Here is a 72,089-nt window from a genome sequence, read left to right as displayed (position 1 = left end):
GGAAAGGGGACCAGACAAATAAATTCAGAAAAGAATTGTTGATTTCTTTAGTGATAAAAATGTAGCTCATGGAAATTTGATTTGATTGAGGAAATCCCTGGAGGATGGGAAAATGACTTTGTAAGTTATACAGCAAAGAGGAAAGCATTAGAACTGTCTGAAGTCATAGGACATACAAAATCAGATTTTTCAAAGACAATAACAAAACTTTCTTTTATGACAAGTTGGGCTTCTTCAAGCCACATTAAAGCAATTGGTTTTTCAGATGGCAACTTTAGAAAGATTTTTCTCTTTACAATGTAACAACTGGTTGATCTCAGTATCTTTATGACCCAGAGACCCAGAAATAACTGCTTTAGGATTCCTTAGTATTGCTCAACAAGTATCCAAAATGCCTATTACTGATAGCACTCCTACAAACATTACCAAATGTTTCATATGAAAATGCCGCAGCCAGCGACATTATATCTTGACTGTCTGGAGACACCTCTGTCTCAATTCATAATAAATTGTGACAGAGAACTTCTCTCCCCTAGCCTAATTCCTATACCAGTGACTTCAGTACAGCAGAAAAAAAAAGGACCTGCTGTCCTACCTGTTGCATTATTTTGTGTCCTTTAAGGGCGCTTCCAACACTTCCAATCCCTGCTGCAGCCAGGATGCCCCTGCCCTATAAGAGAGACACACTAACTTTAAGAGATGCAAGATAGCTTTAAGAGATGCAGGTGAGTTTTAAGAGGTACAGGCTAAATTTAAGAGGTACAGACTGGCTTTAAGAGGTACATGCTATGTGCAGGCTAGCTTTAAGAAGTACAGTCTAGCTTTAAGGGATGCAGGCTAAGCTTTGCAAAGACTGGGGATTTTCTGCTGAGGCATGCAGCCACTCAGCAACACCTTCCACACTGGGCTGTGCATGTCAAAATCATGTAACTGAGCAGGCAGCATAGAGTTTGTATGCTTTCTGCATCAATTTAATCAAGTGCAGAGTGATATGCTCCCTGCACTCAAATTCAGGGGTTATCCAATTTTGCATCCTTTCTATAAATGCAAAATCTTATAAACAAAAAAGGCAATAACCTTGTCTGTTCCAGTTTGTCCTACAATCCACAAAATATTTGTGACTCTTCAATCTCAAACAGATGTAACATTTCTTTGAATAATGTTTCAAAGACATTGGTACAAGAAATTTTCAAAGCTACTGACTCGTGATCTTGTAATTTAATAGAAGGCAATGAGATCTTGAACTTTTACTCAGAAAACTGTATTCATTCAAGCACTGCACTGACAGTATTAATCCATGTCCAATATTTATGAACATGTTTTTCACTTATTCTGTAAATCATTTGCTGTTGGAAATGTAAATGGAAGTACATGAAACTTTCCTAAGGGATCATTTAATCTCCCTCCAGTGTGTGGGTTTACACCCAAAGTTTCCCCTGTCAGGTCATCACAATAACATAAGGTGCAAATGTGCATAGATCTGAAAAAGGTACGTGGTGGGAGTAGAAAACTGGGTATAAAGCAAATTTAAAGGGACGAGTCAACAAAGGATGAATGTCACAGTTTGGAGGAAAACTTTCAGAAAGCTTTTGAAAGTCTATAAGATATCGCATCACATTTGTCAAACCCACAAGGCCAGAGAAGAAAGAGAGAGACAAGAAAGGATATGGAAACACTGTACAGAAACTAATGTGCCAGCAAACTCAGCATTGACCCACTGTTTGGCTGCTAATTTCAAGATGAGGTAGGTACACATGAGAAGTGTGACTCTATTTTATTCAATAGTACCATCCCTATTGGTCAGTGTATACTGAGTGGTCAAGTGAGAATGTGATAATGTGGCTACAAAAGAAGTCACATGGTGAAAGGCTGGGAGCGACCCCTGGGAGAGCACAGATGTTGTATGTAGCTGTTGAGATCAAGAATGAACTACCTTTGTTGGAAGTCTTTGGTTCAGTGATTTAGGGAACTCACAACATTCTACAGTCAGCATTCCATTTTACTTGTAGGAAAGTGTAGCAAAATGTCAGACCAGAGCAGATGATTACTGCGGGTTTCCTTTTGAGCAGATGGTACAACTCTGCATTAACCAGGAGCTAATGAAATAGTTCCCACAGGAGTTGCTACATATGTGTGCTACAGTATCTCCAGAAAGGGGAAGGCAGAGACATAGTCGTATTGTCACAGGACTTATGATCCAGAGACCCTGGACAAGACCCAGGGACCCTGGTTCAAATCCCACCATGGCAGATGGTGAAAATTGAGTTCAATAAAAATATGAAATTAAAAGTCTAATGATGATCATGAAACCATTGTCGATTGTTGTAAAAACCCATTTGGTTCACTAGTGTCCTTTAGGGAAGAAAATCTGCTGTTCTTACCTGGTCCAGTCTGCATGTAACTCCAGAGCCACAGCAATATGGTTGACTCTTACCTGCCCTCCAGAGGAAGTGGAGTTAGTATTAAGCAAGAATGGCTGGCCCAGCTAGCAATACCCATATTCTGTAAAATGAATAATGAAAAAAGAAAAGATTATATCATTATAGGTGTTTTCAATAAGGCTGTTAATTGCCTTTGCAGTGCCGTTGAAAATAACATACAGTGATTAGGATGCTTCCGAGGAAGAGTCCTACAGTATTACTGAAAAAACACAATTCTGTCGATGCACATTTTGTGCTGCATATCGTGCAAACACATGAATGGGCCTAAGGCCATCATGTATACTCTGAAAAGTGCCTAGTCTACCACAGATTACCCATACCTTGCAAGTAAGCTTACTACCAGGAACAGGGCCAATGCAATTAAATTGCATCTCTACTACAAAGGTTGTTCCCAAATGGTGGAGTTGTTAATAAATAGCCGCCATTAAAAATGGATGTGGATATGGGAACAGCGATCTTCAGTATCAGGAGAAGACTTATGATCACCTCCGGGCTGGTATTCAGCTCTTGAACTTAGAAAACACAAAAGCCAGACTGGCCATCTTACATAGGGGAACCACTGTACACAAAAAGACACCATGGCGACCCTAGTGACTTCAGGTGGCACGGTGGCACAGTGGTTAGCACTGCTGCTTCTCAGTGCCAGGGATCCGGGTTTGATTCCCAGCTTGGGTCACAGTCTGTGTGGAGTTTGCATGTTCTCCCCGTATCTGCGTGGGTTTCCTTTGGGTGCTCTGCTTTCCTCCTACAGTCTGAAAGACTTGCTGGTTCGGTGCACTGAACCAAACAGACTCCAGACTGTGGCGACTCGGGGAATTTCACAGTAATTTCATTGCAATATTAATGTAAGTCTTACTTGGGACTAATAAACTTTACTTTCACTTCACTTTACAGCCTGCAGTCAGCTCAGCTTCCACTCATCATTGTACAGGGTCATGAATCCAACCTTATGGGGCGAGATTAGCTCCAACACATCAGACTGAAATGGCTGGAGATCTTCAGGCTGGGCACAGGGCAACTGTACAAAATCATCAATAAGTACCTAAAAGTTTTCCTAAAGAGCTTGGAAAATAAAGGGGAGCTAAAGCTAAGATCTAGGTCAACCCTCAAGCTACGCCTAAGTATTTTACAGTGAGACCAGTTCCCGAGATACTCCCTACTGGCCCACTTTAAACCGGGACTCTTGAAAGGAAGGCATTTAAAATGTAAAGTACTGGATTTCTAATCTATTGAAATTCTATGAAAACTATGGGACTTGTTATCCACGAGGTACTCAAAACCTCCAAAGATCAAAACTGGGATTGCTACAACAATGGATGCAAGAAATGCGAACATAATTCCCTTCTGGAATACACAGAAATGAGTTTTATACTAGCTCTGACAAACAGAGAAAGAAGAACAAACAGGAGGAAAAGAAAAGCTTTGACAAAGGGGCATCTAGACCCGAAACGTCAGATCTTTTCTCTCCTTAAAGATGTTGCTCGACCTGTTGAGATTTCCCTTATCTCTTAAACCATTTTCTCTTCTGGTTTCAAATTCCAGCATCCAGGAATAATTTGGTTTTATTAGGAGGAAAAGAAACAAGCCTGTTGTCTGAAAAGCTGCTGGAAGAGAGCAGTAAGACCTCTCTCTCTATTCTCTCACTCCACTGGAAGCGGCTTCAGAGTGAGTGAGAAAAAGGTTTAAAATTTTTTTGTAAAAAATAAAACACACAGAAGTTCCTCAGACATTGTCTTAGATATGGCTGGGGGATCATTCTAGTTTCATCTTAATGGAAAGGTGTAATTGGACATGTATGGGAATGTATTACAGCAGGCAAACTAATCCACGCGGAGAAGTATAAAACCCTCAAAAAAAGCAAAGCTATAAAAGTGCAACTCTACATGGATGATACTCTGACCACATGGTGACTGGGTAAAATCCATGAAACCTCTCCCCCCCCCCCAAAAAAAAGCAAAGGTATAAAAGTGCAACTCTGCATGGATGATACTCTGACCACATGGTGACTGGGTAAAATCCATAAACCCCCTCCAAAAAAGTAAAGTAATAAAAGTGCAACTCTGCATGGATGACCAAAAAAAAACCTATCCTCATACCAAACCCATAAACCATCCAAATAATTGGGAATGTCCCTACATCAACTTGCTCTGCCAATTAGTGTCCCACAACAATCCAACATATACTACCCGAATACACACGATGACACCTTGCCCACCACAACATAAAACATCCACAAAGAATAAAAAAATCACCCAACTGAACAAGCTTTGGGAGCACTCCCACCCCATGCACCCTAACAGACACACACAGAAGATGAAAGCGCCAAGACAGGGTAGAACAACAAACCATCCTTCAACCAACAATCTACTCATCAACATCCCTATCAGGAAACCCAAGGACGTTCATCCCTCCGCTTGACCTTTTGCTCCCCACACTCCTAATAACTCATCTAATACCCCCTCAATGGGCCACCCACTAAACAAAAATTTATCTTTTATCTCCCCCAAATCCCTTTCCGAAAACACAGAATCTCACCCAGCAAGAGATGCAAACCCACCGCTTCCCCCAAAAAAACAACTCTCCAACACACACACCACTTGGATATCCAGCCCAGCACCTGAAAACATGTAAACACCCAACCTAGCAACCCCCTCCTCCTAACGCACACCACCTCCCCCAAGCACGTAAAACACGACAGAAGCAGACCATCACACTTCTTTTTCCCCCATACAAGAAAGAACTAACACGGATCTTGATATATAAGAAGAAAAAGACCCAGGAGGCAAGAAGACTATAAGCCACAGGATAAAAGCAAGGCATTCTGGGGAGCAATAAGGGTTGGACGTGAGCCAAAAGAGAAGTGGCAGAGCACGAAGAAAACGAGATACGTCCTCTCTCGCTGTCCAACCCCAAAAATCTCTCTTCCCCAGAAGCAAAAAATGTGTTTCCAACAGAATACTGACTAAGCCAACTCCAGAATTCAACAGTTCCAATGTTCGATAATTTACACTTCAGAGACAAGCAAAGAACTTTAGCGTGGTGGGTATACTTACACCTCAGCAACTGCAAAGGTTCAAGAAGGCAGCTCACCATCATCTTCTCAAGGGCAGCTAGTGATGGGTAATAAATGCTGGCCTAGCCAGTGGTGCCCACATCCCACAAGTGAATTTAAAATCTGAAATGTATATTCTTTAAATTTATATTTGGACTCTTAACTTTCTGATTTGTATGTATGTGTCATTGCATGTTTTATTGGCCCGTAACTTGTGACCTGAATGCTGGCTTAAGCTGATTGCGCCCAGCACATGTGCATCGGGACAACACAGAAATCTTGACACATGCACATGCGTAGTGAAAGAGTGCTAATTTGATCCAAATCATGGTCCAAGATGATCTGACCTCTCAGCATGCCGCTTAAGTTTTCAGTTTCCATATTCTAAATTAAAGCACAAACATTTATAAGCACGCCACATGTAAAGTTATATAATAACATAATGCAGATTTAAATAGTAGTCTCATAAATTTAGAACAAACAGCAAAACCTATTTATATATTAAATAATACTCATCTTTAATCATTGAAGAAAATTAGAAGTATTTTAAATAAGTCAATAACAATTGGATTATAAGCCAATAACAATTTGGATTACTACAAAAAAGTAGGAAAAAGAAAATCAAAAAGCTTCAACATGCCTTTTATAACAGCAGGGAAATCTTCCATTTTCAATGTAAAACTGCCATTTCCAAACTGATTTGATTTGATTTATTATTGTCACATGTACTAACATACAATGAAAATGTTGTTTCTTGTGCACTATACGGACAAAGCATACTGTTCATAGAGAAGGAAATGAGACAATGCAGAATGTATTGCTAGGGTGTAGAGAAAGATCAACTTAATGCAAGGTAAGTCCGTTCAAAAGTCTGACAGCAGCAGGGAAGAAACTGTTAAGTCGGTTGGTACATGACCTCAGACTTTTGTATCTTTTTCCTGATGGAAGAAGGTGGAAGCGAGAATGTCTGGGATGCGTGGGGTCCTTAATTATGCTGGCTGCTTTGTCGAGGCAGTGGGAAGTGTAGACACAGCCAATGGATGGGAGGCTGGTTTGTGTGATGGATTGGGCTACATTCATGACCTATAGTAGTTCCTTGCGATCTTCGACCTCAATGGGTGTTCCCAGTCTTGCTGTGTCATGAGGGGGAATGGTTCAGGTCCTCCTGCACACAAACCAGCCTGGGGAGACAGCTCACTCCCCATCACCCAGTCGTAACAAGCTGCACAAACCTTTCCCATAATGCAGTGAAGCAAAGAAGATCAGATCGAGGTAGGTAAAAGGTCAAGATACACGAAAGGACATCCTAAAAGTTCAAAATCGCTTGTGAATCAGGCCCTCAGAATAAGTAGTGTGAACACAGGCCTTTCAATGATGCTGTCCAGCAGTTATAGAGTTTTCTAATAAGAACATAAGAAATAGGAGCAGGAGTAGGCCATCCAGCCCTTCGAGCCTGCCCCGCCATTCAATAAGATCATGGCTGATCTGTCATGTCTCAGTTCCACATTCCCGCCCTCTCCCCATAACCCTTAATCCCCTCGCTTACCAAAAACCCATCCACCTGCGTCTTAAAAATATTTAGCGAGGCAGCCTCCACCACCTCAACGGGCAGAGAATTCCAGAGATTCACCACCCTTTGAGTGAAGAAGTTCGTCCTCAACTCTGTTCTAAACCGCCCCCCCTTTATCTTGAGGCTGTGCCCCCTAGTCCTACTGTCCTTTCTGAGCGGGAAGAGCCTCTCCACCTCTATCCTAACCATCCCATTCATCATCTTATGCATCTCAGTGAGATCTCCCCTCATTCTTCTAATATATATAGCCTTTCAAGCCTGTCAATTTCATTGGACAGTGACCACTGTATCCTCACATAGTTGACTCTGGTATGTATCTCACAGCTAGGAAAACCCATTCATTGGCTTCCAAAGTCAAAAGGACATTGGAAGAGAAGAGCAGAAATGAAAAGTTCAACTGGCTAAGAGGAAGCAAAGACCAGAAAATCATATACCAACACACTCCTCTACCTTTCTCTGTAGCAAATGCCACAGAGTCCCAATTTGTGAGTGAGACTGCTGAAATACACCAGGCGATCCTCAACACAGAGTTAACCACCTCAGTGCAAACCATCATTTTACAAGACAGGAGCTGGCACAGCTCCAAAGGGGTTTCCTGCTTGTCTCCAAACATGTTCCAGCTAAATCCTGCCATGGGTCAGGATCATGTTAAGTACTTTTTGGGGCTTTATCCCCCTTTCCCATTCCCAATTCAGCATCTCTGCCACTCCAACCCCTACTCCTCAGTAGTTAAAATATTGTCTAATATCTTTTCATTATTTAATTGGAGCCTTCACATGGAGGAGTAATAATTTTGCCAAGTGGGAAGGAATGGCAGGAGAATGTCTTGACCATGCTCAAGACATGACAAGTCTAGCTTTCAATATTCCAAATGTTTAATGGTAGAATTTAAATCCACCAGCTGTCACAGTGAGATTTGAACCTTAGCCTGGATCTCTGGATTACTAGTGCAGTGACATTGCCACTTTGCCACCAACTCCCTACAAGCTCAGTCTATGTGATTTATCCTCATAATTGAACATCCTTAGCCCCAGCTTCATCCTGTTGTAGATATCCGAGTCAATGGTGGTACTGACAAGCCACTCTCAGTGGTGGGGATCAGAGATTTTCAGCCAGCCTAGTCAGTCTCCTTGCTTCTCTTAGTACAAGTTTACCAGTTGGGAATAGTCCAGGCGGTGGGTTAAGAATCGTCAAGTGGCCGCAGTGGGGGGTTGCTGTTGAGTTTGGATTTGCTGGGGGGAGGGGGTGCTGTTGGGTTGGGATTTGCGGGGGAGAACAGTGGGCGTTATTGAGTTGGGGGTGGGGTTGTTGGGTTGGAATTTGCTTGCGGGGGGTGGGCATTTTTGAGTTGGAGTTGGGCATTGTTGGGATGGGATTTGTTGGCTACACCAGGACATTAATGCAAAAATTCTTCAAGGAATATTTTTGGTCAAACCATTTTCAGCAACAATATCCTTCCCTTGTATAATCAGGAGTGGGGCAACTGGCTCATAATACCACAGCATTCAATCCATTCATAATGCCAGCTTTTATACAAATCTGGATGAAAGTCTAGGCTGGATCTTAAAAGTGGCGTGCAGTATTTATATTACAGTTACAAATATTCTGAATATCAAACTGAACCAATCAATTGTACAAATATTTTATTTGATTTATTATGCACTGGGATACTGAAACAATAATGAAAAGTATTCTTTCTTGCACATTGTACAGATAAAACATACCATTCATGGAGTGCATAAGGGAGAAGGAAAGAAGAGAGTGCAGAATAAAATGTAGCAGCTACAGTTAGGATGAAGAGAAAGATCAGCTCAATATATACTAGGTCCATTCAAAAGTCTTGACAGCAGCAGGGAAGAAGCTGTTCTTGAGTCAGTTGGTACATGTTCTCAAATGTTTGTATCTTTTTCCTGACGGAAGAGGATGGAAGAGAATATATCCAGGTGCGTGGGGTCCTTGATTATGTTGGCTGCTTTTCTGAAGCAGTGGGAAGTGCCGACAGAGTCAGTGGATTGGAAGCTGGTTTGCGTGATGGACTGGGCTACATTCACAACCCTTTGTAGTTTCTTGTGTTCTTAGTCAGAGCAGGAGCTATAGCAAGATACATAGGGAAAAGATGCTTTCTATAGTGCATCTGTAAAAATTGGTGATTTAGAACATAGAACATACAACAGTACAGCACAGTAAAGGCCCTTTGGCCCTCAATGTTGTGCCGAGCTATGTCCGAACCCAAGATCAAGCTATCCCACTTCCTATCATTCTGCTATGTTCCATGTGCCTATCCAATAACCACTTGAAACGTTTGTAAAATGTCCGAACCCAATATCACAGCAGGCAGTGCATTCCACATCCCAACCACTCTCTGAATAAAGAATCTACCTCGGACATCCCTCCTATATCTCCCACCACAAACCTTATAGTTACGCCTCCTAGTAACAGCTACATCTACCAAATTTGTGGCAGACGTCCCAAATTTCCTTCTGAGAAATCAGATGCCTGCTATTTTCTGAGTTACTGATCAATTTTACAAAGTTAAAGATAATAAATAACAGTGTAACACTTCAAAAATGTATTTTTACTCACTTGCCTTCTCTGTTTCAGATAATTCGTTTAGTTGGGCTTTGTTTTTCAACACTCCAGAGATTGTTCTCACTTGCCCTGGAGGTTGGATATTTACAAGCTGCTTCGATGCAGAATTCCAAGCTGTGGCTCAAGGCGAGCCACAAGATCTAGATTATCTGTTAAAGATCTTGATCAGTGGAAATTTGGAAGTGGAAATTACCATCAGTTTTGGTTATAAATTCACTGTGGGAAGTAAAGTGAAATTATTTTCACAATCGTGTAAATATATGAGAAAAGGAAGTGTTTGGGAAGCTTTTAAAAAAATGATTGGTGTGCCAAACAAATATGTGAAATATATCATGGGGAAGGAACGCAGCACAATTCAGATTATTGAAGACATGAAAACATGAAAAAAATCATCATAAATAAGTTTTGGCTAACTTGTTGATTCACAATGCTACAATTATTGTGCCTGTGAGGCACTGCAGCCATCAACATCAGTCAAAAAAAGGTTGTCTTATTATTGCCAGAAACTGCATCTCAGTTTTTTAAAAAACATTTATTCATTAATTGGATGCAGACGTTGCTGGCCCATCCCTAACTGCCCATGAAAAGTTTCAAATTTGACACCAATACATCATTTATCTATCAACAATGGGCGGATGAAGTGGTTTATGGGACTGTGAGAAACATCAGAAATTGCATCCTAGGTCCTGGCTACCCAAATATAGAGTTACAGAAAATCTATGAACTTTATTTAAGGTTCTTTAAGGAAACATAATCAATCACATCCATTTTCCACAAATGGTGAACATTTGTTTTTCATCTTCCACTGCTTCCTGTAAGTGAATATATGATTTTGTGTGAGTGTTTTGCCAACACTATGGGTTAATTCATTAATGGTATATATTAAGAGAATTTCATCACAATTCCAGATTGTGCAGCTCTTCTGAAATTGTTCCTCAATATTTAAATCAGGATGTTTTCACAGTAACTTTATTGCAGTGTTGATGTAAGCCTACTTGTGACACTAATAAATAAACTTTCAACTTTTTAATTATAACCAAACGTTTAGAAGAAAAAATTGTGTAGAATTAAACAAAAGGTCTTGCAGCAAATACATTTCCAACAGTTTACACCATTTTAAAGTCATGATATGCCAAAGTTTCGAACATTCATAATGTCACACTTCAAATATGTTGTACCTCAGCAGCATCATGCACACACGAGGCAAAAAAAACACTATATGTTAATTAGGCATGTTGACAGTTTTAAAATGCAAATCAATAAAAAATTGTAGTTGCAATGATTCACCCAAACAAATTACTTGCTTTTTATTACCTACTGGTTATTACACTAGCTATTGAATTTGTAAAAGAGTTCTGATGAAGACCTCATCTGAACATATTTTTGAGAGGTAGCCAGAAACTTAATGGCATCCGCACACATTGACATCAATTATGTCTGAATTTACAAACCTGAAATGGGAATTGCAGAATTGATTATAATGACTTGTAATTATGTATTCAGTTATTCCATTGGCAGATCAAAAATAATGGAACAAATTGTATTTACAATTATTTTAGAAGTGTTGTTTAATTTATGAAAACTTAAACATTTGGGGGAAATGCTTAATTTGTTTTGAACTTGTATTAGTGGTGGTGAATGGATTTGCTTGTTGCTGTGTATATCATACATTATGGAAAGCTGTCCTTTCTGCCAAACACTTAACCCCTCCAGAAAAATAGACATTCATTCTGAGTACTCTGTGATTGCAGGACTTCTGACAAGTGCCATACTTGCACACAACGCTTGCATATTAAAGGGCAAGTGAGAATAAAAGCAACAAATTCTGGTAACAAGTTCGCATCTGCAGAAATAGAAACACTTATTTAAGCTACAGAGAGCAGTTTCTCTGGAATATTTTTGCCAATTTGTTTATTTCTTCTTTGTGAAAGAAAGCAAACCAAAGCACCCTAACATTTCCCCTGAACTTATATTCTGGACTCATCAGAGAACAAGGCAATGTCCTGTGAAAGTGTATGGCATGGTAATATATAGGCTATGTGACGCTATTATCTAATACAAAAATGGCCAAGCAAGAAAAAGACCTGATGGCAAATATGGCTAATTTCAGAAAAAAGGTTTTTTAAACTCCAGGCTGAATATGTTGACTGCTCTGTTTCCTTGTGACAAATAACTTTGGTTTTACAATGTGTGATTAAGTCAGCAGGATACTTGACATAGTTGTTTTCAAGGGGGAAGCTCTATCAAAACATATGCATGATAATAAAGTCATTCTAATTGATCAAATGGATGTAAACCAAATACAAATGGAGGCAAAAATCTGTTTTTTAAGTGTGACACAGACTTAGGTCAGGCAACTGCAATAAATTAATTTGGATGATATGCTTTTGGTTAGTGCATATGTGTGGAACTGCATGTGAAGAAGAGAAGAACCACAGAACAGAAGAAAGGAAGCTCAAGCTGTAAGCTTGATGAATTTTGTTACCACTTCATGCCTGGCCAGCATGAATGGATAAACACTCCCCTACAGATCCATTGGGTAAGTAGTAGTAATTAAAATCTCTGCTTGTGTAATTGTTATAGTAGATTTATAGGCGTATAGAAGCATTGATTTGTGGTATACGTAAGAGAGTCAGTCTTGTAGCAGTCGTATGTATTTAAAGTTTCGTTACATTTTCCTAATAAAGATGTGATTTGATTAAAGATACAGTTTTTGTGTCTGTCAATTAACTGGAGCAAGGGTCTCAGTTAATATATGTTATTTGATCAGTAATCCAGAGATCTGAACTTTTGATCTGGAGATATGATTTTGAATTCTACCAAAGCGGGGGAAAATTCAGGTAACTAAATAAATCTGGAAGAAAAAAGCTAGTATCAGTAACGGTGAACATGAAACTATCTGTTTCAAAGAACAGAGTAAAAGCTCATACCAGGTCTACATATGTTGAAGTGCCAGACAAGTGAAGCTACAACACAGGACTACAGTGGAATTAGCATGACATTGACAGCTAAGCAATCAATGTGACTGGTCATGAATTGTGGTTGTGAATATGTTTTGGTTAACTTGTTGATTAACAATGCTACAAATGCTATGCCTATGAGGTACTGCAGCCATCAGCATCAGTGACAAAAAGTTCACTGAAATCTTGCTGCCATGTGCTCCAGTGGAATCTTATGGCCCTGCCAGCAGCACAACCCACCATGTGTTTCCCATGCATTTATTGCCCATCCTTAAGTTCCATTGATAAAATTGCAATTATTGCACAAATAAATAACTTATACCCATCAACGATGGAAACCTCAAAACTTGCACTCCAGGTCCAGGCTGCCCAATACAATGTCACAGCAAACCTGAAAATTTAAAGTTCTTTAATGAAGAAATGTAAGTTTTCCATAAATGAAGACTTTTTTTTAATGTTTTGCCCCATTGATTCCTTTAAGTATCTATATGATGTGTGTGTTGCTAACACTATGTGGTGAATTTTCCCATCCGTCCACATTGGGAATCGTAGTGGATGGTAGGGGGGGCTGGGGGTGGGGGGGAGGTGGGGGAGGTGGGGGGGGGTGGGTGGAGGGGTGGCAGACTACGCAAAGATCTATTGACCTTGGGTAAGATTTCCCAGTTTTGCGGCAAGTGTGGCCAGAAAGTCCCGCCCTACGGATTGATTCACTAAAGTGATATATTAATTGACTTTACCACACTGACAATCAAATAACTAATGCAAAGACGTAGCTCCATGAACATCCTCATCCTCAAAGATGGGAGTGTCCAGTGTTTGTGCGCAAAAGTTAAGGCATTTTCAATTATCTTCAGCCAGATATGCCAAGTGGATGACTCATCTCTACTTTCTTCTTCATTCCCCAGAATGATAAAATCCAAATTATAGTGAACTCCATTCATTCCATATGATATCAAAAAGTGATTGCGTGCACTAGCTAAAGCAAAGACTATGAGCTTGGGCAACATCTGGCTATTGTACTGAAGACTTATGCTTTCAGAACCATATACAAATCCAATCCAACCAATTATTATCCAATCAATCTATTCTCAGTAAATTGAAAAGTGATGGAGAATGTTGCTAATGATTGACAGTGCTATCAAGCAGCACTTACTCAGCAATAACTTATTCATTGGTGCTGAGTTTGGATTTTGTCAGGACCCTCTGGTTCCAGACCTTGTTGCAGGCTTAATCGACATGTGGTTAAATGAGCTTAATTCCAGATGTGAGGTGAGAATGACTTGACATTAAGGTGGTCTTTTACTAAATATGGCATCATGAGCCCTCGTAAAAATAGAGTGAATGGGAATCATGGGAGAATGTTCCACTAGTTGGTGTCATAGCTGGCACAAAGGAAGATGGTTAAGGTGCTTGGAAGCCAATAATCTCAGCCCCAGAACATCACTGCAGAAGTTCCTTCGGGCAGTGTTGTAGGTCCAACCATCTTCAGCTGCTTCATCAATGACCTTCACTCAGAAATGGGAATGTTCACTGATGAATGCCCAGTGGTCAGTACCATTTGCAACTCATGCATTATTGAAACAGTCCAACATTCAATCCTGGGCTGATAAATGGCAAGAGCATTTGTACCTCTCCTTGGCATTCAACAGCACTACCATCACTGAATTACCTCACCATCAACATTCTTGGGATTACCATTGATTGGAAACTTAATTGGATCAGCCACATGGTTATAAGAGCAGTTCAAAGGCTGGATATTCTGTGACCAGTAACTTACTTCCACCACTTCAGATGGTTTCCACCACCTACAAAGCACAGGTCAGGAATGTGGTGGAATATGGTCCACTTGCCTGGTTCACTTTAGCTTCAATGGCATTCAAGCAGTTTGACACAATCCAGGACAAATCTATCCTCTTGTTTGACACACCATCCACTACAGTGAACGTCTACAAGATGCACTCCAAAGACTTGCAAAGTCTCCTTTTGACAGTATTTTCCAAATCTGGTGACCTCTGCCACCCAGAAGTATAAGGGTGGTAGGTGTGTTGGAAGACCACTATCTGCAAATTCTCCACATGTCACAAACCACCCCTGATGTGGAAATGCATCAGCTGGCTATGTCCCAGTCTCTGACCTCTTCACCTAACCAGGTGTAGCAGCATTGTTTCATAATGGCCCTAACTTACTCTCATCAGCACCTCCTCAGGGGCAATCAGAAGTGGCCAATAACATCCCATGAACGATTTTTAAAAAAGAAACTCAGATGCTATCGGACTTGCTCCATGAGAAGCAGGAATCAAATCAATGACAAATAAAGTTTTGAATACGGTATAAATGATAAACTTGGATTGCGTCAGTAGAGTGGGAACAAAGTGCTATTATATGAAGTATCAGTGGAATAGAGGCGGGCGGGCGGGGATTTTATCAGTGGTCTCTCTGCATGTAGTGGGTCCACTCCTCAGGGAGGGAGGGACGGAGCAGCCAGTCAGTCAGTGTCTCCCCTGCACAACCAGATTGATGTTCTGCAGTCGCCTTGTTAAAGTCGGAACTACAGCCAATCTTTGCAAGAAAGCTTTTCTATCTATGTCGAAAGGAGGAGGAGACCTCCCGTTAAGGTAAACAAAAATCACACCAACTTTTAGCAATTTCATCTGTTTCCCTGATGGACATTTGTCTTTAGTTTTTTGTTTGCTTGGTTTATTGATTTGCTTCTGGTTGCATTTTTTTCACAACAAACGAAATAAACTATTTAAGCAACAAAGTGAAATGGCATTGTGATGAGATTTGTAAAGAACAGGGTGGAGAATACAATAGGGAAAACTGACAGTGAGTGAAATAGAACTGAACACCTAATGGACGCTGTGGTCTGAATGGTGACAGTGCAGGAGGAGCAGACTGTTACTTCGGTAATGGTTTTTATTTCAGTGTTGATCACCGTTTGACGGATGTGCCTGGGCGATCAGAGGCGGTCAACTCTCCACTTCCACAACCTCTCAAAGCGGTGACATTCATTTCACATTGCACTCTGCAGATATTCATATCTAACTGAAATGAGCGAGTTCTGCGGCTGGTTTTCACATTCAGATTTGCCCACAGTCCCAAATGTGGTGAGACATGTTGCCCTGTGCTGCGGCTGGGGTGGACACATAGGGGAAGGAGGGAGGCGGCGGTGGTGTCAGATACTCAGCAATAGCTGCATTGGTCATCTCAATACACCGTTCATTTCACTGGCAAATGCCAGTGAAAGTGAGAATAGGTGCCAGGCACGTAGGAATCACATTGGGAGCTAGATTTGCACTTAAAACTCAACAGGCACAAGACACCGCAGCACAACCACGCAAGCATTCCTTAGGATATTAAAGCATCGCTGTGTACAGTTGACATCCACCTCAACATACTTTAGGTAAAAAGCTAAGTTTACAGCATTCCAGATTTATGCTGCTTGTAAAGTGCTGATTTTTTTTTGCTTTTTATTTGTTCTTGGGATGTGAGCATTTGGCAAGGTCAATATATATTGCCCATCCCTCATCATCCTCCTGAGCTGCCTTCTTCAGCCCTTGCAGTCCACGCTGGTGTAGGTAAACCCACAGTGCAGTTAGGCAGGGAGTTCCAGGATTTTAACCCAGTAAAGGAACTGCGATATGTTTCCAGGTCAGGATGGTATATGACCTGGAGGTGATTGTCCACTGCCCTTGTCCCTCACGGTGGTACTGGCCCCAGGTTTGGAAGTTTGGCTGCAGTACGTTCTTGCAGATGGGACGCATTGCTGCCACTGTATGCTGATTGGTGGGGGGGGGGGTGGGAGAAGTTGAAGTTCCCCTAGTCGCCACACTCCAGTGCCTATTCAGGTCCAGCGAGAGAGAATTTAGCATAGCCAATGCACCTGTAACCAGCACGTCTTTCAGACAATGAGTAGAAACTGGAGCACCCAGAGGAAACCCACACAGACATAGGGACAACTTGCACAGACAGTGACCCAAGCCAGGAATCAAACCCTGACACTGTGAGGCAGAAGTGCTAACCACTATGCCATCGTGCCATCCCACTGTCATTACAATGTAAGTGTGAGGGCACATCTATCAAATTTTGACTGATTTGCATTTAACATCTCCAGCATTGAGTCCCTGGAATTCAATAGAAGAACATTGTTGATATTGAATGGCGGTGGCTCATTTAAATGATTAAAGAACATGTCCTAATTTGAATCAAAGCTTATTGCTCACAGCTAAATTCTCAGTTTGCTCAGGTAAACAAAAGTTAAAGTTAAAGTTTTATTTATTGGTCACAAGTAGGCTTACATTCACACTACAATGAAGTTACTGTGAACATCTCCTAGTTGCCACACTCTAGTGCCTATTCAGATACATTGAGGGGGAATTTAGCATGACCAATGCACCTAGCATGCCTTTGGAATGTGGGAGGAAACCAGAGCACCCGAAGGAAATCCACACACATGAAGGGGGAGTGTGCAAATTCCACACAGACAGTGACCTAAGACAGATCGAACCCGGATCCCTGGCACTGTGAGGCAATTTACTGAGAGCGGTCATGGATATATGGGTAAAGCTTTGAGATGTTCACACTGAGAGCATTGGGATTGTTGATGCCATGTGTTCTTCGATATGGAAGATAATTAGCATGCACAGCAGCAAGATCGTGCTGTCAGGACTGCGTGTGAATAGCCATTAGGCAGAAAATGGACCAACGGAGAGAAAAAAAGGATCATAGAAATAGAATTTTGCATCCAGTTTGAAGGAGAGGGGAGTGCATCAAAGGCTAGTATTTTAAACTTAAGTAAGGGAAATTATGAGGCCATGAAAGCAGAGATAGCTACAGTGAACTTGCAAGTAATATTAACCAATAGATCAATAGAATTGCAATGGTGGACAATTAAAGAGATATTTCAGTATACACAGTAAATTCATTCCAGTGAGAAAGGAAAATTCCAAGGACAGGGCCCACCATTTCTGTTAAACTAAGAAAGTTCAAGACAGTATCAGACTTTAAGAAAAAGCATGCAATTGTGCAAAGACGAGTGATGGTATTTCAGGAGATTGGAAGAAAATATGAAGAGCAGCAAAGAATGACAGAATAATTGATAATAAGGGAAACTTTTGAGTAGGAGAGAAAGCTAGCTAGTAACGTAAAGATGGACAGTAAAACTTTCTATAGATATTGCAAAAGAAGACAGTTAACAAAGTAGGGAATTGATAATGGAAAATAGGGAGGTGGTGGATGAATTGAACAGGTATTTTGCATTGGTAGTCACCATAGAACCACCGTAGAGTGGTTCTTAACTTTTTATATGTCATGACACAGTTCTATACTATAAAAATTTTTTGAGGCACACCTTCTATTTTCTCTGTCTACTTTCCTGACTGGGAACTTTGTTTTTAACCTCTGTCTCTGCTACTTCTCCCAGGGTTTCTGCACCCTTTCTTTAGTTTTTGTTTTCTGTGCAGGCACGTGGGACCTTTGTCTTCAGCTCCAAGTCTTGTTGGTTATGCACAAGGGCCTGACTACCATAAACAAATCTGAACCACATGAACATTTGCGTCTCTTTTTCAACCAGCACAAGCGCAGGAGGCCCAAGATTCATCTGGTCCTCCTGCCAACCACAGAGCTGAAGACAAAGGTTAGTTTTAGCTTAATGACATGAAATTTGAATCATTTTGAATTTATTTTTTGTGGCACACTTTTGGTGAGTGTTCATGGCACACCAGTGTGTCACGGCATACTGGTTGGCAATCGTTGGCATTGAGGGTACAAATAACATCCCAAAAATAGCTGTAAAGCAGAAAATCAGAAAAATTGCTATCACCAGGGAAGTGGTAATAAGCAAATTGTTTGGGCTGTGGGCAGACAAATCCTTGAGTCCAGATGGACATCATCCTGAAAGAATTAAGATAGTTGATTGGTTTTAATTTTCCAAAGTTCCCTAGATTCAGGGAAGGTTCCATTAGAATGGAAAATAGTGAGTGTAGCTCCTTTATTCGAAAAGGAAAGGAAATGGAAAGCAGGAAACTACAGACCAGTTAGTTTAGCATCTGTCAGAGGGAAAATGTTAAAAGCACATATAAAAGATAGCAGGGCACTTAGAAAACTTCAAAGCATTTAGGCAGAGTCAAAATGGTTTTGTGAAAGGGAAATCACATTTAACCAATTTATTGGAATTCTTTGAAAGAGTAACATTTGCTGTGTATGACAATGGATGTACTACATTTAGGTTTTCAGGAAACATTTGCTAAAGTGCCACATCAAAAGTCATTGCAGGAAATAAGAGCTCCTCGTGTAGGGGGTAAGATATTGGCATGGATACAAGATTGGCTAGCTAACACAAAATGGAGAGTTGGCATAGAACTATGGAACCACAGAACCTACAGTGCCGAAGGAGGCCATCCGGCCCATCATGTCTTTTTCCGGTTGGCAGGATGTAACAAGTGGTATGCCACAGGAATCAGTGCTGGGACTTTGACGTTTTACAATTTATACCAGTGCCATAGATGAAGAGACTAAAGGTGTCATTGCAAAATTTGTTGAGGGCACAAATATAAGTTTGAAAGGAAGTTGCAAAGAGGATGTAAAGAGGATACAAAGGGACCTGGATAGGTTAGGCGAGTGGGAAAAGACCTGGCAAATGGAGTATAATGTGGCCAACTGTAAAATGATCCATTTTAGCAGGAAGGATAAAAATAAATTTATTATCTTAGTGGTGAGAGATTGCAGAGCTCTGAGATTCAGAGAAATCTGGGTGTCCTAGTGCATGAATCACAAAAGGTTAGTATGCAGGTACAGCATGTAATTAGAAAAGCTACTAAAATGTTATAATTTGTGAGGGGAATTGATTACACAGGAGGGAGGTTTATGCTTCATGCTTCAGCTGTGCAGAGCATTGGTGAGATCAAACCTGAAGTGCTATGTACAATATTGGTCTCCAAATTTAAGGAAAGATGCATCAGAAACAGTCTGGGGAAGGTTTACAAGACTGATACCAGGAATGGGTGGGTTATCTTATAAGGAAAGGTTAGATAGATTATGCTTGCATTCATGAGAGTTTAGAAGAATAAGAGGTGACTTGATTGAAACCTTTAAGATCCTGAGGGGTCTTGACAGGGTCGATGTCAACAAGATGTTCCACTTGTAGGAGAAACAAAAATAAGGGATAAAAATAAGGGATCGCTCATTTAAGATAGAGATGAGGAGAAGGTTTCTCTTGCAAGGGTTCATGCGCCTCCTCAAATGTCAGTGGAAACAGAGTCTTTGAATGTTTTTAGGGCCAACCTAGATAGATTCTTAATTAACAAGGGCTGAAAGATTATTGGAGGTAGGCAGGAATGTGGAGTTGAGGTTTTAGTCAGGTTGGCCATGATCTTATTGAATGGTGGAGCAAGTTTGAGGGGCAGAGTGGCCTACTCCTGCTCCTAACTCCTATATTTGTTTAGTTGTATGTTCACATGAGCAACAAAAGAATCGAGTTACAGGGACACTCTCCATCTAGCAGATGTAAGGACTACAGGGCTGAACTTTTCTGCCCTGGGATCTTCCAGTCTTGCTGAAGGATCCCCCCCCCTGTCAAAACCCCTTACCACCACCATCACCCCCCGACTCCCCACCGACTCTTACCACCACCTCCCCCTTCCCTGGCCACCACGATGGGCTTCCCAGTGACGGGTCAGGCGAGCTACACTAAATGATTTAGCCATCAGTGAAAGTGGAGGATCTTGCCAGCAGCCAATGATAAGCCAACAGCCCTGGTTGGAAACCATTCTATGATGGGGAGGGAACAACGTTACAGAAAATCCTGCCTGGAGGTTCAACATCCTTGCGGCATCCTTGGCTTCTCAGAAGTGTAGGACTTCTGCAAGTTCAGACTGGCAATGAGAGGTAGTCATAGATATTTGCAGCCTTCTATAATCAAAAAAGAAACCCTACAGTGTAGAGAGGGGCCATCTGGCCCATTGAGTCTGCACCAAACACAATCCCACCTAGGGCCTACTCCTATAACCTTACATATTTACCCACTAATCCCTCTAACCTACACTTCTCAGGACACTAAGGTGCAATTTTAGCATGGCCAATCAACCCAACCTGCACATCTTTGGACCGTGGGAGGAAACCGGAGCACCCAGAGGAAACCCACACAGACATGAGGTGAATGTGCAAACTCCATACAGCCAGTGACAGGAGCCAGGAATCAAACCCAGGTCCCTGGAGCTGTGAAGCAGCAGTGCTAACCACTGTGCTACCGTGCCGCCCGTCTAGAAAAAACTCGTAACTTGACCCCTGATGGCTGTGAATTACTAGTCAATGTGAAAGCCACGACTGCCTTCAGTTTTGTTCCTTTTGGTTCCTTCAAGAGCCTGAAACATAGCAAGGGTCTCCCAACCAGCTGCACACGAATGCATGGACTAGATGATGGATGGATTGTTTGCCAGGGCTGCTAGTAACGTCAACTTCCCCCGTGATGGCAATAGCCAGAACGAGCAGGCAGGCGGATCTGACAGAGTGTTGTTGATCACACACATATGGCAAGCTGTGGACCACCAGGTTAACCAGGAGTATTTGTCCACAGCAGGAATCTTCATTCCACAAAAATGCAGCTGGTGTGCACCCGAAAGGAAAAGATTCATGCAAGTGTGTGCCTGATTCCCTGGGCACAGTCTGCAACAATCCATGATTCCAGATGCTTCACTGCAAGCAGATTTAAGGGGTGGCTGTTAGAAGATAAAGAACACCCTCTGGCATGAGGGGAAAAAAGCAAAATTGTTGGCATATCCAAGAAAGCTAATTAATGCGTGTCTTTAAAAACAAAGAAAAACACTGTGACAATCAAACTGCAATGTACCTTGAAGATATTTTCTCAGACCCATCTTGTGCAGGCATAGAGAATGGGTGGGTCAGCACAGGGACACAGTGGTTAGCACTGCTCCCGCACAGCACTGTAAGAAATCTCACAACACCAGGTTAAAGTCCAACAGGTTTATTTGGTAGCACAAGCCACAAGCTTTCAGAGCGCTGCTCCTTCATCAGGTGAGTGACAGTTCTGTTCACAAACAGGGCATATAAAGACACAAACTCAATTTACAAAATAATTAGTATTCTCTTCCTGTTGGGGAACACTTCAGCATTCACGGGCATTCAGCCTCTGATCTTCGGGTAAGCTTTCTCCAAGGTGGCCTTCATGACACACGACAATGCAGAATCGCTGAGCGGGAACTGATAGCCAAGTTCCGCACACATGAGGACGGTCTCAACCGGGATCTTGGATTCATGTCACACTATCTGTAACTCCCACAACTTGCCTGGGCTTGCAAAATCTCACTAACTGTCCTGGCTGGAGACAATACACATCTCTGTAACCTGTGCTTAACCCTCTCTTCACTCACATTGTCTGTACCTTGATTATCTGTAAAGACTCGCATTCCAACCATTATCTTGTAAATTGAGTTTGTGTCTGTATATGTCCTGTTTGTGAACAGAACTCTCACTCATCTGATGAAGGAGCAGCGCTCTGAAAGCTTGTAGCTTGTGCTACCAAATAAACCTATTGGACTTTAACCTATGTTGTGATATTTCTTACTGTGATTACCCCAGTCCAACACTGGCATCTCCACATCATGGTTTAACAGCGCCAGGGATCCGGGTTCGATTCCTGGCTTGGGTCACTGTCTATGGGGAGTTTGCACATTTTCCCTGTGCCTGCATGGGTTTCCTCCCACATTCTGAAAAATATGCTTGTTAAATGGATTGACCATGATAAATTCGCCCTCAGTGTACCCGAACCGGCACTATTGAGTGTGATGACTAGGGGACTTTCAGAGTAACTTCATTGCAGTGTTAATGTAAGCCTATTTGTGACCAATAAATAAACTTTAATGGTGTTGGTAAAGCAGTGGCTAACGTCGATGTTTCAGTGGGATTGTGCATATCAACTACCCCAGTCCAAAGCCAGCATCTCCACATCATGACTACCCTTTTTGGGCACCAGACTATTTGTTCATCAAAACTGGTGTTCATCAATTTAGTTATTTTAATGAAGCTTCTACTTGTCTTTGCCCCTCATCCGCCATCTGATGCAGCTCATTCCCGCCCTTCACCGCAAAGTTTTGCCTGGCCAGACTGACATTGCATAATTGGCCCTAACATGTCTAAGCGCAAAATGTCAATTAATCAGGTTTCCCTGACAAACTAAATCTGGTCTGCAATTTGATCAGTGAAGACACACACGTTGAAAACTAATTTACTTTGATACATTCCTGTCACATCAGATCCTGTTTCTGAGAGACAGAACTGAAGATCAGCATAAATTGCTGGAGAATTGAAGTATGCTTGAGAGCCGATTTTGTTTTATAATGACAGATTGCATATGCAGGGTCATTTATTAAATTAGCTCAATAAAAGGGAATCATAATCTACTTCAAGTATTTCAGAATCTTACACAATGCAATAATATGTGAGGCATTTAACTGCAGGAAGCATTGACAGTAAAGCAACTGCAAAAATGATGGATATATTCCAATAAGCAGACTGTATTTTAGCCTTGCGACACCCTGGGAATGAAGTGTCTGGTAGCACATGGGAAACCCAAGGATAAGTACAATGCCTCTGTCGCTGGCTTTCTAACTCCACTCCACATTATCATTCAGAGTAGATGGAGAAAAACTGTTCCCACTGGTGGAAGGATTAAGAACGAATGGGCACAGATTTGAGGTAATTGACAAAAGAAGCAATGGAGACATGTGGAGAAACCTTTTCACACAGTGAGTGGTTACAGCCTGGAATACACTGCCGAATGGTATGGTTCAACTGAGGTATTGAAAAGTGATTTGGATTATTTTCTGAAAAGGAAGAATATTCAGGGTTATGGGGAGAAGACAAGGGAGGTGATGGCCCCAATGGTATTATTGCTAGACTACTAATCCAGAAACTCAGCTAATGTTCTGGGGACCCGGGTTCGAATCCCACCATGGCATTGAATTCAGTAAAAAAAAATCTGGAATTGAGAATGTACTGATGACCATGAAACCATTGACAGTTATCAGAAAACCCCATCTGGTTCACTAGTGTCCCTTAGGGAAGGAAATCTGCCATCTTTACCTGGCCTAGCCTACATGTGACTCCAGAGTCACTGCAATGTGGTTGACTCTCAACTGCCCTCGGGCAATTAGGATTGGGCAATAGGTACTGGGCATTCAGCAATTGCCGTGTCCCACGAACAAGTTAAAAAAAGGATTGACACTAGGTGCATTGTTCATTCAGAGAGCCAGTGTAGACATACACAGAATGACTTCCTTATGTGAGGAAACAATTCTGTGATCTTATCACATCTGGGTTTCCTGAACAATTAGTGTGAGTGGTGGGTGATGATTGTATGAGGCAATTTCAACTTCATTATTTAAAGAGACAGTCCAAACATACAATTTGATGGAGTTGAGGTTGGAAGCACAACAGAAAGTGCCATTGTTGGAGTCCAGACTTCCAAAGGATGTGTCTTGTCTTAGTGACACCTCACTGGATGTGCTGCTGAGGGCTGTAAGAGCCTAGAGGATTATAATGTTTTTTACTGAGCAGAAGAAAACACCTGCCAGTGAAAGCAAGAAGGAATGGATGCTCATGAAGTCAACAGCAGGAATGTGGTACTGTTACTTTGATGTAATGGGCTATTGTGACTCTGCAAAAGTAACTTCGGTGAGTTTTCCTGACCAGTTCCTCACATCTCCCAGATTGGCACTTATGGAGGAGAGCCATGGCGGAGACGAGTGTCATCATTGTCCTCTGCAATGGTGAGAAAAGCAATCTAGTCAGCACCATCATATCAGTAAGTCCACCTTCCACCAGCGCTAAGGCATTCAACTCAGAGGGGCCTTGCACACATTAAGAGTGAGCAGCACATCATGGAGCAAGTAAGAGAGGCAGAGTCAGCTGTGGGCAGCCCCTGAGGAGGATGGAGGACAGACACAGCCATGCTCAGCTGCACAGACATGGGATTGACAGCAGCAAGGGAAGCTGTGCGCCCAAATGTTGGCATTCTCTGAGATAGTATGGAATCTTGGGCAGAGTTTGGAGGGATCCATCCATGAGACATGCATCACTTTGTCTCAGGTGCATGAGCACATGAGCTAACCAGCCAGAGGGTGAGCAACTTCTTGGTGTGGTATCAAGCTGAGTGGGTGTAGGAGCAGCAGATTGGTAGGCACAGCATGTCTACCACATTCTGTAGCATTTAACAGGGAGTGGCACTGGTGGTGCAAAGATGAAGGAACTTCATCCCAGGTATATCCCAACCGATGGTTGCCCCTCTCATTCAAGGGCTGAGGTTGGTAGTAATGAGCTGGAGGGGCTGCTCCTCATGAGCAGACTCTTAGGCACCTTTGACTATGGCATCATCAATGCAGGAAGGCCTTGTGACTGCTTTGGGTGGGGCAGCCTGTTGCCCATACTGGCATCACAATGATGGGGCTGAGTGCTATGGGGTTCTCAGCCATTTCCATGAACAGGAGCAACCTGCCTCCTACTGAGTCATGATCCCATCAGAGCAGTAACAGGCAGAAGGTGCCAAGCCCGTACTCCAGCTTTGTGGCTCAGTTGGATGACCTTTACTATGGGAAGTGATCATTTAGGATGCATCAGTGTAATGAAAATATGAATGGTTGGATGTAGGTGTGAGTGATTCTATTGATTGATGGCTGTAAGAAAGACAAATGATAGCATAGAGGAGAGACACAAATGTGTTTTAATTTAAATAGTTTGGCAGTTGAAGACTTGTCTTCGAAGGAATGTGGGGAGAAGAGCCCCTCAATGCTTTCTGTGCGTTCACTCCACCCTCTATGAAAAGATGTGTTTATGAGCTAATTGTCTTCCAGTACAGGGCATCCTCGGGAGACAAGTGTCTGAATTAGTGTGGCCCAAGACTCTCTTCTATCTGGTTTGATTCTTTGAGGCCTAAGCTGGACCTGCGGAGGACCTTGCAAGACTGGGTCACCCTGCTCCATTACTTCCTCCTCCTTTTTCTATGACGAGGTGTCCTTCTCCTCTGTTTCTCCTTCATCAAAGTAATTTACCTCTCTGAAGGGCAATATTGTAAAGAGAACAGCAAACCATTACAATTCAAGAAACCCCTGAGGTAGTGTACTATAAGGCAAACGCCCCCATGGTAGGTTTAGAGAGCAGGCAGGTGGGAGGAAAGGGGACAGGGGGTGCTATCTTAGGGGAGCTGCCCTTTGATGCACAAAGGGCACCTCCAAAAGATAATAACCACTCTTGCTGCTTTTTTAAAATAAATCTGCCTGTCCACTCCTGCCCAAATGCTCATGTATTATGATGTGGGCTGCATATTATCAGGGTCAATTGACTTGTTAACAAGCTCAATTCACCCTTTTTTTTGTAAATATGACAGGCAGGTGTCAATTTTGACATCTGCCCATCTATTTTGTTATGGGCTCAGCTTAGAGGTGGTTGGGAAGGTGGTGGGCTGGGTACACAGGCAATTTTAGGTTTCCCACAGCCACTCCCTCCCCTCCTTCCCAACCACACTGCCTCCCCACACCGCACCACACCACCACCCCCCCGCTCCAAGGGAAAACATAAGAACATAAGAAATAGGAGCAGGAGTAGGCCATCTAGCCCTTCGAGCCTGCCCCGCCATTCAATAAGATCATGGCTGATCTGTCGTGGCTCAGTTCCACATTCCCGCCCTCTCCCCATAACCCTTAATCCCCTCGCTTATCAAAAACCCATCAACCCGCGTCTTAAAAATATTTAGCGAGGCAGCCTCCACCACTTCAACGGGCAGAGAATTCCAGAGATTCACCACCCTTTGAGTGAAGAAGTTCCTCCTCAACTCCGTTCTAAACCGCCCCCCCCTTTATCTTGAGGCTGTGCCCCCTAGTCCTACTGTCCTTTCTGAGCAGGAGGAGTCTCTCCACCTCTATCCTATCCATCCCATTCATCATCTTCTACGTCTCAATGAGATCTCCCCTCATTCTTCTAAACTCTAACGAGTACAAGCCTAGTTTATTCAGCCTCTCCTCATAGCTCAACCCCCTCAACTCTGGTATCAGCCTAGTAAACCTCCTCTGCACTCCCTCCAAGGCCAAAATATCCTTGCGTAAGTGCGGCGACCAAAACAGCACACAGTACTCCAGCTGCGGCCTCACCAATGCCCTATACAGCTGCAGCAAGACCTCCCTACTTTTATATTCAATCCCCCTCGCTATGAAGGCCAGCATCCCAGTTGCCTTCCTGACCACCTGCTGCACCTGCAGGCTGGGTGTTTGCGACTCATGCACAAGGACCCCGAGGTCCCTCTGCACCGTTGCCTGCTGCAGTTTTTCGCCACATAAGTAATAGTCCTTCCTACCATTATTCCTACCAAAGTGGACCACCTCGCACTTGCCAACATTAAATTCCATTTGCCAGTTCCTGGCCCATTCGCCCAGCCTATCTAGATCCTTCTGCAGACTCTCCACACCCTCCGCACAATTTGCCGTTCCACCAATCTTGGTGTCATCAGCAAATTTCGACACCATACACTCGGTTCCCTCCTCCAGATCATCTATATAAATGGTAAATAGCTGAGGCCCCAGCACCGACCCCTGGGGCACTCCACTAGTCACCAACCGCCAATCCGAATAGCACCCATTAACCCCCACTCTCTGCCTCCTATTTGACAACCAATCCTCTATCCACGCTAACACCCTACCCCCAACTCCATGCCCCCTTACCATCTGCAATAACCTCTTGTGAGGTACCTTGTCAAACGCCTTCTGAAAATCCAGAAAGACCACATCCACCGGCTCTCCTCTATCCACCGCCCTAGACACATCCTCATAGAACTCCAATAAATTTGTCAGACACGACTTCCCCTTAACGAAACCGTGCTGCGTCTGCTCTATCAAGCAATTCCCCTCAAGATGCCTCGCTATTTCCTCCTTGATGACGGATTCTAACATTTTACCTACAACAGACGTTAAACTAACCGGCCTATAATTCCCTGCCTTTTGCCTGCCACCCTTCTTAAACAACGGCGTAACATTAGCTGTTTTCCAATCTTCCGGCACTTCCCCAGAATCCAGCGACATTTGGAAAATAACCACCAAGGCATCCACTATCACCTCCGCCATTTCTTTCAGAACCCTCGGATGCATTCCATCCGGTCCTGGGGACTTGTCCACAATCAGTCCCTCCAGTCTGTCGAGCACCGCCTCTCTAGTAACAATAATGTCATTGAGACCCTCCAGTCCTACCACCTTTCCATCGCTAACACCCGGCAAATTATTCACATCCTCCTCCGTGAAGACCGAAACAAAAAAGTTATTCAAGACCTCAGCCATTTCCCCATCCCCTACCACTAAGTCCCCCTTCTCATCCTCTAAGGGTCCAACGTTCACCCTAGCCAGCCTCTTCCTTTTTATATATTTATAAAAACTCTTGCTATCCTTTTTTATATTAAGCGCTAGCCCAGCTTCATAGTTTCTCCTACCCTTCTTTATCAACTTCTTTGTCAATCTTTGTTGACATTTAAACCTCTCCCAATCCTCTTCTCGCCCACTACTCTTAGCTACTCTAAACGCCTCCGCTTTTAATTTAACACTTTCCTTCACCTCCTTCGTTATCCACGGCTTATTACCTCTCCTCCTACGGTCCTTTTTAACCATCGGAATATATTTCTGCTGCGCACCAAGAAAGATCTCCTTAAACATCCTCCACTGCTCCTCAGCAGACCTGCCTTCCAATGTGCTCCCCGAATCAACATTGGCCAATTCTTCTCTCATCCTTCCGTACTCCCCTCTGTTCAAACAAAGGACCCGTGTCTGGGAACCCACTTTCTCCTCCTCCATCTGCACCAGAAACTCCACCATACAATGATCACTCTCCCCAAGAGGATCCTTCACCACAAGGTCCCTAATTCTACCTGTCTCATAACATAACACCAAATCCAAGATAGCTTGCTCCCTCGTCGGCTCCAACACACACTGTTCAAGGAAACTATCCCGGCAGCATTCCAAGAACTCCTCCTCGAGCCCACTGCGTCCAACATGGGTCGACCAATCAATATGTAGATTGAAATCCCCCATAATTATCGCCATTCCATTCCTGCACGCCGCACTTATTTGCACGTTAACAGCCCGCCCCACCTCCAGATCATTATTCGGGGGCCTATAGACGACACCCACCAGCGTCTTCCTCCCTTTGCTGTTCCTAATCTCCACCCACAACGATTCCACTCTCTGCTCCTTGGTTCCTATATCATCCCTTGCTACCACCCTGATGCTATCCTTAATCAGCAGAGCTACGCCCCCCCCTTTTTCCTCCCGCCTATCCTTCCTAAACACTTGATACAACATGCCTGACAGTAGCACATAAAATCCAGCCCATGGTTATTGAGGATTAGGGTGAATATTGGATGGGATAAACATAATGGGAGAGGACACTTGAAAAGGTTTAGCATTTCTGAAAGTGGACAGATCACTAGGTCTGGATGAATTATATCCAGACCGCTAAGGGAACAATGAAGCAAATAGCAGAGCTCTGACCATCATTTTCCAACCCTGTCTGGTTACAGATGTGGTTCTATTGAGCAGGGAGACATACCTTTGTTTAAAAAGACAGAAAGTGATAGCTCGAGTAAATGCAAGCCAGCCAGCTTTACCTTGGAGGTAGTCAAATTAGTAGAAAGAAATTCTGAGGCTCGGTATTAATCAACATTTAGAAAGGCAGAAATAATAAAGAACGCTCAGGATGAATTTGTTAAGGGAAGACCTTGCTTTTCAAACTTGATTGAATTGGAAATAACAAGGAGGATCAAAGAGATACCGTGTTTGGTGTAGTCTAAATGGATTTTACTGAGGCTTTTGACAATGGCAGACTGATCAGAGAAAAAAATCTGTGGGATCTGAGAGAAAGTGCATGCTAGATTGAAAATTAATTTACTGGTTGGAGGGAAAGAGTTAGAATCCATATAAGGCACTTTCAAGTGGAGTTTCACATGGTTAACTTCCTTGCTTTCATGGGATCTGTGGATGGTTAGATTTAAAAGTAGGAAATTCACAGATGATAGAAAAATTGTCTGTGTGGTCAATATTGAGGAAGAAACCAGCAGAAAGATATTGATGGACCCGTCAAGTGGGCAGAAAAGTGACAAAATGGATTTCAATTGTGAAAGATGTGAGCTAAAGCATTTGAGGAAAGCAAACAAGACGTATTGAATACTCGATAGGATACTGAGAAACATTAAGGAATAGAGGGATCTTGGGGTGTACATCCATCGATCTCTATATGTATCAGGGTAGATAAATCAGATGGTTAAGAAGGCAGACAGGATATTTTTCTTTATTAACCAAGATCTAGAAAATTTGAGCAAGGAGATTAATTTACGACTGTAGAAAATATGAGTTAGGGCAGAGTACTGCCAAGATTGGAGAACTTTAGCTACAAGGAAATATTGGATAAGTTGGGGTTGTTTTCTTTCATGCAATGGAGGTTGAGGGGAGATGTAATTGAGGTGCAAGAGACTGTGATTAAGTGAATCGGGAGGATTTAACTCAGTGAGGTCAATTTGAGGGGGTATAAATTGAAAGTAATTAGTGGACGAGGGATGTGGAAGAGATGCTCACAAGGATCTGGAACTCACTGCCTGAAAGGGTGGCAGAGGCAAATGCCCTTAAAAACTGAAAAAGTATTTGAATTTTAATTTGAGATGCCAGAATCTACAAGGCTATGATCAAGAGCTGTAAATTGGGATAACAAGGTCCCTTGTTTTTAATAAATTCGTTTTTAATAAAAATTGTTAGAAGTATCATTAAAGTGCAAAATCTATCTGATTATTAAAGGTCCTGATTACCTATACTAAAGCCAAGTGAAATATTTATTATTGATTCCCACTTTGCTAACAGAATATCTATGACCACACAGCTCAACTATTTGTTATATGCTTAATCTTCACTCTGTGTCATTGACAATTGAACTGAGCAATAAATTGATTTTCCAATAAACTGACTGTTAAAAGCATCCATTTCCAAATAAAATGGCCAGCCCAGATTTACAAAAGAAACATAAAAACTTGCATTTATGGAGCATGTTTATACATTAATATGCCCAAAGCTGTTTCACAGGTCCGTATTGCTGATGTTAGAGAATAGAGAGAGTTTAAACAATTTGTATTTTGTGGAAAGGGAATTGGAAATGGAGAAATTAGAAAATTAGATAAGGTGGAAAGAGAAAATGAAAGCGAGAGAGAAACAGAGAATTCCAGCTTAAAAGACTGACAATTAAAGGAGAGAGACACCAGAAGAAGGTGAGGAAGGACTTATTTCCAGACAAGAACCCAGTGGGGAGGTGTTTAAATTTATACAAGACCTTCTAATGTTTGAGGGAAAAAATGTGGAGGCATTCTATATTTTCTTTGAAAAAGCGGCTAAACAAATGAAATGGCCTAAAGAAATCTGGACATTACTAATATAAATTATGTTGGTAGGTGGAACTTATGAGATGTATGCATCATTGTTAGAAGAGGTATCTACAGAGTATAATGCAGTTACAAAGGTATCATTTGTGCTTATGAGTTGGTTCCTCAGGCATTCAGACAGAAATTTCACAATGCAAGGAAACAGTCTTGACAGGCCTATTTTGAATTTAAGAGGGCAAAGCAAAGTAATTTTGACCATTGAATGTGGATCTTGAAGGCAACATATGATGTTTTTAGAGAAGTAATTCCCTAAGAGGGGATTTTTATAGTAACTTCATTGCAGTGCTAATGTAAGCTTATTTGTGATACTAATAACTAAACTTTAAATTGTCTTGGAGGAAGTTAAAGATTTACTGAGGTAGTTAGAATCCATATTGAAGAACAGAAGGTTAGAACAGTTTGGTAGAGATGACTGAAGGTTGTGAGGTGGTTGATTAAGAAACATATCTTTTTTCTGATAATCGCATCTTGGGACACAAAAGGGCAATTTACCATGGCCAATCCACCTAACCTGCATATCTTTGGACTGTGGGAGGAAATTGGAGCACCCAGTGGAAACCCACGCAGACACAAGGAGAATGTGCAAACTCCACACAGGCGATCACCCAATGCCAGAATTTAGCCCGTTTCCCTGACACTGTGAGGTAGTGCCACTAACCACTGTGCCACCTCCATAACACATAACTAAAAGTTACGTTTTGATAGCACAAGTTGTACCAGTTTTCTGGATGGCAAAGATAAAAAATAATTTTACCTAAAAGTGCACAATAATTAGGAGACTATCCAGTCTCAGACAAACCTTGGGACATGGAACATTTTCTCACTATCTGCCAATTCTGGCAAAGATTATGAGCAATTACTCTCCTTTTTTTCATTCACTTGTGGCACACGGGCGCCGCTGGCTGGCCAGCATTTATTGTCCATCCCTACTCGCCTGAGGGCAGTTCAGAGTAAACCACATTGCTGTGGCTCTGGAGGCACATGAAGGCCAGTCCAGATAAGCATGGCAGATTTCCTTCCCTAAAGGACATTAGTGATTAGGTTTTTCCAACAATTGACAAAGTTTTCATGGTCACCAGTAGTTTCTTAATTCCAGATATTGTTTATTCAATTCAAATTCCACCATCTGCCGTTGTGCGATTCGGACACAGATAGCCCAGGACATTAGCTGAGTTTCTGGATTAAGAGTTTAGTGATAATACCACTAGGCCATTGTCTCCCCCTATTTTGATGTGGTCTTTATATTTTCCTTCAAGTTATTATGAAATTCAAGAGTGTATCATGAATATTTCATTAAGTGAATTAATGTGTAACGTGTGCAATTACTTAAGTGCAGCACGATCTCTTTGCTCACAAGGACAAGAACGTGATGAGAATTCTTATTTATTTTGTGTTTGTATAAAAGGCACAGGAAAAATATTGGCCTCTTAAATATTGGCAGTGTAATAATTCCTGTTCACCAGTTAGGTAAGTAACTAAACCAATGTGTATTTACCTCTAACTATAATACAGTGGCTTGCAGCCTCATGGCTGCCAGTCAGCTTCCGAGAAGGTTCTGGACCAGAAAACCGAGCTCAGCAGGGTGATCAGAACCCCACTGCCTAATTGTTTCCTTGCTTCTCGACAGGTGGATCCTTAAAGGAATAGTCACCACAGACATAGGTCAAAATTCAATTCTACTAACAATTGGAATATGGACCTTGTCAATAGTGGCAAAGCTTACCTGCCAGCTGCATTGCCATTTGCCTATGTTCTCCTAATGCTGTTACATTACCAGCAAGACATTTAAGCGTTGGGACCTAATTTAACCTAACATTATTCTCTTGAATTTGATTTCTCAAACATCTCCTCCTCCCCCATCCTAGAATCTTCAATAATATTCCAAGTGCATAACTTTTTTTTCGTTTGCTCAGTTATTCTCAACACAACATTCGCGGTCTAATTTATATTATGTAACCCGATTCTGCGGTCAATATATTATACTCTTTGTTCCAGTTTGAATCATTAAAGAACTATGCACAGAGTGTGTGCCATGAATACTATACTAACCACAAACCTGAGCCCCCGGCAAGGGATTTGTTTGTTCAGGGTCTATCTTTCAGACAACTCCAAAACGAGAATTGGAGAGTTCCACAGGATGTGCAGCTTGTGTACGTTCATTCCATACCAGAAGTGAACAGTATCACATGTTGTTTAGACCATCCTGTTTCATCAATAAGCTCCTACCTGAAATTGGCATTAGCCTCCCTTAGGAAATGGGCCTGATGTATGATTCAGGCTCCTTTATGAATTTTATAACAGACTGCACTGTAGCATGCTCTATGAGGGGGAACCGCTGGAAGCTACCAAATAAGTAAATTGTTTTTTAATTTCCTGAATGTCATGCCATGACAACTAAAGCTTCCTGGCTCCACATTACAATTGTCAGTCCGTGTCAGCTATCATTTACTGTCCCTTCCATTGCCACTTTGTGCCATCAGTTGTCACTCCCAGCCACTGACCTTGCTGTTTTCCAATCCCTTTCCTGTTCCATTGCACAGAAGCAAACTGCTTCAGGAGAGAATTCCATAATTACACCTTTACAAAGGTGTGCTGATGTCAAGTTTAAAAAGTAACAATTTCCAGTTTGATGTCTTCTATGCTATGATGTTACATAATAGCACTAGAATTTGTAACATATGTTGTTGTTAGAAGCTGAAAAATAGAGGGCAGATTTTTGCCCACCTGACTTGTCCATGTATTTGCACTGATTTGATAGTTACACACTAACGTCGGCTATAGGTGTGTGAGTGAAACTTGGTGGTGACAGATATGTGTTAGATTTAATCTTCTGGTGTTCTCTTAGCAGTTTGAGGTAGAAATTGGACTCAGTAATAGCCATGTTTAGCTCCTTTACAGCCTCTTAAATGATGTCCAGGATGCATGCACATATTTCTAATGGGAGATACACCAAAGATCATAGTGAAGGAGTTTGCATGCACAAACAAACCATCAACAATACTGTGCAGAGCAGTGGAATTTCTATAGTGCAGAAGAAGTCTAGTTGGCCCATTTAGCTTCACCGACTCTCAAACAGAGCATCTTACTCATGCCCTATTCCTGTAACTCCATGTATTTGTCCCATTAATTCCCCCAGTCTACACATCTTGGGACACAAAGGGGCAATCCACCTAAGCACACATCTTTCAGACTGTGGAAGGAAATTAGAGCATCCATAGGAAACCCACACAGACATGAGGAAAACATGCAAACTCCTCATAGTCAGTCACCCAAGGCTGGAATTAAACCCATTTCCCTGGCGCAGTGAGGTAGCTGTGACACAGTACTAATCCATAACATATAATCAGAAGTTACATTTTTCCTTCACACTAGTTGTACCAATTTTCTGGGAGGCAAAAAATTTAAAATGTACTTACTCTGATCTAGTTTATTGTGTGCACTTTTGGTCTCCTTTTCTGAGGAAGGATGTTCTTGCTCTCGAGGGAGTGCAGCGAAGGTTACCAGGCTGATCCCGGGGATGGTGGGATTGATGTATGAGGAGAGCTTGACTAGGTTAGGATTGTTTTCACTAGAGAATGAGGGGGATCTTATAGAGACTTATAAAATTCTAACCGGACTAGATAGGGTAGATGCAGGGAGGGTATTCCTGATGGTGGGGGGAGTCCAGAACCAGAAGTCACAGTTTGAGGATTCAGGGTAGACCATTTAGGATGGAGGTGAGGAGACATTTCTTTATCCAGAGTGGTGAGCCTGTGGAATTCATTATCACAGGAAGTAGTTGAATGTGTTCAAGAGACGACTAAATATAGCACTTGGGAGCAAATGGGATCAGAAGTTTTGGGGAGAAAACAAGGTTAGGCTACTGAGTTGGACGATCAGCTATGATTGTGATGAATGGCGGAGCAGGCTCGAAGGGCTCCTACTCCTATCTTCCATGTTTCTCTGTTTCTATGACCTAAAAGTGCACAATAGTTAGGAGATTACCCAATTTCAGCCAAATCTTGGGGCACGGAAACATGAAATGTTTCTCACTATCTGCTAAGTCTTGCAAAGAAATTGAGGAATTTCTCTTCTATTTTGATATGGTCTTTATTTTATATATTCTTTCAGGTTATTATAAAATTCAAGAGTGTTGTCATGAATATTTCATTAAGTGAGTTAATATATAAAATATGCAATTACTTAAGTGCAGCACAGTCTCTTTGCTCACAAGGGCATGAATGTGATGAAAATTCTGATGCATTTTGTGTTTGGATAGAAGATAGAGCAAAAACATTAGTCGTTTAAATATTGGCAGTGCTTGGTTTGATTTATTATCACATGTGTTGGGATACAGTGAAAAGTATTGTTTCTTGCATACTGTACAAAATATGTTGTTCATAGAGTACATAAGAGAGAAGGAAAGGAGAGGGTGCAGAGTATAATGTTATAAGCCAGAGAAAGATCAGTTTAATATAAGGTAGGTCCATTCAAAGGTCTGATTGCAGTAGGGAACAAGTTGTTTGAGATATCTTATGTTTGTTTAGCCCTGTTTGCTTCAGTCTATGCAAAGACTTCATTTCTGCCGATGCAATTAACTCTTCTAAGCTTAACAATTGACTGTTACCTTGACTACGTGTAGAATCAGAAGGCTAAAGGTTAGCTAAAAAGTGACTGCATTCCTGAAGGGTGCACAATGCAGGCAAACAACAGTCCCATAACAGCAGCTGCAAGGATTGTTCCTCTGGATGGAAACAACCCGCGAAAAACACTTCCAATGACAAGATAAGGATTGAAATATGTTTTGGTTTCAGAGGGTATGTGTTCAGTTGTTTCAAGATCCAAGATTCAGTTCAGTGTATTCAAGTTCAGTACAGAGACTAGCGCAGAAGCCAATCTCCACATTCGCTTTTCTGCTTCTGCCATGTTAATTTTTTTAAAAATTCTGTTCAAAAAACAACATTTTAAACTCATACCAAGTGCTGTTCCCTCATCTGTTCAAACGAATGAATGGACCCAACACTGTTCTTGAGTTGGTTGAAATGTGCTGTCATACGTTTGTATCTTTTTCCCAATGGAAGGAAGTGGAAAAGAGTATGTCCGGGGTGCATGGGATCCTTGATTGTGCTGCCTTCTTTTCCAAGGCAGCCAGAACTGTAGATGGAGTCAATGGATGGGTGGCTGGTCTGCGTGATGGACTGAGCTATGTTCACAACTCTTTGTAATTTCTTGGAGCCTTGGTCAGAGCAGCAGCCATATAATTCCTGTTCACCTGTTAGGTAAATAACAACCATAATGATTCTTTACATCTAATTGTAAAACAGAGGCTTGCAGAGGCTACTGATCAGCATCCGAGAATTTTCTGGAACAGAAATCCAAGCTCACAAGGGTGATCATCCATCCTGCACCCCAACTGGTTCCAAAGAACAGGCCCTTTGGTCTGCCAAGCCTGCACCGACCATGCTGCCTGATTAAACTAAAGTCCCTTACCCTTCCACGGACTGTATCCCTCTATTCCCACCCTATTCATTGTTTGTCAAGACGCCCCTTAAATGTCACTATCGTATTCTGCTTCCACTACCTCCTCCACCAGCAGGTTCCAGGTACCCACCATCCTCTGTGTAAAAAAACTTGCCTCATACATCTGCTTTAAGCCTTGTCCTTGAAACCTATTTCCCCTAGTTCACCTATTAGTGCTGATTGGATACTTACACACTAATGTCTCCTATAGATGTATGGAGAAACTTGGTCATAACAGATATGCGTTAGATTTCCTCATGCATTAGTACAGCTAATCATGCACCAGGTCTATTGGCAAATATACATTTAATCTTCAGGAGCTCTCCTGGCAATTTGGGGTAGAAATTGGGCTCAGTAGTACCTGCGTTTAGGTCCTTTGCTCTTGCTCCCATCAGTTGTTAATCCCAGACACTGACCTGGCTGTTCTCCAACCCCTCTCCTGTCCCATTGCACAGAAAAAAGTCTGACAACACCAGGTTTTAGTCCAACCGATTTATTTGATAGTAAACTCACTAGCTTTCGAGGGGATTCCCTCTTCTTCAGGTGAATGGAGAGTTCTGGCCTCAGACAGAGCATATAAAGCATAGAAAACATAGTGTTCACTTAATTATTTGGAAAAATGTATTAAAGAAAATATTGTTCCAACAATCAGCAGTGATTTTTCCTTTTGTGAATGTTTTGCTCATCAGATTTAGCTGTGGACCGATTGTACAATTAACAGTCGTAATGCTGATGTATCACATTGTCCAGATGTGTAATGCTGAGGATGTTAGTTCAAACTTGCAAAAGTAACCCTGCCCAAAATTGTAAAAATATTAGGTGACAGATGATATTGTTTCCTATAACTAATCAACACCAAATAAGTTAGAAAAGGACAATAGGCATGATGATATAAATACCTTTTCCTTTTTTTTAGGGAAGGCTAGTTGACACAACTCTACACCAATGAAGCAATATAACCAGACTATCAATCCTCTTCAAGATCACCACAGGACCATGACTACAACAATGTCAAACCCTTAAGACACACCATAATGCTTATTACAGGGAAACAAGACACTGCAGTGAGTACCATCTCCAGGGGTGAAACTCATCTTGGACAGTGGCAGTAAATGCACAATAACAAATTGAAGGACCATCTCACTCTACTTTCCCGTGGAAAAGGGAGCCAGCTATAAAACATGCTACCAATTAGCTATGGCCTGCTTTGCATTTTGCCTAAGATGAATTTCACCCCCTTTAGGTTTGTGTCCTCTATTTATCCATCCAAACTGTCTTAATGGAGTATGAGCAGTGTAGCTGTATACTGCGAAGTGCATATTTTCCTTTCATATGAGAAGGGTGCACAGTTCCTTGGCGCAAAGGCAATAAATCTGAATGCCAGGCCTCCACTCATTTGTGATCCCTGGGGATTTCTGGGGTTTAATGAACAGGAAATTAGGTGGGCATATGGTTCACCACATTTGATTCTACTTCATCCAGGTGTTTATTTCCTACTTAAATATAATATTACGTGCCCTATCCAACTCCCAGTAGGAGCCGCACAAGCACTCCTGCCACATCTGGTTATCATAGATAATTAAGATGTCCAAGATTCTAAAACAGAGTGCATTTTCCACCTACTTTAACGGTAAACTGATGAAGTGCAAATAATTGAAATATCAGCTGGATACAACTTTTTCTGACTTTCCATTCTTCAGAGGTCGAAACCATAATTATTTTAAAAATGCAAAACATTCCTTTGCAGATGGGAAATACCAGTGAGGAGACTAACATCTTCCTGTCATCTATATCAAAGGACGAAGATATTATTTTTGGGATAATTTATTCCATATATGGTAAGACCCAGTTAATAACATATTAAGTTACAATATTGAAATACTCAGTTAAATGTAATGTAAATTTTGAATGGTTAGATTACAGAGGAGCAAGATAATGGCTAAATTATTGAATTCCAAATGATCTCTGTAATGTGGAATAATTAAGAAAAATAGCACTTAACCCAATTTCCAATGTAACTATTTAATTACAAACTTTCGGTCGGACATCTCACTGAATATTAATTTAATCTCAGCACATTGTGGCATTATCTTGTTTTACAGAAAATTTAATAATAAGATCCTGTTAATAACATTGTAATGTTAATTCTAATAATGAGAGTGTAAATGCATATAATTTCTCATAAATGTAATTGCATAATTATTTGTACATCCCAGTGTCAGGGAAGTTCTTCACTTCATTAGTCTGTGGAGAATCCATTTGTGGACTGAAGTGTTATTCAGAATGAATTACACACCAGTACTAGAATTATAGAATCCCCGCAGTGCAAAAAGAAGCCATTCGGTCCAGCGAGCCTGCACCGACAACAATCTTCCCAGGCCCTATCCCCGTAACCCCACGTATTTACCCTGCCAATCTTCCTGACACTAAGGGGCAATTGAGCATGGACAACCAACATATCCTGCAAATCTTTGGACTGCAGGAGAAAACCGGAGCACCCAGGGGAAAGTCGTGCAGACACGGCAAGAATGTGCAAACTCCACACACGTTCCCGAGGCTGGAATTGAGCCTGGGTCCATGGTGCTGTGAGGCAGCAGTGCTAACCACTATGCCACCTTGGAATAGTTGGCCCCTTTAAGGTTGTAACCTTTTAAGGGGCGGATAATGGAGGATCATGTGACCTGATCACCCAATGGGAAATGAGCACAGGGATCTTGGTGCAGAGCATGGCTTTTGCAGCCAGAGTAGATTCTAGAGCTGGAAGTGTTAACATAGTGAAAGTATTCTGTATATTTATCTGCTTGTAAATAAGCCAATATAGTTTGCTATACTAATTGGTGGTCACCAATTAATACAATTTTGTTTGAAAAATATCTTTCCATTCTGATGCAATTTTCTAATGAAGTACTTTAATGTGATGATGCAAATGGGACTTTCAATTAGTCATTGCAAAAGCTGCCATAAGAATTTGGCAATTTTTAAAATCGAAACCATCTTGTTTAATTTCAAATTTATAAAGCAATGCAGCTAAGCGGCTTACATTCAGTACACAATTTATTAGGCCGGAATGTCTGAGGAGTGGCAATTGCAGTCAGATTATTACTTGCGCTGAACCGCAGCCTCACCCATTACCCTCGCAACCTTTCAACCTGGTCCTGGTGAGAGCAGTTCGGTGCAATGGATTCCCAAGGGCTTCAGTAGACGGCAGGAGACTCAGGTAAAAGGAAGTCATGTACAGTCTTTGTAGCACTGGCTGCCGTAAAACAGGGAGGTTTAGAGGTCCAGCCACCTTGAGACACCAGGGAGAAGGTAAGTAGGTTCATTGGTGAAAGGAATGGGGTGGAATGGGATGGGGTGGCCAGCGGGGGAAGGAAGGGGTCTGTGCTCAGTGGGAATGGTGAGCGATGGGGGTAGGACAGCAGTGAGAGTGGTCAGTTGATGGAAGGGGGATTAGTAAATGGGAAGTGGGTTGGAAGATCAGTGGGCAGTTGTTGAGGGGATTAGTCATTGGGGTGGGAAGGTAGTTAAGTGTTTGGGAGAGTAGTGAAAGCAGTGGTATTGTCCCTGAACTAGTAATCCAGAAGCTCAGGGAATAGCTTTGGGGACTTGGGATCGAATCCCACCATGGCAGATAGTGAAATTTGAATTCAATAATGATTTTAAATGAAGTATAATGGTGATTGTGAAACCATTGTCAGTCATTATAAAAATCCATTTGGTTCATTAATGTCCTTTAGGGAAGAAAATCTGTCATCCTTACCTGGTCTAGGTTATATATGACTCCGGATCCATATTGTGGTTGACTCTTAAATGCCCTCAGATGTAGGGCAATTGGGGATGGGCAATAAATGCTTCCCAAGCCAGCAACATCCATGTCCCATGAAAGAATGTTGGGGATTGGGAGGGGATTCAGGGGTTGGAAAGTGCAGATTTATTTAAGGGAGTGTTGGTGGGATTCAGGAGGGCAGACGTGGGGTCAGGAGGGTAGTTGGTGTCGTCATGGACTCCAATAGCAGATCAGGGGATGTTGATGCTATAATTAGCCAAGAGCTAGAAGTGGTTTTATTTCTCCTAACGTTTTCTGGGAATATATTCTAGCATGATAGTTGCAAACCAGCAATTTAAATCAGAGTATTGGATCATTCGGAATTCAGGGCAAATTGCCCAATGGAAGTTTGAACTGGACAGTCCTTAGGTGGGGACCTCCAGGAGGTCCACCAGTAGCATCCTCCCTCCCACCCTCAGAGGGCAAAGCTCTAGAGGTCGGACATCATAGGCCATAGTCTCCTCAGGATTTGGATTTTGAAAAATTACTTCATATTGAACTGTGCTTTCAGAAACAATATTGATTCTAGTATTTTTGGATAATTATTATATGGTTATTAAAATATTTTGCAAGGGATTGTACCAAAATAATTTTATAATTCACAATTTGAAATATTTGCCTGACATTTATTTTTTAAAGCAAAGTTAGCTTCACTTAAAGATATGAATTACCAATATATCTTAATTAAGACATGAATTGTTGTATCCAAAGCTGTGTTTGTTTTAGCTGTTTGGATATTTGCATCCACATAGTTTTGGTTCTCCCCTTCTGGCTCTCACTTACCTCAACTCCTAATATCAGGCCCAGGAAGATGCAGCCTCAATCCCAATGCTTCAGCCCAAATAGGTCCCAGATTGTTTCCACTTACAGTTGCCAGCTTGAGAAACCAGAGCCATGTGAATAGAATACAGTGCACCAAGAGGCCATTTGGCCCATTTGCACTGACTGTCTCCAACAGAATAACTTATTCAGGCTCTACTCCCTCTAGGACTTCATGGGCCTGCACTAATCCACCCAACCTACACTTCTGGAGACACCAAGGGTCAATTTACCATGGCCAATCCACCCCATATCTTTGGACTGTGGAAGGAAACTGGAACATCCAGAGGGAACCCACATAGACACAAGGAGAACATGCAAACTCCACACAGTCACCCAAAACTGGAATTGAACCCAGGTCCCTGGGGCTGTGAGGCAGCAGTGCTGACCACTGTGCTACCATGTCACACTGTCTTGAAGAATCCATGTTTTGTCTCCTTTTATGTTCCTGCTCCAGCTCCAGTGTCTTTGTGTTCATGTGGAATGAGTGGTTTATCTGCGAGAATGTAAAGAGGAAAAAGGGTAAAGGATCAGTAAAAGGGTAGATCACAAAGGAAGGAGCTAACCTTGGACGAAAAGGGAGAGAGGCAGGAGAGGAGGAAAAGTGAGAGATGAAGGAAAGTGGTAGATATGAAAGGAAGATGTAGAAGAGATAGGAAAGAGGAAATAAAGTAACAGAAAAGGGAGAGAAGCAAGGAATGAATAAGAAGTAGAGAGAGAAGACTAAAAATTAATAAGGAGAGACAGAAGGAAATGCAAGAGAAGAGAGTAAAAGAGCAGTAAAGGGCGAACAACATTATAAGTTAATTTTTCTCTTGAGACTTTCTGGTACCTGGATCAATATTTGAGAGATTAAATAGCTATGAGAATTTTCTGGCTGGCTCTGGCCCTCAAGAACTTGGCATGATGTGATCTGAATCATGGAAGCCCAATTTTAAGCTGTTAATACTATGTCCTGTCTGTCTTTTTTGCTTCTGGTCAACTTCTGCTCGTTCAATACTGATGAAAGGGAAACACTGGAAAGACACATAAGAGAAGCACAAAGATCGTACATATATTCTGAAACTTATATAACTGTAGATGATTGCAAACATCCGTATGGCTATGCTAGTTTATTAAAGTGGTATGAGTCTAATTTCTGGTGGTCTGGTCAGTGACTCGCATTAATTTCTACAAGAATGCTTAGCATGCAAGCATTTCCCATTGATGTAGAATGGAAATTGAGTTTTGATTTTATCTTTGGGGGGAAATTAAGTTTTATGACAGGAATATAGTCCTCAATAGCTTAGTGGTAGATGCACAATTTTCTATGTACTTAAAGACCTAATGGTTTATTTGGATACATTCCTCTTTCATTTCTCCATGTCTTAATAAATCAAATTTGGATCTAGTAAATTTTGGATGCTTCATGATATATGTTTCAATCATTGGATATAAAATGGTAGAACCCATTGTAAAAGAGTGGGTCAAGGTCTTTTACTTCAGATTTCCCCCCTGTTTAACATCTGACCCAATTTTCTGGATTAATTTTGCTCTGTGAAACATTTTGGCTGCAGCAGGAACTGACAGTGCTGAAAGAGGAGTCAATGAGCTGGAAGAACATGAAAAGTAGGGCAACTGAGTGTGGCCTGAGGCTCTCTGATTCACCACTGAAGGCCTTGATGCAAGAGGTGCACAGGGGAAGAGAGATCCTCTTTGTTCAGGAGACAAGAGGTCCCTTCAGGCAGACACTGGCAGGAAGTAGTCATCATGGTCAATGCCAACTTGAGTCATGAGGACCTTAATGATGAATAAACATGGTCAGTTAATGTATCTTCACATTCCATTTCCTTACAAATGAACCATTGGCCTCACACACTGCTCTTTACATCAACCCCCTTCATCACATACTGACAAACGTAAATCAACAACAACTCATACTCAACAGTCAGTCTCACCTCACCCTTACATACTTTGCACTACTGCAATTGTCACACCTCACATCTCACAGGTTATACACACTGACAGCTATTCAAGTGTAGCAGGCACATTATCCAAGCACACTGTGTTACACTGACATATTTGTCTCTCGTGCAGGACAGAATGGCACATAATCAGGAGCAGCAGAGCAGGAGATGGCTGGCACGCAGAGCAGCATTTCCTCTTCCCAGTGGATGAGATGCTGTTTGCTATCATTGTCCACAACTAAGGCTGTGAACAGCGGTGGGGTTGAGACCATGGAAGTTGATGATGATGTATTCCTACTTAATTTTCCTTCATCTTCCTTCTGACATTCAATCTCCCCTCAGTCCATACTCTCTTCTGCACATGGTCTAGCCAAGCACTTCCTATTTTGCCCAACTTTCTTCACTCCAATCCTACCTTACAGCTTTTGTGCTTTCTGAGGCCCAGGAACTGCCACCCAGTGAAGAATTGGTGCAGGTCCATGAAGTCCTAGAGGGAGAAAAGGCTGATGATGGAGAAACATCCTCTCACATTCTGGCACTTACTAACAAGAGCTCAGATATTGTCACTGCATGTTCTTTAGAGAGTAGAACAGAAGCAGGACCTGCACCCTGTGGCTGAGCAGGCACAAGTGAGGCGCAGTCAGGCCAAGGTGAAAGGGTAGTATGGTTGGTAGCTCACCAGGATTCAAGCTCACACATAGATTTAGCTGCAGAGGATTCAGGTAAGAAATATTGACATGATGAATAGGGAAAGGCTGATGGATATGCACGCAGAAATGTCTCATGCATTAGCAGAGTGATCAAGAATTCTGTTATCAAGGTGCATAGAGGAGGCAACTCCAAATTGACAAAGGGCTTTGGCAGAGGTTGGAAACCATGATTTCCAGCAGTCAAGTACTGTTGACTCAACTAGAACACTTGAAGACCCAACACGATGTAGCATCTGATGGCTGATGTCTCAGCACAAGAAGAAGTCACCTAACATCTGGTGGTTGCAGTGGAAGCCCAGACTTATGTCAGGGAGCACGGTGGCACACTGGTTAGCATTGGTGCCTCTTAGTGCCAGGGATTCATGTTCAATTCCGGTCTCAGGTCACTGTCTGTGTAGAATTTGTACATTCTTCCCGTGTCTTTGTGGGTTTCCTCCAGGTGCTCCGGTTTCCTCCCATAGTCCAAAGATATGTGGGTTAGGTTGATTGGCCATGATAACTTGCCAGTTGTCTGGGGGTTAGCAGGGTGAATAAGTGAGGTTATGGGGATAGGGCCTGGGTGGAATTGTGTGCAGACCTGATGGGCTAAATGGCCTCTTTCTGCACTGTAGGGATTCTATGATGTAATGAAAATGCACTTTGTTGCCATGCAGGCTCAGAATTCTACCATGCTGGCTGTGAATACCACTGTTCAAAGAGGTCTTCAGGGTCTGTCAGCTGCAGCAGACTAAAATTGTTAAGGCCCCTCCCTGGGGAGGTGGCACTGACTCCATGGAAGATTAACCTGTTGACCTCTCTCAGGATGATAGCATTGGTCATCCCACCACATACTACCTTTGCTTTTGGCTGCCAGCCAGCCAGTTCAGACTGCTGCCACCTATGTCAAGATGGTGCAACCCAAAGCTGCATGTTTTAAGTCCACAGCAGCTCCATGTCACTGTGCAAGGCCATCTGCAGTCTCCCCCAATGAGGGTAGCATCCCCAAACAGCCATGCTGCTATCACTGGGGTAGTATGGGATCAGGCAAAGATAAGTATTAAGAAAATGCTGATTGGTTTTGTATGGAATATTCAATGTTCTGGTGGATAACTTCAGTATACAATTATTCTGTTGTGGTAGTTTTACTTCAGGACTGTGGCTAAGAAGATATTGTAATGGGACAGAGGGATGGTAAGATATGGGATTGTTGTGCCATAGGGCCCTGGGGTTGTTTTCACAGGACCTGAAGTAATATGAGGCACTCTTGGAAAAGCCATCCTTGGTGCAGAGGAGCCAACTGCCTCCTGCCTTCCACCTCCTCTTCCTCCTTTTTCTGAAGCGCTTGCTGCATCAGAAGTGGTGGGGGCTGGTGTCTCATGATGGTCAGGTGGTGGGAGGATAAAGCAAAGCCATTCTGCCAAATATTGGAGGGTTCCTCCAAAAAGGTCGAGGCATCAGAACCATTGCTTTGTCTCATCAAAAATAACTCTTCAAATGCAGACAGTAAAAATAGAGCAAAACTTTCTCCAGGGTTTAATAAAGAAACATCATTACTCCAAACTTGGGGCCTCGCCCTGGGCTACACCAAGCTCTCCACAATTCTAAACAGGTTCTTATTTATAGTGAATCAGCTGACTATTTCATCACTCTGTAATTGATTCCATGGTTTATTGGGTCAGCTGACCCCTACATCTTGATCCCATGCTCACATTCCATCCAATACAAAGTTTTCACCTGTCACATTCTAACATGCTTCAGCACCCCACTGTTCGCTTGATGATGATTCTCATGATAGCACGGCTCTCATGCTAGCCACGTATGGTTGAATTATGCAGAGTTATGTCATAAAGCAGCTGTAATGCAGTTAGATTGCTGGCCCGCAGCCACCTTTTGGTTTGACAGGATGCGGAAAGATTGGGGGAACAGTGAACTCGTGTAGAATGAAAGTATCACTCGTGCTGCCAAGATCCTGGGGTCTGCAGCCGCATCTTACACACTGACTGAGTACCAATGCATGGTAACTTTTGTGGTTTGAGATGTACTACTCATAAAACTGTATGTGCAGAGTTAATAGTGCTTACTATCCTGACAAAGACAGATGCATACACTGCTCAGTGATACTACAATAAACTCCCTCCCCTGATATAAACAGCTTCTCTCATCTCCCTACTGCAGCAATGGTTGATGAATTGAGAGATGTTAGATATTCTGCTTCAGCTTGGAAGGATCTCAACACAAAGAAATTCAGGGCTATGATCTTCATAGTGATTGGCAGAACCATCCTCATCCTGCTCCAAAGCCACAGGTTTGGTTGTAAGAGGTGGCAGAGTTCTGTGAGAATCTCTTGAATGAATCACAAGTGATACAGACATTGTCCCTGTTCCAGGTGAAAGTCAGAGAAGTACTCCTGGAAGACTTTAAATGGATAAAACCTTCCTCTAAGAGTCTGTCTCTTCCCTCCCTCCTCTCCTTTATACAGGCAGCTAGTTCCCTTGTTTACTGCCTCTGCACTATCTCCCTCTCATGGTCCAGTCCAAAGGGGACTGCTACAATAGCATCAATGACTGGGAGTGTGCCCGGTCAAAACCAAAGCCTTTTCCACATACAGCATTACTCCCTGCAGACTTCATCAACTATAACCAACTCCTCAAAATGCCCACTCCTTCCAAAACCTCACAGTCATTAGCAAGTAATTAATAATTAACTTGTGGGTTGATGATTTTTTGAATAAAACTAATGTGGTGCTCCTCCATATTGCAAAATGCATGTTTGGCTGTCTGTATGTTTAAGAGAGCATTTTAATTAGATCAGTGAGGTCCTAAATGACAACACCAGTGTCAAATCAGCCTTAACACACTGACTGGCATCATGATCTGCTTGGTTTGCATACATCCAACGTACATTCTTAATGTATATGTGAATACATTGAAATCAAATGGCACCTGTAGCCCCAAAACTAATGGCATTATAAAACCCAGTTTTGTAGCAATTATATCTTCCCGCAAACATTTTATCTGATTTATCAACTCAAGAAATTCAAATTACCTCCTTCAATTTGTTCTTCTGAAAGGGCATTTTAAATAATCTAGTCTTGTTATTTTACAATAATATGTAGATTTTATTCTATCACGGGACATGTACATGTAGGCATGACAAGCATCTGTTGCCTATCCCTTTATGCTCTTGAGAAGGCAGTGGTGAGCTGCATTCTGATATTTGTGTAGTCCATCTGGTGTAGGAATACTCAATGCTATTAGACAGGGAATTCCAGATTTTGGTCCAGTGACAGTGAAGGAATAGCAATATAGTTCCAAATCAGGCTTGATAAGCAACTTCAGATATACATGCTGAAGCTAACACATACAATATCCATTTACTTGCGAACAATTAAAACCATTAACCACTGATATTAGGTCCACAAATACAGCATGAATGTTCCCAAACATTGTGTCCAGATTTTTTAAAAGCAAAAATATTGAATTTTCATGATAAAAGTCAATTGTGAACTTTTCTTACAATTTTAATAAATTAATTGTTCACAGCATTTCAGTAAACGAGAGCAGAATTAATTGCAAAAATTAATGGTAAGTTGCCAATGTTATCAGTCTAACTCATGCCTCATAGCACCAGGACAACGGGTTAAATTCTGGCCTTAGATCCCTGTCTGTGTGGAGTTTGTATACGCTCCCCATGTTTGTGTGGGTTTTTTCTGGGTCCTATGGTTTCCTCCCACACTCCAAAGAACATAAGAACATAAGAACATAAGAAATAGGAGCAGGAGTAGGCCATCTAGCCCTTCGAGCCTGCCCCGCCATTCAATAAGATCATGGCTGATCTGTCGTGGCTCAGTTCCACATTCCCGCCCTCTCTCCATAACCCTTAATCCCCTCTCTTATCAAAAACCCATCAACCCGCGTCTTAAAAATATTTAGCAAGGCAGCCTCCACCACTTCAACGGGCAGAGAATTCCAGAGATTCACCACCCTTTGAGTGAAGAAGTTCCTCCTCAACTCTGTTCTAAACCGCCCCCCCCCTTTATCTTGAGGCTATGCCCCCTAGTCCTACTGTCCTTTCTGAGCGGGAAGAGTCTCTCCACCTCTATCCTATCCATCCCATTCATCATCTTATACGTCTCAATGAGATCTCCCCTCATTCTTCTAAACTCTAACGAGTACAAGCCTAGTTTATTCAGCCTTTCCTCATAGCTCAACCCCCTCAACTCTGATATGCAGATTGGGTGGATTAGGCATGCTAAATTGCCCCTTAGTGTCCCATGGTGGGTAGGTTAGATGGATTATTGGCAACTTATCATAAATTTCTGCAATTAATTCTGCTCCAGTTTACTGAAATGCTGTGAACTGTTAATTTATTAAAATTGAATCAAAAGTTCACAATTCATCGTTATTCCTGAAAATTCAATATTTTTGTTTTTAAAAAAATTGGACACAGCGCTTGGGAACATTCACACTGTATCTGTGGACTTAATATCAGTGTTTTTAATTGTTCACAAGTAAATGGTAAATGCGCAGGATTGTGGGGATAGGGCAGGGGGTGGACCTGGGTAAGATGCTTTTTCACAGTATCGGTGCAGACTCAATGGGCCAAGTGGCCTCCTTCTGCACTGTGGGGTTTCTATGTGAACTAATGTTGTTTATGCAGTGCTTGCATGTGAGACAAGTATTTAAGCTTTTCAAATAAGCATGAGTCCTTTAGCAACAGATTCTCTTGAGCTGATCCTATCCTTATTCATTATTGACACAATTCCGACATGAACTATGAAGAGTATTTAATTTATCTCCCTAGCTTAGTGGTGGAAATTATAGCTGTCCTTTCAACACCTCAACCGAGATCAGTTAACTCAGCACAGCTGTGGAATGAAAGCTGGAATCTTTGTACAGCTCAAGAATCAATTTCTTAACCAGATAAAGAGACTGGGGAGCAGCTGACAGTCATTTGTAAGGGGTCAAATTTCATTTAATATATGAAAAACAAATTTATAAAGGATGAAGTTGCTTCAAAATCCCTTGTGCCTCATTGTGGAGTAACTGGGCCAGTTTCTTTTGCTGAGGCATCAGCACTTGGAAGTCAAAGCTTATTTGATATATTTATTAGGTCTAGATCATACCAACCAGAAGAGATTTTGAACCTTGCTGTCAGATATTAGACACAGATTACTTGTATTGTTTGTAAATGTGGATTAAGAGACGGTATGAGAAAAGCAAAATACTGCAGATACTGGAAATCTGAAATAAAAAACAAAGTGCTGGAAATATTCAGCAGGTTTGGCATCGTTTGCTTCTCCCTCTTCACAGATGTTGACAGACTGGGGGTGGAATTTACCCATCATAAATCATCGGTGATGCAGATTTTGCTCCCAGTTTAGATGAAAGTAAGAGAAGTACTCCTGGAAGACTTTAAGTGGATAAGATCTCCTTCTAGGAGACCTCTCTTCCCTCCCACACTCCCTAAGCCGTGTGTCAGTCTCATCAGCTGAAGGTAGAGGGCGGCACGATGGCACAGTGGTTAGCACTGCTGCCTCACAGTGCTAGGGACCTGGGTTCAATTCCGGCCTTGGTTGAATGTCTGTGGAGTTTGCATATTCTCCCTGTGTCTGCGTGGGTTTCCTCCACGCGCTCTGGTTTCCTCCCATAGTCCAAAGATTAAAATTACCCCTTAGTGTCCCAAGATATGTAGGTTAGATTGAATAGTGGGGTAAGTGCGTAGATATGTTCTGTAGTTGTGGGAAACGGCGGGGAAGAGATCCTGGGAAAGATACTGTTAGAGAGTCAGTGCGGTCTCAATAGGCGAAATAGCCTCCTTCTGCACTGTAGGGATTCTATGATTGTGTCAGTAATTGTACAGTGTCCCTCAAGATTATATCAGTAATTACAAAATGTCCCAGTAGTTTGTGCCATAAGAAAAAATAATTTTTGGGGCAGCCCAGTGGTTAGCATTGAGTCAGATGTCCCAGGTCAATGATCTGCCACTGTATCTGGTCATCCCATAGCTGCTGATGCTGCAAAGACAGAGTCATGCAACTCAGGATGGGATGACAGCTCCTTAGCCTGCAAGGCCGATTGGAAGAGTCCCATTGCATTCTATCTGAGGAGATGGTGCCGTCATTGCAGTGCACTGAGGCCAACACTGTGAGTTTGATGTGTCCTGTGTGCAGGACATGCACTCCATGGCAGGAGATATCCATGATGTGGGTATGCCGGCGTTGGACTGGCGTAAACACAGTAAAAAGTCTGACAACACCAGGTTTTAGTCCAACCTATTTATTTGATAATATACTCGCAAGCTTTCAGGTTAGCCCCTTCGCATATCCATACCATAGTGTAGGGTTTTGACTGCATGGCATAGGCAATGGTGGGAATCCACAAGTGTTAGTGCCAGAGGGCGGTGGGACTTCTGGATTTCGCTCCAGCTGCCCCTCCAATCCACACCGGAGCATAGGGGCCCCTGGGAACCTGAAGCGAAGAGGATTAGCAGGAGTACTACCTGGGGCCCTCCAGCCAAGGGACCCCGGGTGTCTCTGGCCCATGTGACACACCCCTCCCTATGAGCGACACGCCTCCAGCCCCTGACACCAAGAAGGGCAGTCCAACATCTGTGCTTCCTGAAAGCAGACCTGGACTCTCAAGGTCCTGGCACCCTGGGAGATGCCTGCCAAAGCCATCTCAGAGTGTGGAAGTCAGCCGGCCACCTCAACCTCAGCTGTGGATCTTATGGAGACACTTCGATATAGTGGGAGGGTGAGGAAGTTTAAGAAACCATAGGCACTAGTGTGCATGGGTGACTATAGGCACTAATGCAGTAAAGCCACCATTTTGTTCTGAGTGTTTGTCAATACTTTCAATTTGTTCAACCACAGAATCTCCACACTGTCTGTTCATGCCATCCAACATGGGGAACCAGTGCATTCACCTGGCATCTCACCCTTGTGAGACTGTCCCACCCATCCTCTTGCCAGCACCCACTAAGGAAGAGCACTCCTTCCCAGCTGAGATGTGGACAGGAACGCAGGAAGGAAGTCATGGGAAGCGCTACCTGCATACCAACCTCACAACACCTTTAAGCAAGTGATGGCCCCCTGCATGAAGGGTAGAGAAAGTCTGCAAGTGACCCCTCCTGACTGCTCTCCCCAAAATGGCAATTCTGGGACTCTCACCCCCGGCCTCGGTTGAACCTATCCATGTACTCTGAGCTTCTCCCCTGAGCTGTGCACATCATGGAAGGTGCTGGCTACCTGTATGCTCACCTCCGAAACCTTCCTCAGAGGTGAAGGTGCCAGGTTCATGCTTCTGTAGAGCTGTTGTAAATGGCACCAGTGCCAGCAGAAAATTCTGCCCGGGCTCAATATCCAGACAGACTAATCACTACTGACATGCTAATGTATCAAAATGAGTACTCGGTGTGGTCCCACACCCTGTTTTAGGCCACTTCATCAACAAGAGACAGGGAGGATGAAAATTCAGAAACTCACCAGTGCGAACTGCGCCCTCCAGGTTTTGAATCTGCATTGGCATTCCCGCTGACAGAGTGCGGGATCAAAATCGCCCCTAATTTTATGAATGCTGGATTTCATAAAACTATTATGTTTTAAACTGTCTCCTTTAAGTCAAGATAAAATGGAGTACTGGAGAACGTGCCCGCCATGGAAATGCTTGGAAACAAGCCCATGTGACCTGGTTGCCATTGGCTGAGGCCTAGGTCAAGACTTGCTGAATGTAAGGTGAAAACTTTTAACACCTGGACAGAAAGGAGGAAGAGGCTCTCAGAGACTGTCAGAGTCAATGAGACAAAGATATTTGGGGGAGAAGATTGAAAGCAGCAGTTGCTATGCTGGACAGGAGAAAAAACCTGGGTTTTGGGTATGGCCATAAAGTATAAAAGCAGCTTTGACCCTAGAAGACTTGGCTTCAGATTATACAATCTTGACATGGGCGGCAGCTGTTAGGGCTAGCTGACAGAAAGCAGCAAGGGCACTGGCGGAGTGGCAGTGTTGAGAGGACAAATGCTATCACATTGAGGGAAGACAGCAGGTTTGAGCTCCTCAGAGGCTCAAAGGGTTTTCAGGGTCTAACATCAGCCCAGCAATGTTCAAGTCAACAACTCAAAATGCCCAGAAATATGTTTCAACATATGTCCAGGGCAATACGTATACTTTATTTGGATTGAGAACAATATCTTCGTAATAGTTTGAGTTTTATTTTTTTCCTTATCAATGTCCTTGCAGATTGCCTTGGAAGGTCACTGTCTCCCTTGTTTTGGCCAATGCCTCTGATTCACTGATCCTCCAGGATTATCCTGGAGCCTCCAGGAAATGAGAACTAGTCTGCTGGACACCACTCTGTGAAACTCAGGGAAAAATTCTTCAGGGAGTTGTAAAAAGCTTTTCTTTTCATTTTCTTTGAACACTTTCATTTATTAGACTGAGAAGTACTGGAAATGGGAAAACAGGTTGTACAGGAAGTGAGAGATCCTGCTTCCAAACCTCTGGGAATATATCAAAGCTGATTTGGTAATCCAACTAGCCCTTGTTTCCAATGAACACTGCTGTCTGAAACCTATTATGATAGTTGCAAATACATTCTGTGATGCAGAACTACTGAACTTGGTTGATAATCTTGCCCTCAAACTCCTGCAGCATACAGGACTAGAGGGCACAGCCTCAAGATAAGGGGGGGGGACAGTTTAGATCGGAGTTGAGGAGGAACTTCTTCACTCAAAGGGTGGTGAATCTCTGGAATTCTCTGCCCGTTGAAGTGGTGGAGGCTACCTCGCTAAATATATTTAACTCACGGGTAGATAGGTTTCTGATAGACAGGGGAATTAAGGGTTATGGGGACAAAGTGGGAAAGTGGAACTGATCCACATCAGATCAGCCATGATCTTATTGAATGGCAGGGCAGGCTCGAAGGGCTAGATGGCCTACTCCTGCTCCTACTTCTTGTGTTCTTATGTTCTTATTATTCCAAGCTTCAGTGAAAACAAATATTCTTTCCTGCTGCTCCTTCTGCCTTTTTTTCTCCTGTGTTTGAACTCATCACTGCAGAAGCCTGGATTTTGTAGTCAGCAGTGAGTGAACACTACTGATATTCACATTGAGAAAAACTGCCTACACTTTAATGAACTCCAGTGTGCAGGCATCCTCTTTTCTAATTCAGTTAGAATTTAATCTTCTACAGGGGACCTGTAGCAGGGCAGGTAGCAGGGAGCCTGATTAACCAATTAGCTTGAATAATTCAGCAGATGGTTACAGAAAAATCAATTTTATAGTATCATTGACTCACAGAGCAGAAAGGAGGCCATTCAGCCCATCGAGCCAACACCAACAACAACCCCACCCAGACCCTATAATCCCACGCATTTACCTTGCTAATCCCCTGACACTAAGGGGCAATTTACATAACCTGCACATCTTTGTGGGAGGAAACTGGAGCACCCAAAGGAAACCCACGTAGAAATGGAGAGAACGTGCAAACTCCACACAGACAGTGACCCAAGGCTTGAATTGAACCCGGGTCTCTGGCACTATGAGGCAGCAGTGTTAACCACTGTGCAACCGTGAAACTACATCAGGACATACATCTTGGACTGAGGGAGGAACCTAAAAAGCATACTACAAACTTTAATTGTTTTCCTAAAAAACCTGCCATATTTGAATTTGTGGCTCTCAAAATGTTTTAACCCAGGATCACTTTAAGTGGGGAAAAAGACAACCTGCCAGTGCTACTCCGCCTGTTTTTGCTTGCAGTGCAAAATGAAAATTACCAGAATTAATGGGAAGCTGTGTGTTGCTTTTAATGAAACACCAATGAAGTGATGTCTGGTCCCGAGCTGGAGAGCTTCAATCTCATGTCAAGCTTCTCATTTAGCTGGTCCCACTTTGTTTTCAAACCCACAAATGTTGAAAATCCAATTACAGTTAGATATTATACTGTAACATAAATCTGCCTTGTAAAAAAATACATTGATGTTACGAGTGTCTATGATGTACTGTGCTGCACACAGGAGGTGGTCTGGTTCATGCCATCATGTGAGTGGTGAGTATAAGAGTTTTGACCTGTTCTCTTGTATATTTTCGACTGTTGTATTATGTGTCTATGACTTACACTTTGGACCAGTGCACAGAACAACTGGAAGGCTGTCATGAAATTCATTCTGAGAATCACTGATTTAATTTTCTCCTAAAGGATTGAGACACCATACGTGTAAAATTCATAAAAGTGTCATACAATGCAGAAGGAGGCCATTCAGCCCATCAAGTCTGCACTGACCCTAATCCCACCCAGGCCCTATCCCCATGCATTTACCCTAGCTACTTCCCCTAACACTAAGGGGCAAGTTAGCATGGCCAAGCCACCTAACCTGCACTTCTTTGGGCTGTGGGAGGAAACCAACACAGACACAGGGAGAATGTGCAAACTCCACAAAAACAGTGACCCAAGCTGGGAATAGAACCCAGGTCCCTAGCACTGTGAGGCAGAAGTGCTAACCACTGTGCCACCGAGCTGCCCTAAATTAATTACCAAAATTAATTGTTCAGGACTAGAGAAGTTGTTCAGAAGTAATTATAACTGAGCACCGAATTAAAAGTACAGTTACCTCAAATGGAAAACATTTTAACATGTGTATAAGTCTTTACAGGAAGAAGAGCAGGTTTAAGTTCGGGCAATATTGGTAATTTAAGTGCTAATTCCATTTTTTTAACTCTTCCATGGGATATGGACAATCACTGACCAGGCCAGCATTTTCGCTCACCCCAAAATATCATTGAACTGAGTGGCTTGCATAGTCATTTCAGAGAGCAATTAAGAGTCAACCATACCACTCCGGGTCTGGAGACTAATGTAGGTCAGACCAGGTGAGGATGGCAGATTTCTTCCCCTAATGGACATTATTAAACTAGACAGGTTTTTACATCAATCAATGATAGTCTTATGGTCATCATCACTGAAACTAGCTTTCAACTGTTAAAGATCTGTATTAATTAACTGAACTTAAATTTTGTCAGCTGATGTAATGAGATTTGAATCCATGTTCTCGCAGTATTAACAAGATTACTAGTCCAGTGGCATCACCACTGCACTTTCAGCGCCCCTTAAATTGGCAACAAATGTAAAATTACAGTCTTTGGAGGAATGAGCAACTTCACAATGTCCTTGTTTAACTACTCATCTGCAGACACCAGAAGTGACTGTCAATTTTATCCAGTAATTACAGCGAGAGCTGACAGCTTCGCCATTATTACTACTACTATTGTGTTTATCTGATAGTCAAAACAAGAATTCGCACAAGTCACACATTGCATATAACTTAGATCAGATATTGGCCAAGCCAGATGTCAAATTTCTGCCTAATTAATGGAGGTTTACACCTGCACTGACAGTTGTGGAATTTTAAATTAATACTTGTTTGGAAAATATTGGTTCTTGGGAAAGTGTAGGTTTTAAAAGACGTTGAAGTAAGTGTCTGCTTGTAATTTGTATGTGAGAAGTAAGTTTTCCAACTGCAAAAATGCTTCAAATATTAACTGTAGAACAATAATTATTGTGTTTTCACAGGTGTTTTATCTGTGTTTGGAAATGGTGCTCTCCTGTTTATAGCGTACCAGAAAAGACATACCCTTAAACCTGCTGAATATTTCATTGTAAACTTAGCAATCAGTGACCTTGGAATGATATTAACTCTATTACCTCTGGCCATACCATCATCTTTTTCACACAGGTAATTAAAACACACAAACTAATTCATAACAAATCCAGTTCAAGCATTCCAGAAGTTTTTTGTTATTGATTCATCAAAGGAATTTGGCTTTGGATAGCAAATAATATCTTTTAGTACAATCATTTGATTCGGTGCTCAGTATTAAGTATCAATTGTCAAGCTAAGTTCATACTTTTTGACATATTATAAATAGAAGCACAGAAGGGTGGGATTCTCCAATCCCATACACCTCACTACCACTGCCAACAATTTGGCACTCAACCAAATCTCCATCCACTGGAGTGGGATTGAAGAAGCCCAACCACAGGCAAGGTTGGACACTTCTGACTTCAGTATTTCCAACTTGAAATTCAAAATCCAAACGAAAAAGGAAGTTTTATTAGATTATCAGCTTTATTAGATTAAAAAAATTAGCATAAGTATCTTGGCAAGGTGAAGCATTTAAATAAGCATCTCCGCCTCAATCCTAGATTCAGAATTCTCTAACCTTACGCTTACTCTTATAAGACGACTAACAGACTGATCTTTTTTCCAGATGGTTATTTGGCCAAAGAACATGCATCTATTATGCTTTCTGTGGTATGTTGTTTGGTATCTGCAGCCTTACCAACCTGACAGTGCTGAGCGTTGTCTGCTGTATGAAGGTCTGTTACCCTGCTTATGGTAGGTTCAATTTAATATTTTTCAGTTTTATAATAGATATCGAATTTCAATTACAATTTCATGGACATTGACAATAATACATCAACCCTAGACTGCTTCATCTACAGAGAAATGCATACATTTTACAGCACAGAAACAAACATTCAACCTAACTGGTCTATGAAAGTAAGGTAAACAGAAAATGCTGGTAAAATCAACAGCTTTAGCAGCACTTGTGGAGAGAGAAGCAGAGTTAACATCTAAAGTCTTTAGAGCTAACCAGAGGGTGAAATTTGATGGATTTTATACTGTTTAAGAGGAGAAGTGGAGCAAAATACAAGGTCAGGGATAGAGAGTTGGCGCAATTTGACAAAGATGTCACGGGCACAAGACAGAGGCAGTATTAATGGTAGTGCTAAGGACTAAAGAAGGTGCTGATAGTGGCATAAAGGTAATGGCAGAAAGTGTTGATAGCAGAAGAAAGGTCAGTGTGCAGGTTTGAATCCCATCATTGCACTTGTTGGGATTAAAATTTAATAATTAACCTGGAATATAAAGCTAGTCTCAATAATGTTGACCATGAATAATAGCAGCGTGATCGTCACTTTTTCTGCAGTTTCCGGCCATTTTATCGTGGGGCATTGTTTGCTGGAGCAGACGAGTGAAGGAGCAGAGAGAGAGCTAAGATTTTACCTGTTAAAAACCTGTTTAAAATAAGTTTAAAGCACTTTGTTCTTTGTAGAACTGTTTAAAGCATTTATTTATTGTATTTACTGCTTTAAGAATTCTGAGGGAGTGGTTAGCAGGCAGTTGTGGGCCATCAGCTTTAAATATCAACTGACCACACGGTGAGGCCTTCCATTGTTTGCTGGAGCAGACGAGTGAAGGAGCAGAGAGAGAGCTAAGATTTTACCTGTTAAAAACCTGTTTAAAATAAGTTTAAAGCACTTTGTTCTTTGTAGAATTGTTTAAAGCATTTATTTATTGTATTTACTGCTTTAAGAATTCTGAGGGAGTGGTTAGCAGGCAGTTGTGGGCCATCAGCTTTAAATCAGCCCCAGGTTTAAAAGGAGGCCTGGTGTAGACAGCGGGCAGCGTCTGAGCGGGCAGTGGAGTGAGTGGGAAGCAGAGTGAGCTATTAGGGCTTAATATCAAAAAGGGCTGGAAGGAAAAAAGGCCAGGTGAGTTCGTTTGAAAAACAAAAAAAACAAAAAAAATTTTTTCCAAAACTACTACAGTGAATAATGGAGGGGCATGTGATGTGTGGTTTCTGTATGATGTGGGAACTGGTGGACCCCAGGGTTCATCCCAGTGACCATGTCTGCAGTAAGTGCAGGTTGCTGGAGGAGCTCCAGCTCAGGGTAAATGAGCTGGCCTCTGAGCTACAGACACTGAGGCTCATCAGGGGGAGAGAGGGTGCCATTGTCAATGGGGTGCAAGTGACATCCACCCCCCCTAGACTGGCTAACTCTAAGGGTCAGGGACAAGAGGGGGCTGCTGGGAGGAGGAAGGGGGGTGAGGAGAGGAGGCCTCAGCCTCTTAATCTGCATAACAGGTTTGAGGTTCTTGCTTCCAGGCTGGACGAGAACGAGGCAGGTGAGGTTGGTGAGCAAGCTGCACACGGTACAGTGCTGCAGCAGGACATAGGCAAAGAGAAGGGGAAAAGGAACGTAGTAGTGATTGGGGATAGTGGGGTGAAGGGTATTGACACTGTCCTTTGTCACAATGACAAAGTGCACAGAAGGGTGTGTTGTCTGCCTGGTGCTCGGGTACGGGATGTCGCAGCTGGGCTGCAGAGGAACCTGGAGTGGGAGGGTGAGAATCCGGTCGTTGTGGTACATGTGGGTGCCGGCGACGTAAGCAAAATGCAGACTGAGGATCTGGGGAGGGAGTATGAAAAGCTGGGAATGGAATTAAAAAGTAGAACCGACAAGGTGGTTATCTCTGGGCTACTGCCTGAACCGTGTGCAGATGGGCGTAGGGTTGACAGGATTAAGGAAGTGAATGGGTAGCTCAGGGATTGGTGTGGGAGGAATGGGTTTGAATTTATGGGGCATTGGCACCAGTATTGGGGTAGGTGGGACCTGTTCGGGCGGGATGGGGTTGGTCTGAACCGTGCTGGGACCAGAGTGCTGGCGAATCGAGTAAAGAGGACTGTAGACAGGGCTTTAAACTAATTAGGGGGGGGAGGGTGCGAGGGTAGGTGATGGTACGAGGTCTAAAGTTAAGGAGAGGGTACATGTAAGGGAAGAGGCCGAGGATGTCCCAATAATAGAGGGAGTAGGGGGCGTGAGTATAGTTGGTGGCGTTGCGGCAAATAGGGTCCAGGTGAAGGCTGGGATGAAAGCACTTTATCTGAATGCACGAAGCATTCAGAATAAAGTGGATGAGCTGGTGGCGCAGATCGACACAAATGGATACGATCTGGTGGCCATTACAGAGACGTGGCTGCAGGGTGACAGGGACTGGGAGCTGAATGTACAGGGCTATCAAGTGTTTAGGAAGGATAGGCAGGAGGGAAAAGGGGGGGGCGTAGCTCTGCTGATTAAGGATAGCATCACGGTGGTAGCAAGGGATGATATTGGAGCCAAGGAGCAGAGGGTGGAATCGTTGTGGGTGGAGATTAGGAACAGCAAAGGGAGGAAGACGCTGGTGGGTGTCGTCTATAGGCCTCCGAATAATGATCTGGAGGTGGGGCGGGCTGTTAACGCGCAAATAAGTGCGGCGTGCAGGAATGGGACGGCTGTAGTTATGGGGGATTTCAATCTGCATATTGATTGGTCGACCCATGTTGGACGTGGGGGGCTCGAGGAAGAGTTCTTGGAATGCTGCCGGGATAGTTTCCTCAAACAGTGTGTGTTGGAGCCGACGAGGGAGCAAGCTATCTTGGATCTGGTGCTATGTAATGAGGCGGGTAGAATTAGGGACCTTGTGGTGAAGGATCCTCTTGGGGAGAGTGATCATTGTATGGTGGAGTTTCTGGTGCAGATGGAGGAGGAGAAAGTGGGTTCCCGGACACGCGTCCTCTGTTTGAATAGAGGGGAGTACGGTAGGATGAGAGAAGAATTGGCGAATGTGGACTGGGGGAGCGCGTTGGAGGGAGGGTCTGTTGAGGAGCAGTGGAGGATCTTTAAGGAGATCTTTCTTGGTGCTCAGCAGAAATTTATTCCGATGGTCAAAAAGGATAGTAGGAGGAGAGGTAATAAGCCGTGGATAACGAAGGAGGTGAAGGAAAGTGTTAAACTAAAAGCGGAGGAATTTAGAGTAGCTAAGAGTAGTGGGCGAGAAGAGGATTGGGAGAGGTTTAAATGTCAACAAAGATTGACAAAGAAGTTGATAAAGAAGGGTAGGAGAAACTGTGAAGCTGGGCTAGCGCTTAATATAAAAAAGGATAGCAAGAGTTTTTATAAATATATAAAAAGGAAGAGGCTGGCTAGGGTGAATGTTGGTCCTTTAGAAGATGAGAAAGGGGACCTAGTGGTAGGGGATGGGGATATGGCTAAGGTATTGAATAACTTTTTTGTTTCTGTCTTCACGGAGGAGGACGTGAATAATTTGCCAGGTGTTAGCGATGGAAAGGTGGTAGGACTGGAGGGTCTTAATGACATTACTGTTACTAGAGAGGCGGTGCTCGACAGACTTGAGGGGCTGATTGTGGACAAGTCCCCAGGACCGGATGGAATGCATCCGAGGGTTCTGAAAGAAATGGCGGAGGTGATAGTGGATGCCTTGGTGGTTATTTTCCAAACGTCGCTGGATTCCGGGGAAGTGCCGGATGATTGGAAAACGGCTAATGTTACGCCGTTGTTTAAGAAGGGTGCCAGGCAAAAGGCGGGGAATTATAGGCCGGTTAGTTTAACGTCTGTGGTAGGTAAAATGTTAGAATCTGTCATTAAGGAGGAAATTGCGAGGCATCTTGAAGGGAATTGCTTGATAGAGCAGACGCAGCACGGTTTCATTAAAGGGAAGTCGTGTCTGACAAATTTACTGGAGTTCTATGAGGATGTGTCTAGGGCGGTGGATAGAGGAGAGCCGGTGGATGTGGTCTTTCTAGATTTTCAGAAGGCGTTTGACAAAGTGCCTCACAAGAGGTTATTGCAGAAGGTCGAGGGACATGGAGTTGGGGGTAGGTTGTTAGCGTGGATAGAGGATTGGTTGTCAAATAGGAGGCAGAGAGTGGGGGTTAATGGGTGCTATTCGGATTGGCGGATGGTGACTAGTGGGGTGCCCCAGGGGTCGGTGCTGGGGCCTCAGCTTTTTACCATTTATATAGATGATCTGGAGGAGGGAACCGAGTGTAGAGTGTCGAAATTTGCTGATGACACCAAGATTGGGGGAACGGCAAATTGTGCGGAGGGTGTGGAGAGTCTGCAGAAGGATCTAGATAGGCTGGGCGAATGGGCCAGGAAATGGCAAATGGAATTTAATGTTGGCAAGTGTGAAGTGGTCCACTTTGGTAGGAAGAATGGTAGGAAGGACTATTACTTACGGGGCGAAAAACTGCAGCAGGCGACGGTGCAGACGGACCTCGGGGTCCTTGTGCATGAGTCGCAAAAACCCAGCTTGCAGGTGCAGCAGGTGGTCAGGAAGGCGAATGGGATGCTGGCCTTCATAGCGAGGGGGATTGAATATAAAAGTAGGGAGGTCTTGCTGTGGCTGTATAGGGCATTGGTGAGGCCGCAGCTGGAGTACTGTGTGCAGTTTTGGGCGCCGCACCTGCGCAAAGATATTTTGGCCTTGGAGGGAGTGCAGAGGAGGTTTACTAGGCTGATACCGGAGTTGAGGGGGTTGAGCTATGAGGAGAGGCTGAATAAACTAGGCTTGTACTCGTTAGAGTTTAGAAGAATGAGGGGAGATCTCATTGAGACGTATAAGATGATGAATGGGATGGATAGGATAGAGGTGGAAAGACTCTTCCCGCTCAAAAAAGACAATAGGACTAGGGGGCACAGCCTCAAGATAAAAGGGAGGCGGTTTAGAACGGAGTTGAGGAGGAACTTCTTCACTCAAAGGGTGGTGAATCTCTGGAATTCTCTGCCCGTTGAAGTGGTGGAGGCTGCCTCGCTAAATATTTTTAAGACGCGGGTTGATGGGTTCTTGATAGGAGAGGGGATTAAGGGTTATGGGGAGAGGGCGGGAAAGTGGAACTGAGCAGCGACAGATCAGCCATGATCTTATTGAATGGCGGGGCAGGCTCGAAGGGCTGGATGGCCTACTCCTGCTCCTATTTCTTATGTTCTTATGTTCTTAAAACACTGCTTAATTTCAATGAATAATTTCCCTAATTCTTTTGAATAATGCACAAATTTAGGGAAGCTGTTTGGATTAATATGAGATTTTAAACATTCATTAGCGCTGCTAAAACAATATCCTTTTTTGAGCTTGACTGTATAATTGGGGGCACTTTTGTGTGATTTATGTTGTAACAAATTTATATATGAGATGCCAGGAATGAAGGATTTGTCATACAAGGAGCGAGTGTTTGAGGAGTCTGGGTCTATACTCAATGGAGTTGAGAAGGATGAGGGGGGGGATCTCTCAATACAGAATACTGAGAGGCCTCAATAGAACCGATGTGGAGAGGATGTTTCCACTAGTGGGGGAGACTAGAACTAGGGAGCATAACCTCAGAGTGAGGGGACACTCCTTTAAAACTGAAGCGAGGAGGAATTTCTTCAGGCGAAGGGTGTGAATCTGTGGAACTCATTGCCACAGAGGGCTGTGGAGGCCAGGTCATTGAGTGTCTTTAAGACAAAGATAGATAGGTTTTTGATCAATAAGGGGATCAAAGATTATATGGAGAATGGAGATAAGAATCATATCAGAACAGTGACATTTCCTTTAGATTCCAGCAGGCCAGGGTCAATTTGAGCTACTGAGAAATATTCTGAAATTTAGCTTTTCTGGGGAATAATGAATATTTTAAATAGTACATTCCCTTTGGAAAGGAAAGAGATGGGGAACAGCCCTCAGCTGAGTAAATTGTATGGGTTATTTGAAAGGATTGGGTTTTGATGGATCTTTTGATGTGCGACAGTGTTTTTGTGCATCAGTAAGAACTTCTTGTTTGATTTTAATCAAGTGTTTTTAAATTTTTATTCTACAACAGGTAACAGATTTACATCAGAGTATGCATGTCTCCTCACCACCTGCACTTGGGCATATGCTTCTATATTCGCCGTTTCTCCTCTAGCAAATTGGGGTAGTTACGGACTGGAACCTTATGGGACTGCTTGCTGCATAGATTGGAAAGCATCAAAAACAGATTCCAACACAGCATCCTATATCATTGCACTCTTTGTGTTTTGCTACATCTTCCCTTGTGGTATAATCACAATGTCATACAGTCTCATTCTCTTAACGGTAAAAGGATCAAGAAGAGCAGTGCAACAGCATGTATCTCCGCAGACAAACTCAAGCTACGCTCACAATCTAATTGTAAAGGTGCGTCTGGAAATGAGGAGAACAACTTGGTTGGAAACTCTTGGCCCTTATTGATGTAAAGTTAGCCTTAGATTGATTTTGGGTGGGGGGAGGTAGGGGGCAGTTTTGGACACAAACTGTTTGAACTCAATACCTTTATTTTATGCACAATACTTGGTGCATTGGGAATCTTACCAGAGAGCTGACATGCAACAGCAAGGAATGTGGAAAGGTTTGACACCAACTTGGCACAGAGCTTTGTGCAAGGCAGAGCTTACCCTCTTGAGCATTAGTATGCACATGGGCAAACCATGATGGCACTATTTGACGATTGGAGCCTCCATCTCCATTGTAGCACAAGCACTCAACATCTTGGTGCTGCCGTTCAAGCTCAAACTGCTGCCAGCATGGTTGAAAATACAGTGTTCAAAGGGGCTCGCACAGTGTCACATCAGTGCCGCAGTCTGTTCTCCAATAGATTGCTAGAATTGCTGAGGCACTGCCCTAGGTCAGTGCCAATGGCTTCTTGGAGTGCCAAACAGTTGTGGCTCTCTCATCTGCCCACCACTGCCACTCTGACAGTGCGTCGGACTGGCAGCCCAGACTGCTGCCACCCATTCTGAGACCACAGTCCAAACCTGGACTCAAGATCACTTAGCAATACTGCAAATAATGGTGTAGCGCTGTGTAAGAACACTAGGACAGACAAGGGCACACAGAAAGGCAGCACTAAGGAAATACACAAGGGTGATTAGTTAATATCATTTATGATTTATAAATCTGCTTCGGAATGCTCAATTACACATTTATCTTTGCATTTTGAGAAAATGGATGTTATGAAGGCCAGTAACACGGAAAAAAGAGGGTGTGAAACTATTGGTGAATTGGAAATTGGATTATGTTTACTCACATCAAAGTCATACAAGGCAACCCCAGGTGGCCTGGCCAGAGCTGGACTGTGCTGTTTGCCTTCTCCTTTCCCTCTATTCCTCAGCTAGTCAGCATTAAGCTGGTGGCAAGGCCTGTGCCCTCACAATGACAAAGATGCATACATGTACCAGACCACCATGAATCTTAGCACACATGCTCTGCTGAGTACTGCGGAGTCCCTTCACAGTGCTCTACGCAACAGTAGCATTGTTTAGGCATGGCAATATCCTGCCCCTTCACGTTTCATATGAACATACGGATTAGGAATGGGGTAAGCCATTCGGCCCCTTGGGCCTGCTCCATAATTCAATAAGATAATGGCTAATGTGACTGTAACCTCAACCCCACATTCTTGCCAGCCCCACTAACCTCTTACCCCCTTGTTAATCAAGAATCTATCTAGCTCTGCCTTAAAAATATTCAAAGCCTCTGCTTCCACTGCCTTTTGAAGAAGAGTTCCAGAGACTCGCAAGCCTCAGAAAAAAAATTCTCCTCATCTCAGTCTTAATTGAGCAACCGCTTATTTTTAGCAGTGACCCCTAGTTCTAGATTCTCCAACAAGAAGTAACATCCTCTCCATATCCACCCCTGAGGATCTGATATGTTTCGATCAGGTCACCTCTTATTCTTCTAAACTCGGAATGGATGCAAACCAAACATCTCTAACCTTTCCTCAGAAGATAACCCGTCTATTCCTGGTATTAATCTAGCACACCCTCTCTGAACTGTTTCTAACGCATTCACATCTTTGCTTACATAAGGAGACTAATGCTGTACACAATATTCCAGATAGCATCCTGTACAACTGAAACATAATTGCCCTACTTTTGTAATCAATGCCCCACACAATAAATTATGACATTCTATAGGCTTTCCTAATTATAATTGTTATACCTGTATATCAGTCTTGTGTGGTTCCATGCACAGGGACAGACAAATCTTTCTGAATCTCAGAGCTCTACAATCTTCACCATTTTTATAGAACGCTTTTTTTTAATTCTTCCTGCCAACATAGATAATTTTACAATTGACCACAATATACTCCATTTCATGTGGCATTGTGGCTTTTACCAAATGTATGCTGCCCAGGTGTGCTTGAGTTATGCATTAGAGTCACGAGCCACACTGTCAAAGGGTAGCTCTTGGGTTTGTTGCATGGCTCAACATTAGACTGCTACAGAATGAAAACATTATAACTGCTGCCAAAATACTGGGCATTATATGCTATGTATGGTCACACATGTTGAAAGAGTGAGCTGCTTTGCAGTTATGAGTCATTTCAGTTGACATGTGGCTCCCACAATTTGACCTGCACACAATCAATGGTACCCTGCATAATGGGGATGTCTATAATTCCCGCAAAGCAACATGAATGTAGCTGTGGAGGACACTGGGGTGCAGGGGTGTAAAATAGAAAGTATTGCAGTTGAAACCGGGGATGTGCTGGATATTCTAGAGGGCTTGAAAATAGATAAGTCCCCTGGTCCAGATGGGATTTACCCTAGGATTCTCTGGGAGGCTAGAGAGGTGATTGCAGAGCCTCTGGCTCTGATCTTCAGGTCATCGTTGGTCTCTGGTATAGTACTGGAAGATTGGAGGACAGCGAATGTTGTCCCATTGTTTAAGAAGGGGAACAGAGACTTCCCCGGGAATTATAGACCGGTGAGTCTTACTTCTGTTGTGGGCAAGGTTTTAGAAAGAATTATTAGGGATAGGATTTATAGTTATTTGGAGAGTAATGAATTGATTAGAGACAGTCAGCATGGTTTTGTAGCAGGTAGGTCGTGCCTTACTAACCTTATTGAGTTCTTTGAGAAAGTGACCAAAGAGGAGGATAGGGGTAAGGCAGTTGACGTGGTATATATGGATTTTAGTAAGGCGTTTGATAAGGTTCACCATGGTGGGCTTCTGCAGAAAATGCAGATGTATGGGATTGGGGGTAATCTAGGTACTTGGATCAGGAATTGGCTGGCAGATAGGAGACAGAGGGTGGTGGTTGATGGTGAATATTCGTCATGGAGTTCGGTTACGAGCGGTGTGCCTCAGGGATCTGTTTTGGGGCCACTGCTGTTTGTAATTTTTATTAATGATCTGGATGAGGGTATAGTTGGGTGGATTAGTAAGTTTGCTGATGACACCAAAGTCGGTGGTGTGGTAGATTGTGAGGAAGGGTGTCATAGTTTGCAGGGTGACTTAGACAGGTTGCAGAGCTGGGCCGCAAGGTGGCGGATGGAGTTTAATGCAGAGAAATGTGAGGTAATTCATTTCGGTAGGAGTAACAGATATGTTCAGTATAGGGCTAACGGGAGGACTTTGAATAGTGTGGAGGAGCAGAGGGATCTAGGTGTATGTGTACATAGATCCCTGAAAGTTGGGAATCAAGTAGATAAGGTAGTTAAGAAGGCATACGGTGTCTTGGCGTTTATTGGTAGGGGGATTGAATTTAGGAGTCGCAGCGTCATGTTGCAACTGTACACAACTCTGGTGCGGCCGCACTTGGAGTACTGTGTGCAGTTCTGGTCCCCACATTACAGGAAGGACATGGAGGCTTTGGAGAGGGTGCAGAGGAGGTTTACCAGGATGTTGCCTGGTATGGAGGGGAGGTCATATGAGGAGAGACTGAGGGATTTGGGGTTGTTTTCGCTGGAAAGAAGGAGGCTAAGAGGGGATCTTATTGAAACATATAAGATGATTAGAGGTTTAGATAGGGTGGATAGTGATAGCCTTTTTCCTCGGATGGAGAATGCTAGCACGAGGGGGCATGGCTTTAAATTAAGGGGTGGTAGTTATAGGACGGATGTCAGGGGTAGGTTCTTTACCCAGAGGGTGGTGAGGGATTGGAACGCCCTGCCTGCTGCGGTTGTAAATGCGCCTAGTTTGGGGGCGTTTAAGAGATCTGTGGATAGGTTTATGGACGAAAAGGGATTGGTTTAGTTTAGTGGGTCAGTGTTTTTTTTTTAAAAAAACTGGTCGGCGCAACATCGTGGGCCGCAGGGCCTGTTCTGCGCTGTAATGTTCTATGTTCTATGTTCTATGTTCTATGATCCAGCCTGGCAAAAGACCATGAAATGTATTCAGCTCTCTTGGATTACAAAGCTTCAGCATCAGCAGTCACCAAACTGTGAGCTGTTGGAAATGGCACATAAACAAACTAGGCATATAAAGATTCATGGCTGTGGTCACCCTCACAGCCTTTGGCTATGATATCCTCATTTATTTCTCAGATGTAGATGATTGATTTCAATAAGAACATCTTTAGAAAAGTATAATTGTCTGGCACTCCTTGCTGAGGTTCAGGTCAGAGAATTGGGCAGGTATGGCCACCTCACCCCTTCTCCTGCTTACAGCATCTGGTTCTGCTCTGTGTTGCCTCTCCTCCTTTTCCCTCCCATGTTACACTCCAAGGGGAAAGTGATCCACTGCATCAATATGTGATAGCTGCAAGTTGATGCAGAATCCTTGGAGTCAGGTACTTCCATACCTGGCACCACAACCTCCTATAGTTCAACAATTTTAAATAACTCCAGAAAGCACCAAACACTTCAACAATTACAGAAATTAGCAATTAACCTGAAACTAATAATGATCCTTTTAAATAGTGCTGGTGTGGATTCCTTCCTACTATTGAATATGTGATCAACAGTGTGTGTGTAAGAGATGGCATAAGCTAGAGCACTGAGTTTTAAAATGGCAGCACTGATGTCAAATCACTGTTACCAGCTGGTTGACATTATGAAATACCTATTCTGCATTCTTTCATCAGACCTTTCCTGCACAAACTCCAATTCCATCATCAAACTAACGCCTAGTGTGTTTTACAGCAGAAGTGTGCACATGTCACAGATGTCATTTTGGAACCAAACTGTACTTGATACTAAGGAGATGAATTTTGCGGTACATCGTTGTTGTTTCCTTTAGGTTTTCCTTACTCAATATTTCTGATGAGGGGGAAGCAATGACTTAGCGGTATTATCGCTGGATTATTAATCCAGAAACTCAGCTAATGTTCTGGGGACCAAAGTTCAAATCCCACCACGGCAGATGGTGGAATTTGAATTCAATAAAAAATATCTGGAATTAAGAATCTACTGATGACCATGAAGCCATTGTTGATTGTCAGGGAAAACCCATCTCAATCACTAATCACCCTTTAGGGAAGGAAATCTACTGTCCTTAACTCTCTGGTCTACATGTGACTCCACAGCCACTGAATGTGGTTGACTCTCAACTGCCCTTAGGCAATTAGGGATGGGCAATAAATGCTGGCCAGCCAGTAAGGTCCATGTCCAATGAATGAATAAGAAAATGAATGATTTTTCACTGAGTAGATTTTTCAGCTCTGATACCAGAATGTCTAATCATTTAAATAGGGTGCAGAAAGGGAAGTAAGGCAAGGAAGATTGCAAACCCCTTACAGAAGTTGGAGTTTTCTTTCACTAAATTAAATGGAATGAAAATGAGGCAGTTTCTATTAGGATCACAGAAATGTAGGACCAGTAGACCAAATAAGCCCTCAAGCCTGTTATGTCGTTCACTGAGATCACAGCTCATCTGCCACCTAACCCTACTTAAGACACATAGAAGTAGAAGCAGGAAGGTCATTCGGCCATTTGAGCTTGCTCCACCATTCAATGCAATCGTGGCTGATCCTCTATTTCAACTCCTGCTTTCTCTCCAGACCTTCGATGCCTCTAGTATCTATTTCTTCCTTAACTGTACTCAGTGACTTGGCCTCCACAGCTTTCTGTCATAGAGAATTCCACCGCTTCACTATACTCTGAGTGAAGAAATTTCTCCTCATCTCAGTTCTAAATGGCCTACCCCATGTCCTGAGATTGTGACCCCTTGTTCCCGAGCCAGGAGAAACATCACACCTGCATCCAGTTTGTACAGTCCTGTCAGAATTTTATGTGTTTCAATGAGATCCCCTCTGATTTGTCCAGACACCAGTGAATACAGGCCTGGTCAACCCATCTCTCCTTGTACAACAATCCTGCCGTCCCAGGAATCAGTCAGGTGAATCTTCGCAGTACCCTTGCTCCATAACTATAAACATATTGAGCTAACAAAAATAAATCAGTCTCATTTCTAAACTAACCATTGCCATTTGTGGCACAATTCAAAGCTTCTACCATCCTTTCTGCATAAATGTGTTTTCCAATTTCACTCCTAAAACATCTGGATTTAACGTTTAGACAATACCAACCAGCGAAAATAGTTTCTCCCAATTTGCCCACCTCGCCCCACTTAATAACTTGAAAACTTCCATCTAAACAACCCATAACATTCTAACTTCCAGGGAGTGCAAACCTCGACTATCTTATCTCTTTGCAGCTTGAGCCTTGAAGTTCAAGGATGAATCTAGTTAACATATGCTGCACTTCTTCCAAGGTCAGTATATCCTTCATGGAGCGTGGTGCCCAGAACTGCTTACAGTAACTCCTGGTGTGGTCTAACATGGGCTTTGAATGGCTGATGCATGATATCTACTGCCTTGTATTGTAGTCAGTTGGTTATAAAGGCCAGCATTCTTTTGGCCTGTTTTGCTTATGTTCTGTAGCTGCTGATGGAATTTAAAGGGTCCATGGACCAGGAATCCAAGTCCGTACTGAGCTTAATGTTTTGAGCTTTTCACCAGTTAGAAAGTACCTTGTTCTATCTTTAGTGGTCCAAAGTGGATTATCTCATAATTGAAATCCACTTGCTCCTTCAACTAATCTTTCAATATTTCTTTCTAATTTTATGCTTCCATCTACCACCTGTCTCAATGATTGGCAAATGTAAATACATGGTTTTCTATTCCATCACCTAAATTGTCAATGAATGCAGTGAAATGTTGAAGCCTCAACACAGCTCCTTGTGAGACACCAACAATCACACCCTGTTAGTTAGTTATCCCTACCTGTGCCCCTCTCCACTCAGCCCATTCCCTAACTGGAATGTTTCAGACCATTCTTGTAGGTGAGCAGTGTGTTGGAAGAAAGATTGTACTGCAGCAGCTTCTTATTGTTTCTCCAGACGTTATCTTTCTTGATTACATCTCCTTAAAAGCTTTAAAGATGGGGTTATTGCTGCTTTCAAAAACATTATCAGACCAATCAGATTTTAAAGGCAGAAAATGCTGGGAAAACCCCAACAGGTCTGGCAGCATCTGTGGAAGAGCAACAGTTAATGTTTTGAGTCCATACGACTCTTTTTGCCTTTATTTTCGATTATAATAATTGTCCATTTGTTTTGATGGACAAACCTTTGTACCCAGTTGAGATAAGGTTTTGATCAGCGAAACTGGTAGTGTATTGTGATTGAGTTAAAGATGTTGACATTGTGCACGGCACAATGGCACAGTAGTTAGCACTGCTGCCTCACAGCACCAGGAACCCAGGTTCAATTCCGGCCTTGGGGGGTAACTGTCTGTGTGAACTTCCTCCTTGTGCCTGCGTGGGTTTCCCCCGGATGCACCAGTTTCCTCCCACAGTCCAAAGAGGTGTTGGTTAGATGGATTGGCCATTGTAAATAAAAATTGCCCCTTAGTGTCCCTGGATGTAAAGGTTAAATTGATTAGCTATGGTGTATGGTTATGGGGACAATGCAGGGGACGGGGGCTTGGGTAAGATATTCTGTCAGAGAATCCATGGGCAGACTCAATGGGCTGAATGGCCTCCTTCAGGATTCTATGATTAACCTTCAGCAACTATTTTTTGTCACAATCAATACCACCGTGAACTAAAATAACTATTTTAGTTATAACCAAGTGACCATTCACTTTTCATTAATTTACAGTTGAGTGTGGCTGTGTGTATGGGATTCTTAACAGCATGGACACCTTACGCAGTTATAGCGTTGTGGGCAGCATTTGGGGATACTGCCGAGGTTCCACCTATAGCGTTTGCTCTGTCTGCTTTATTCGCAAAATCCTCTGCCTTATACAATCCGGTCATCCAACTGCTGTTCAAACCAAACTTTCGGAAGTTTCTGAGTGAAGTCACGGCACGTTTCCTCGACCTGTTCAGGCAGCAGAGTGACCGCTCCAGCAGTGGACCGGGTCCGCCTTTGAAATCAGCTTGCGATCCAGTCGCACTGAGTTCCTGCAAGCTCGGCAATGGACTTGTGGATCTGCAGGCTGCCTGCAACACCTCCTGCACCGGTGTGTTTGAACATTTCAGTCACCACCCGAGTCCACGAGGATCCACATCCCAAGCCAGTACCGACAATGCGAGTGATAACAATACAACACATGGACATTCGAAAACAACTACCCTTGTGATGCTGACTGGAAATGTGATGTGTTCAACTGAAAACACTGAAGTTGCAATAGGCACTTTGCCCACCAAGCTCACTAAGGATCTAATATAACACTAAACATTTTTCAATCACCTTGAACACTGACAATGCTGTACAGATCCACCTCGGTTAACAAAGGAGATTACAGATGTCGAAGATATTTACAAAACTCAAAAGGTAGCATCAACTGTTATGTCTTAACAATTCACCTGGTTTTTAATACCACTTTTGTTCTGCATATTCGGGATAAGCTTATAATGTGTTGCCACATGAAATTAAAACAGCCTCAAATAAATAGGCTTTGTGAACATGTTTGTGTTAATATCTCATCAGTTTCGCCCCATCTGTGTGGCAGTACGTATTCCATGAACACTGGGTGCAATTTTAACTCCTTGGAACAGGTGAGTTGGGGGAGGATTGAAAGTTAAATTAAATATTTTTAGACTATGCCCACAATCCAGCCCCAACGTCATGACTTTCATGCTTAATAATGGCATTTGAGCAACCTACACACGAAAGTCAGAACTTTAATTAATGTGGTCCTGTGTGTACTTATCACAACAATTACTTTCCTTGAGAGGCAGTAATTAATTTTTCAACTGAAATTTACTTAGCTCTAAATTTAACATATTCAGCTCAGGTTTTCTGGAGCTTGGAACGAGTGAAAGAGATTAATGATCTTCTATTCTCCATCACTTTACAGCTCGTTATTTTTCCTTGCGCGCATTTTTTTCTGCCTTCATGTTCTGTTGGTCTGCTCCATCTGATAAGGTGTTCGTCTGTATTATTTTTCTGGCCCTGATTTAAGGTAATACCGGAGAAGTTGACTTGTTACTTTTTTACACAGCGATTGTACCTGACCCACTGCGTGTTCTCAGCATTTCCTGTTTTAGCGTCACTGATATGCTGTCTAGATTTTTATGGGGCCCTGTCAGCAAGTCTTCCAAAATTCTCCAGGTGGCCATTCTGCCACCTATCCGCCCATTCCTGAAATCTTACAGGGGTGGATGAGTTCCTATGGTGGCCAGCCCACCCTCAAACTCAATTGATGCCCATAAGTGATCAATTATTGGCCATTTAAAAGCTGTTTCCCATCCGGCTACATTTGTGAGACCCATGAGAGGTGATCGGGGTGAAGGGAATCCCAGCAGATAGTTGGGAGGGAAGGATGGCCCCATAACTGGCCCCCTTTCCTGATTGAGACCTCCCTCCACAATGTCTCC

At 42.7% G+C, this 72,089-nt stretch overlaps 1 protein-coding gene across 1 annotated transcript; it reads left to right on the top strand.

Moving 5' to 3' along the window:
- The first annotated feature begins 37,566 nt into the window (after positions 1 to 37,566).
- Positions 37,567 to 70,938, top strand: LOC145354091 (opsin-5-like). The gene is made up of 6 exons (XM_080205223.1): positions 37,567 to 37,641; positions 38,325 to 38,415; positions 55,428 to 55,590; positions 56,126 to 56,253; positions 62,342 to 62,676; positions 70,366 to 70,938. Exons 1-6 carry the CDS (start codon positions 37,612 to 37,614, stop codon positions 70,936 to 70,938), a joined length of 1,320 nt encoding a protein of 439 aa, XP_080061349.1. The 5' UTR covers positions 37,567 to 37,611.
- Positions 70,939 to 72,089: the final 1,151 nt, after the last annotated feature.

This window comes from Carcharhinus amblyrhynchos, chromosome 16, assembly GCF_965287045.1.
Source record: "Carcharhinus amblyrhynchos chromosome 16, sCarAmb.v2.hapA, whole genome shotgun sequence".
NCBI classification, from domain to species: domain Eukaryota; kingdom Metazoa; phylum Chordata; class Chondrichthyes; order Carcharhiniformes; family Carcharhinidae; genus Carcharhinus; species Carcharhinus amblyrhynchos.
Note: the sequence above shows the minus strand (reverse complement) of the source record. Positions and strands in the feature narration are given on the sequence as shown.

Excerpts from the sequence above, each read along its gene's own strand:
- LOC145354091 (XM_080205223.1), top strand. The coding sequence starts at position 37,612 with ATGCTTATTACAGGGAAACAAGACACTGCA. Across the intron at positions 56,254-62,341 it reads GGTCTGTTACCCTGCTTATG|GTAACAGATTTACATCAGAG; the intron begins GTAGGTTCAATT and ends ATTCTACAACAG. Across the intron at positions 62,677-70,365 it reads CTCACAATCTAATTGTAAAG|TTGAGTGTGGCTGTGTGTAT; the intron begins GTGCGTCTGGAA and ends ATTAATTTACAG.